This window comes from Dipodomys ordii, unplaced genomic scaffold, assembly GCF_000151885.1.
Source record: "Dipodomys ordii isolate 6190 unplaced genomic scaffold, Dord_2.0 Scaffold146, whole genome shotgun sequence".
Classification (NCBI taxonomy): domain Eukaryota; kingdom Metazoa; phylum Chordata; class Mammalia; order Rodentia; family Heteromyidae; genus Dipodomys; species Dipodomys ordii.
In genome coordinates, this window is record NW_012267362.1 from 4566910 (window position 1) to 4633535 (window position 66626).

Below are 66626 nucleotides of genomic sequence, written 5' to 3' on the forward strand. Positions count from 1 at the left end.
AAAAAAAAGTTTGTTTTATTTACATTTTATTATGAGTTTGGTGGATTGTCTGTGAATTTAAATTTTGCTTTGTATTTGTAAAAGGAATATATAAGCATAAACAATATTCTTTCATTACAGTTTTAAAACACAGATTAGCATGAATAGTATTGTAAAAATAAGTTTATTTTTCTTTATTGTGTCATAGCCAAGCATTCATTTTAACTGTGTTTGCATTGTAATTCAGATATATTTGGTGCACACTATTATGTGACATATTATCACAGACATTATGTGTCATGTATTCATTCATCTACATAAGATCCATAAAAATTATATATATATGCCTATATGTATGTATGTATATACAAACTGAGCGTTTTTGCAGTAAGCTACTATAGTATGTCATACTTTAAAAGCCATATTATATAAACTAAAAGTAAAAGCTGTTAGAAATTAGAAAAATTAGTGATAATTTGTGTCTATGAATGGGTACTGAAATCATTTGTGCTATGCTATTCTGCATGGCTCAATTAGAATTTACTTCTTAATAATCTATGATTATCTTAGCCCTTTATGTTTCCATCTCTGCTATCTAACTTCTATTGAATATTCATGAATGAGCTGGGTTTGCACTGGTTCACTTGATCTAGGCTATAACTACTTTCCTGTAATTCCCTTAATTTTGCTTGTTCAATTGTAAAGAACCACAAGAGATTTATTTTTATGTAGGAGGAACAGAAGGCAAAAAGGAAATATTGAATGTTCATTTTACACATACACAAACCAGAGCTCTATGAGAGCTGAAATACCTCCTTGCTTACTTTGTTAGTTCAGCAAAACATATGAGGCTATTTATTTCTGGTTATTGCTGGATCGCTTTTACCATCCTTGCTGACATCCTTGCTGCCAAGGTTACACTGGTGTTACCTCTATTTAACATTGACCAACTTTTCTTTTGTATCTTGGGCTCTCCATTTACATTGAAGATAATGTAATCATGCTATGTATCTTCAGTATTTATGGTAGTAAACTATTGCTGTGTTTTATCAATTAAACATATTTAATGCTTACACGCTAGCTGAGTTGAAGTGAGTCCCCCTTACAAAATGGGCTTATTTCAACATTTTCAAGAATGTAGTTTTTCAAAGCAAGATACTTCAATGAATTCTCAAAAATGTTATTACTTTTATCCTCAAGGGCTCATATATGTGATAGTAAGGCGAGCAGGTGTTTAATTATGAGGAAGCCCTTAGGTCAATTGCTGATATATTTAACAAATTCTATTTTCACCCCAAACCATCTGTGAATCCTAGCTTTTATCATTTGAGGACTGTAGCTTTATTCTTGATTACATTTGAGGATTAATTGTATAAGAGGCTATATTGTTCTGTGAACATTAATCTATTATATTTCGTGCGCATATGCATTATGACCAAAATCTTTATTTTCAAAAGCTGTTTTGTTCTATATCTACATGTGGGCTCAGTTATAGCTATTCTGTTATTTTTTGGGAAAAAATCTTTTCCAGATGTGTCAAAGAAAAGGTCTTAATTTTGAAGAACATCATTGTAAGTGATAAAAGGAACACCTACAAGTATAAAAGGAGCTTATTTAGAATCCTGTGTACATAATATTCTAAAATGAATAACAAATATTATCATTATATTTTCTTTAGCAAATGGAAAGTAGTAACAGTAATTTATTGGGACCTTTGGAGTATTTTCATCAACTCAGTACTGAAATATATACTTTGGTATAATAAAATGTGTTTTGTTTATCTAAAATTGTGAATTTTTCATAGTTATGATCTATGGAAGGTAAGAAACTTTGAAAAATTATATAATTGTTTCACAGTAGTGATTTATACTTTCCTAATAAAGTATAAGCAAAAAAATAAATCTCTAGTAGTCAGCTGTAGTGATATTTTGTGTGTCTTGAAATTAATATCTAAAAGAATACTGATGAGTTTGTACAGTTTCCTATAATAAGGATTCACACTGAGTAATCCTACAACTCCCTTGTTTTATTAATTGCTGAGACAGGTGTAGAAACTTGGCTTTGGGGATGCCATTTTTCCCACTCTTTAGGAACTACCTTCCATCAACAATAAGCTGTCAAATAATTATGGAAAATTACAAGGGTGAAACCACGAAGGATATTTCAGAATCACAGACTTCAAAATATAGCTCTCTAGAGGAAAAATTCTATATCAGGCCATTGAAATCCTATCTAATTGTTTAAGAAACATTACGTTATTCTTACTATAATGAATGAAATGTATATTCTACATATAAGAATTTGCCTTGCCTCATCTCATGTGGGATGACATTTCAAAATACACTAGAACATAGCCTTCTGCACCTATTTTATGCAACTCTTACTGGTAAAAGATAACACTCTTCCTATAGTTGGTGCTGTGATATTTTATGATGTAAGTAAGGCAATGTGATTAAAAGTGACCAAGTAATTAGCATCAAATCAAACCTTTCTAAAGAGAGATTTCCTAGGAAGAAGAAGTTTAAAGCAAAAATGAATTAAAAATTAAAATCTTTTTAGTAAGAAATCACTTTGGTCAGAATTATTCTGACAAATATGTACCTTTCCTCTATAGGTGTAACCATTGAGATTTCTAAACTCCATTCAGCCATATCATTTTTAGACATCACCTATTTTCCTTTCATCTGTGAGCTCAACATTTATGTATGTCAATATTATGTAAATCTAATCAGAGAATTTATTTTAATTATCATCAACATACTAAGGAGATGCTGATAGAATTTATTACTAACTGTAAGAGCATTTGCTTTGCTTTGAATAGTTTTACTAAATCTGCAGTGCCTCTGCTTGTTTGGTTACTACCTGTTGGGGTTATTATGGCTGCTGGATGTGGGGCATCAGCCAAATGTTCTTTCTCCATTCCTGGCAAACATGTACCAGTGTTATAATTACACCCATGTGGCGATGTTCCCCTAGAGTTCCATCAAGTACAAGTATATGTACTAAAAATATCTCCATGTGACTCTATAAAGCAACCACCACATTCTATCACATGTAAATGACAAGAAGTCTATGTGACTGTATTTTATCAATTCTCTGATCCATATGGCTATTCAACGAACATTCCTCTTATTATGGTAAGTTGAGTAGTTCTTCAAAGCTAATATAGTGGAAAATTATTTGAGAGGCCTGGGAGGAGTTTTTCAGAAGTAATATTTTAAAAAACAATGATTCTGATATATCACAGGTTTTGTGGTGGGTTGGGAATTTATTATATTATGTTATTAACAAAGACCTACACTGGGTGAAAATTTAAATTGAATATTCAAACATATAGCTCACCTCTCATGCTGTTCTAGCATATACTTATATTCTCCAGCTCCTCAAGAGAACTTGACCCTGTTTTTATTGATAAATCTTTTATTCCTGTCTCATGAATTATTCAAGTAACTGTGTCAGGCTAGCTTATTCCCAGTGAGAGAGGAGGAGGAGATCCTCAAATAATATGCCGTGATTTCTTTTAATAAAAAAAGCTTCCTTTCTCTTCTTCTTTATTTTTTACAATAGTATATTCTACAAGTATATGTGGTTTTGGTCATTTGTCATTCTATATAGTTGAAAACTATGTCATAATTTGAAAAGCATTTGATGTTAAATCAATCATATATAATTGTCTCATGGTTAACAACATTGTCCAAAAAAAGAGTATTGTCCTGTGAGAATTGTGCAGTCTGTCACATGAATATATGGGCCTTGGTGCTGCTCTCAGCAGAGAGAGAATTGAAACCACTAAGGACTATGTAATTGCATGATAAGGCAGAGACAGAAAGATCCTCACAGGTGATAACACTTGGAAATGGCCAAAAATAAGGCACGGGTGTCCAGCAGACTGACTGCAAGTACATTAAGTGAAGAGATAAAAGTTGTCAGATAGGCTGCATTAAGAAAAAAAGAATTAGCTTTAAAAAGATTAAAGGGATCTTATTAAGCATTTGACTTCCAAAATGGAAAACTATCCAGACCACATTAAATAAATGTGACTATGAAATGGAGGTGAAATGGAGGGAGGAAAGTTAGAAACCATTTCCTACAGTGAAAAGGATTTTTCTAAAATGGAAGAGGACTTTGTATCCCAGTTTCTATATATTTGGTCCAAATTTATACAATAGATTATAGAAGGAGAAGGATGGTTTGCTGCATTGAATTTTACTCATTTATAGATTATACTTTAGTAAACTAAATTGTGTCTTTGAATAAAAAAAGAATCAGGGGACAAATTCAGCAAGAAAACTCAATTTACATCTGTGCATAAGGCACCAGAAAACATGCAATGTGAGTCTGAGACAGGAAAAAGATGAGATGGGTTGAATGATAAAAGGAGTAATTCTGAACAAGAAGTACTGGACACTTGGACATGTTAAAGTATCAACTCCTAATAGAACCGTTATAATCAGAAAAAATAAATTACATTTGAAACTATAGGAGAAAAAATGGAAGAACTAATGGGATGATCATCCACTCACTGGGAGCTATAAGCAATGATTAGATTAGAAAGAAATTCTCAAGATCCATCCACTTAAAACATCCTCCACCATGCTTTTCTTTTCAAGAGTCAGTGGTCCCTTGAGTGTTTATCCATCTATTAATATAATATTCAATATATATGCATATAGAACTTTGAAATTCATGTAACAAATACATTTTTCACATTAAAGCCACCATATAATTTTTAAAATAAAATGTTTAGCAGATATGAAAGGCCAATACTATGGAAATTTTATAGGAAAGTAAGAGTGCATTTCCTTTAAAGTAGCTAAGGCACAATATATTTATAATGTAAATGTTTTACCATTAGCAATGTTAGAATTTAACCACTTACCTGTCTAACAAAACAATGTATCAGAACCAATCTTTCATTTAACTAATTAAAAAACCTCATATGTATCCACAAGAATAGAAACATGAGGCTTTATTTTCAGAGAAAGTATATTGTGCTTCTTTTCAGGTGCTGACTTAATTAATTACCTTTACATTTATTCACCTGGGTCACATGAATCTATTGAGAAGATTGGTACTTCCAATTAGAAATATGGATTTTGATTTGAGAAGAATGGCTATTTAATTTATGAAATAAACCAGTTATATTCTCCCCAAAGACAAAAGACATTGTAAGTCCATTTCTCAGAGCAACATTTTAAAACCAAATTTATACTTCTGATTATTTACTTTGACTTCTATTTCTGTTGAATGGTTTGTACTTCATCCTTGCTTAAATTTTAAAGCTGCAGATCCCTATTATATTTTTGAAGGGTTATATTCCATAGCTTTTCATTCCTTTTTATATTTACTGTAATTATATCCATGACTTTTTGCATATTTTCTTTTCTTTTTTTGGGGGGGGGTCCAGTCATGGGACTGAACTCTGGGCCTGGGCACTGTCGCTCAGCTCTTCAGCTCGAGGCTAACACTCTACCACTTGAGCCACAGCGCCATTTCCGGCTTTTTTTTCTCTGCTTATGTGGTGCTAAGGAATCGAACCCAGGGTCTCATGCATGCAAGGCAAGCGCTCTACTACTGAGCCACCTTCCCAGCACTCTTTGCATATTTTCTATAATTATGTTTACATTAAATGCTTATTGTGTTATGAGAACTTAACTCACTACTGCATTGTTTATGTGTTATATTTTTGTTTTATGTTTATATATTATGTTTTTAATGTTGAAGCAGTTTTTGCTAGAAATGATAATGATCTTGCCTGGACACTTTCATCTCAGTTTGTGTTTAGACTATAACTTTGGTTTCAGTTGAGGCAGAAAGTCTTAGATGGAGTGGGCCTTATGTAGGATTAGATCTCAACTGAGCATTTGATTAGATAGGGACACTGCCAGCGTTTTAACTCTACTAGGGGTTTTGGATTGATTTATATGATTATGAAGAATTTAAAATGTATACATTCTGCCTGTTGCTCTCTCAAATCAGACAATAATGATTCTTCTGAGTTTCTGCATGCTCTGATTTACTGTGGCAAGTCATATGTGTGAAAACTGCTCAATAACTCTGATGTCTAAATATGACATTCAGTAGAAAGAAGCTCATTACTGCCATATAAGCTTTGTTTGCCCATAAAGCTTTCCTGAGTAGTAAAACTGAGCATATATCTTTCATCGTTCTGTATATTTTCCCTAGTATCAATTTTTACTATGCTTATAAGTAGGAAAGGGGTATTTAATTTAGTCTTATCAACTATCATATTTGACAATTACTGATGATTAAGATGTTTCCTTACATCTAAAGTTTATCATCTGTCATCAGTCTATAATCTATTAATGAATCTATTAATATAGCAATTATTATTATTACCATCACGTATCTTATTTATTAAATTGTTTATGTTAAATTTAGAGAACAGAATTTAACTATATTTAGTTCCTTACTTTAAAGTTTTCTTTGTATTTAGCCTAACCATGCAAATTACTTTTATGACCTACTATTCAATTTTGGGCAAATGTATTAGCAGCATATTACAGGAAATTTCTCTATAAAACTAGAATTGGAATTTGGGAATTGAGATGTTTAATATAGATTGAAAAATATACTTTTTTCTGTTCCTATTATCCCTTAGACATAACATTTTTTTCTTTCTGAAAACCTACTTGAGCTACTTAAATTTAATATTTAATTTTAAGTGATTTTATCCTGTTATTAGCAAAGGTAATGGAACAGACATATTTATGCTTCTCTCCAAAGTTGTATTTAGCTACAAAATGCAGGGAGATGGATATGAAGAAATTCTGGAGATTTCTGTAAAAATACAGTAATAACATTGCACAAAACTAAAAGGCTTTTTCACCAGCCCACTCTACAGGGAACACTGAATGTCATAAAATAAATCTCTGTACATGATAGATATGTGCTCCAAATCACCCATGGATCTAGTACAGTTACAATAGAAAAATGAATCATTGACTCACATAAACATCACTATCTATTAAACCTCTGACACATTTACTGAAAGGACACAATCATATCCCACATAAAGTTTTAGGCAACAATGGACTCATGATAGTCATCCTACAATATAAAAAGTGAGTCGGAATTAAATGGGTGCTAAAAGATTAGGCTCCCTGGGGTGCAGTGATAGGGCACTTGGAGATAAGTTAAAATGTGTGAATTATATATATATATTCAGAACATTTTAAAGCCATTTCTTTCAGATGTGGGATTATGTTTCCTATTGTTCTATGGAGATTGGATGATTTATCTTTTGGGTTCAGGACAGTTTATAGAAGAAAAGTTAGCCTTTTTTTATGTTTCATCCTTTCTACCCTTCCTTCCTTATTTAATTTCTATTTGTATTATTAAATTATGTGGCAATTGCAAGATACCATACTTTATTAAAGTCTTATGCCATAGTTTTTATATAATCTATGCACATACATACCATTAATCAAGGTAATCTCTTTATCTGATAAAAATGTGACTTCTATTTATAGCCATTTAAAAGTTTGCTACATGGTTAAATGATATGAAAGAAATGTATTATAGAAGTCTCCCTGTTTAATGTCATAAAGGAATTGTCAAGCATTTGTTTTTTCCATTGTATGTAAGTGCTATGCTCTCACCAAAATAGTCATATTGTGTTCTCTCTCTCTCTCTCTCTCTCTCTCTCTCTCTCTGTGTGTGTGTGTGTGTGTGTGCCAGTAATGAGGTTTTAAACTCAAGACCTCATGCTATGGTTGCGTATTTCTTTCTATCATCTGAGTCACATCTCCAATATGGCATTGTGTTGATTAATTGTTGGTGGGGTCTAGCAGATTTTTCTGCCTGATCACTTTGAACTAGAGTCCTCCAAATCTGAGTCTCCTCAGGAGCTAGAATTTCAGATTAAACCATCAACACCTGCTCAAAATTGTTTTCTTTTATATCAAATTTTACTGAAGACATCAGGATCCTCCTACAATTGAGATTCTTTCCCTTCACACATAGATAGACTTATTTGCATTAGAAAATGCAAAGAGCCAAGGAATTGTGAGTAGCAGGTATCTTAGAGAAAAATCTATATAGGAGAAGAAATGAAGATAGGTGTGGGCTAAAACTTAAAAATCAGCAACAAGATGTACAAGACACTGTGTTGAAAATGAACTTTACAACTTGGCAGGGAGGAGTTAGGGAGTTGGGGAGGAAAGGGATGGTAGGGGAAAACCAAAGGAGGGGATAACAATGCTCCACAGGAAATGGATTCATTACCTTGCTCATGCAACTATAAACCCTCTGTACATTATTTTACAATAATATATATAAGTCATTATAGAACAATATTTTATAATACAAGGTCACACTATTAAAAAAAGAAACAGTAAGAGAACAATCTATTTTGCAATTGAGATCTAGTGTATGTTTGTGATTATACCTCCTGGAAATGGAATAAAAACAGTCAATAGATTCAATTTCCAAGAGATTATCAGATTATCATCATAGATTCATAAATACTGACTTTCAGGTCCCATATATCTTTTAAGTCTGTTTTAGAATGTATTTGTTAACAATAATAAAATACACATAAAAGATGAGCTCTTAGAGCAAAGAGTAATTTTCACTGTCTTTGTAGATCATTTGAAAACCAATTGTATACAACAAGTTTCAATAAACTATAGATGTGAGATTGAAAATATTTCTTCTACTTCGGCATATTTGCTATCATGGTTTTAAGTCTTTTCTGATATCACTTACAGATACTGTTTTTACTCTTTTATTTATTTTACTGTACTGGTTATTAAAAATGAAAATGAAAATAAAAAATGTCAAATTAGTAAAATTTTAATAGCATCTATGTACATACGACCATATAAAATGATGCTAAGTGAAATGAACTCCAAGAACTGGACACAAGAGGTTTTTCTTTATTGCTATTGTACTCAATGTACTATGTGATTTCTTTTTTTCCTTTGTGTTCCCCCACCCTATACTTTATCCACTGTTCTTACTGCATTCAATTTTAGTACTCTGGGTATTGTATATATGTTTATCTGAACTAGGGAAGGGAACAACAAAATTTTGAGACAAAGGGGAACCTACACAACATGATACAAGACCGTATGTTGGAAATGATCTGTATAACTTGAAGGGTGGGGAGAAAAATGAGGGAAGGGGTAACAAGTTCGACCTAACCCCTCTGTACATCACCTTGACAATAAAAAGAGAATGAAAAATATATCACTGCCAAAAATATTTCTAAGAAAGATTTTTTGAGGTATAAAACCAAAATAATTAATTCGCTTTTTCATTCAAGAAATATTGAGTATGGCTCTGTAAATGTTCTTGTTCTTAGTAATTTTTAACATCTGATATCAGTGGTAGAGCGGTATTTACAGCAAATATATTGTTTTTCTTTTACTATTATGCTTCTGGCTTCTGAGGTCAGCTGTCCGCCTGTTGAGGATGCCTCCATGTTTGGACCTATGCACTGGAATTCCAGCTCTGTCAGTTGCTTGTAGGGTGGGACTTGCTACTCTAGTGCCTCTAAGTGGAAGATAATTAGTTCTAGGTTCTCTTTTACTATCGTTATTTAAAGGTGCTATATAGAGGGGTTACAATTACATAAATCAGGCAATGAATACATGTCTTTTTGAACAGTGTCACTTCTTCCTGTGTTTCTTCCAAGATTTTCCTTCCCAACCCATCCCCATAATTTGTATAGTTGTTTTTCTATATATTTTCTACTGTGTATCATTGGTACATTTGCTCACACTTTGTATTACCATTTTTTGTGGGATAGATACATTTATAATTGGTAATCAGGACAATTCATACATTCTTATCTGTCATATAATTGTTTTTAATACATATTATTTGGTGAATCAAGTTGTTGCTTTAGTGAATATTTAAAGTATCCATCACTTCTCAAATGTCTTTTTTATTGTCAGGGTGTTATACTGTAGGGCTATATAAGTTACATAAATAAGGTAATAAGTACATTTCTTGTCAAACTTGTCACCCCTTCCCTAATTTTTCTACTTTTCATCTCCCTAGAACCCCCCCAAGTTGTACAGATCATTTCCAACTTATTGTCTTGTGAATATTGCCATTGCATTTGTTCACCTCCCCCCTTGTCATTTGTCTCACCATTCTGTTGCTTCCCTTCCCTTCCCTAATTCAGATAAATGTATATACAATACCAGGCTCCCTTACTACCCACCATAGCTAAGATACCCAGATACCCTTCATTAAATGAATGGATCAACAAAATGTGATAGATAGATAGAGAGATAGATAGATAGAGCACATTCTAGTAGGTAGATAGATAGAGATATATAGATAGATATAGATACATATATATATATATATATATATATATCCGAAAGAAAGAATGACACTACCCCATTTGTAAGGAACTGGAAAGACTTGGAAAAAATCAAATTAAGTTAAGTAAGCCAGACCTAAGAAACATAGGTCCCATGATTTCTCTTATTTGCAACCATTAGTATATATCTAGGATAATCTTAGCAGATGAGCAGAATAGCTCAACAGCTTTGTACATGTGACCATATAAGATGATGTTAAGCAAAATGAACTCAAGACATGAACAGAAAAGGTTTTTATTTATGGTTGTAGTTTTTAATGTACTATGTGATTTCTTGTTTCTTTTGTATGTTCTTTTCCCTATGGTATGTCCCCTGTTGTCACTGTATTTGATTTTGGTTCCCTGGTATCGTATATACATTTATCAAATGTCTTAATTAATCATTTAATTAATCGTAATCACTTTTCTAATATCTACTATGTCTAATATCTTTAAAAAATTTTTTTTGGGGTCCGGTGGTGGGGCCTGAACTCTGGGCCTGGGCGCTGTCCCTCAGCTCTTCAGCTCAAGGCTAGCACTCTACCACTTGAGCCACAGCGCCACTTCTGGCTTTTTTCTTTTTGCTTATGTGGTGCTGAGGAATCGAACCCAGGGCCTCAGGCATGCAAGGCAAGTGCTCTACCACTGAGCCACCTTCCCAGCCCCCTATCTCTAATATTTTAATAATAATCTTAATAACTTTTCTCATATGGCTCATTCTACCCAGTTAGTTACTTTTCCTAAAATAGTGCATTTTGTGCAGTATAAATGGTACTAAAAGTCTTAGGGTTGATTCTCAGTTCTAGGTGAGGAGTTTAGTTCCCCAAAATACATTTTCCACTCCTATAATTACTCATGGAAATACTTAGCTCACACACGGATTTCCTGTGAAATGCAAAGGAGAATGAAATGTGTGAAAACTATTTTAAAACTAATCAACTATCTGTGTGTGTGTGGGGGGTAGGGCAGTGGTTTGTCATGTTCCTATATAAAACAGACCAAACTGAGAGGAGTGGCACGCAGTTTGAGTCTCAGTGCTTGGGAGACTGAATCAGGGGAATTTCAGGGTCAACACCAACTGGGCCTACATAAAAAGATACTGCTTCAAAATAAACTAGATAAATAACACAAGTCAACAGGTAAATCTATAAAAATGAAGTTCTCTGTAGATCTCATATAGCAAACCTCTTAATTCCTTACTTTAATGTGTGACATTCTGAAATGTCTTTTCAGCAAGTAAATTCTAGTAACATTTTTAATAACTCATTTATTATTGATATTGCCTGTGAAGATTTTCTTTATCAATTATATTGGTTATACCAAAGACACTTAAATATTCTTCCCCTGGAATTCATAAACAGACGGTATTTTTTTCCCAGCATTCAACATTGCTGCTTTTTTTTTTCCTTGTCAGTCATGATGTTTGAACTCTGGGCCTAGACACTGTCCCTGAGCTCTTTAGCTCAAGAAAAGTGCTCTACCACTTGAGACACAGAACCACATTCAGTTTTCTGGTGGCTTATTGGAGATAAGAGTCTCATGCACTTTCCTGCCTGGGCTGGCTTTGAACTGTGATCCTCAGATCTCAGCCTCCTGAGTAGCTAGGATAACAGGCATGAGTCATTGGCACACAACCCAACATTTCTTATATATAGATTTATTATAATGGTAGTAGCTTGGTCTTTATAGAATATTTTGAATTGCCAAGAATTTTAAGAATTGTAAGAATTTTAAGAAATTTAATTGTATTATAAATGTATTTCTTAGTACTTTAAAATATTTTTTACATCCTGAAAAATTGTTGGTTCATTTGATAATATTGTTAAAAACATATTTTATCATAAGAGAAAGCAATTTTGGTAAGAATGGCTGTGAGGAAAGTAGGCAAGATGGGAAGTTAGCCACCATACTGCATCAGTAAATGAGAAAATTTGCTAATTCAGGGAAAAATGTCTCTAGAGAAACAGGGAGGAAATATTTGGAAACAATAAAAAAATTGAACTACAGATTATTTTTATGAAGAAATGAAAATTTCAATTATACACCTGTCAATAAGCATACATGTACAAAACAAGGAAATAATTGAAACCCTTAATTCTTTAATGTTGTTTGCAATCTAACTAAAAATAACAGTAGCTAAAAATAATGTAGAATTTAATCAAATGTTCACTTAGTGAATAAGTGAATGGTATCACTTGAAAATGTTTACAAATATGTGTCATAGGATCCAGGATTCAGGTTTCTCAGAGAACAAAGACTATTGAGCTCCTGGTTTAGGAAATCTATCTATCTATCTATCTATCTATCTATCTATCTATCTATCTGTCTGTCTGTCTGTCTGTCTGTCTGTCTGTCTGTCTGTCTGTCTGTCTGTCTGTCTGTCTATCTATCTGTCTGTTTGTCTATCTATCTATCTATACATACATATATGCACATGTATTCTTTTCTTTTGGAAACTCAGTATAAAAAGTATATTTCCATTTATTCTTTGACTTATTTGCCAAAAGTCTACTTGTAGTAAGGTCTGTGACCTAGAAGGTTTTAGTCTAGTCGAGATGAAGCTGGAGTTACACACATGAATCTTAGCTTGTTAAAGAGAACAAACTTCTTTAATGTTCACTCACAAATTAATACAAAAATCTAGTCAGTAAAAAGTACAAAATAATAACACATTAACCAAACAAAATCCTTTCTTCAAAATTGATCATTATGTTCATGCTCATTGCTAATGGCTCACACTTCAATCCCAGCTACTCGGGAGGCTGAGATCTGAGTATTGCAGTTCAATTGCCCAGCCTGGACAAGTCAGTCTTTGAGATTCTTACCTCCAATTAATCACCATAAAACTGGAAGTGGCACTGTGATTCAAAGTGGTAGAGCTATAGCTTTGAGCAAAAAGCTCAGGGACAGTACCCAGGCCCTAAGTTCAAGCCCCCTGCCTGACCAAAACAAAAAAAAATCTCATAAATAAGCTATAGTATGAAGGATAGCATCAACTTTGAGTTGAAATTGAGTGACAAAATTGAGGTTGGAAAAGGGAAAATCACTCAGTAACAATCAGGCAGAGTATAATCTGAACCTGAAATTCAAATTCAAGATCTGTAACAGTCTAAAGCATTCTCCCTGGGGAGAGGTTGGGGAGAATGGGCTTCATTACTCCTCCTTTGAGACACAGCTCCTCATTTTTCAGATTGAAGGACATTAACTGTTGTACAGATGGCTCCATGATTAGCAGTAAATTGGCCCTTCATTGAACAGTAAAATAAATTTTAAAAAATTCTTTGAAATTGAATGCAGAAAAATCACTTAGTATCAGTCACATTACTTTCTGGCAACAGCTAATGAATTAATTATATTTACATAAGCAAAACAATGAAGCAGAAAGTAATGCTTCAAACTTAAAAACCAAGCTTTTCAAAAAGAGAAGAATCCCCAACAAGAAGATGATCTTGAATAACCCTCAGTCTGTAAGTTAAAAGAGTTGTTTTAGTCATTACCTCACTAACTTTGTTCCCATTTCATTCCCAGTAAAGCTAAGGAAGAGATTTGTAAAAGATAAAATGACAACCAAGGCATATGAACATCAGTGTCATCATATGCATGTAGAGTAAAAAAAAAGGACATGATTGATATTTAGAAAACTGTGTACAAGATCCTTATTATCAATAAGAAAATAATTTGTGGACAAATATTCCAATATTCCAAAGAAAGGCAAATTAATGTTCAGCATACCTTGTTAAGTGGGAGGCATGTAGGACTTCTTGCAAAGAGAGAATGGGTATGACTGGAATATAAACTTCTGAAGCTAATTTCCCTTGGTATGGTCAGTTGTTCTGAATGAAAGGGTTTGTTAGGGATTGAGAGAGCATGGTGAATTGGATTACTGAGAGAAATTTTACCAGATACAAAGGAAGTGGAAAATTGTAGCTTCATGAGTTCCCCTTTTGCGGAAGGAACACACCATGTATTTACCACAGCCCAGTGAGCTCACTTGAGAGCCATTTGTGAAGTGTAATGCTCTGTGTCCGTTGTTGGAGGCTGGGATGACAGGTTAATTGAATAGCAGCAGGGCCAGGCTATCAGAGGCATACAAGATGATGAGGGTATGTGATGGTTGTAGACAGTACCTCATTACTAAAAGCTTTTATATACAGGTATAATCTGAAACTGGCCTTTTAGAAAAGCACTTACTCAGAGACATCCAGAGTTTTATTAAGTAAAAGATACAATAGAGAAAATTTAAATACTGAATCAGTGTAGTAGGTCACATAATTTATTAGCCACATTGACAAATTATATACTCATGTGTTATCCTGTATTGTTAACAAAGGACCATTAATGGTCTCGTCTAGATGTCTTAATTTGCTTTCTGGGAGCGCATGCACTAAAGTTCAAAGATTAGCTAAGGGAGCATTCTTTCCTATGAAAATAAAACCACTCCATTTTAAAAGATATTATTTTCCAAATGTTGGTCTACTAAATACTACATATATATCTAATATCATTCTCTCTCTATATATATACACATGTATGTATATGTAAATGTATATAAATAAATTTACATATATATACATAATATATAAGTATACATATACAAATATGAGAAATCTGTGAAAATAGCAAAAGTGCAACATTAATAAAGTGAACTATCAAGAACTCTGTAACAGAATTGGAAAATCCTTTTTAATGTCACTTCAAATCACTAAATATATTTCTTTACAAATTCATATTTACACCATGTGTTGGTGGCTCACACCTGTAACACTATCTAGTCAGGTGGCTGAGACCTGAGGATTGTAGTTCAAAGCCAGTTGAGACCGGAAAGTCCATGAGACTCTTATTTCTAATTAACCGCCAGAAAACTGGAAGTGTAGTTGTGGCTCAAGTGGTAGAGCACTAGCCTTGAGCAAAAGAGTTCAGGGACAGTGCCTAGACCCTGAGTTCAAGACCCAAGACTAACAACAACACAACAACAAAATCCCATTTACTTTTGTTGCTTTTTGTGGTGCCTCTGGGGTGTGTGTGTGTGTATGTGTGTGTGTGTGTGTAAGTACTGAGACTTGAACTTTCAGAAGCCTTTGGTACTGTCTGTTAGCTTTTTCACCCAAGGCTGGTATTCTACTACTTGAATGACAGCCCCATTTCTGTTTTCATTGGTAGTTAATTGGAAATAAGTGTCTTGTGGATTTTCCTGCCCATTTGGCATGATGCCATTCTCAGATCCTAGCCTTTTGAAAAACTAGGATTACAGGAATGAATGACTGGTGTCAAGAACCAATATAAATTTAATAATTTGATCTTCTAGAAATTCTTAATATGTATTTTATACTTTAGGTAGATTTTTCTTTTTTATTAAAATCTACTTTACTTCTTAGAAAGACATAGTAAGATATTCTAAATCCATGCTGCCTTAAAACTTAAAAAAATGTGTCAAATATTTTCTATCATTTTTAGTGTCCATATTTAACCAAAGAATTACAATAATCCAAGGAATATTTGCCGAATGGAAAGAATTGAATTTTGAAAAGAACATCAAGCTTTGTGGCATGTCTTGTTTTCATATTCTCATCTTCTTCTCCTAGCTCTACAGTCGACTTGGTCATGGAACAAAGCAAGTTTTAAAATCAGCAATCTAGCAGAGACAGGATGAGCTAGGAAAGACAGAACTGCTCTACAAATTCCATCTTCACACCATTGTTTCTAGCTTGACCATTTTTCAGATCTTTAAAAAACAAAGAAACAAGAAACACTTTATTACAGCGTTAGTTTTTATTTGATCAGCTTCAGATCCTCAATTCTAAAAGCCCTAGCACAAGAATGTTCTTTGAGAGAGAAAGAGAGACAGTGAGAGAGGAAGACAAATGAGGAGGAGGAGGAGGAAGAGGAGGAGGATGACGAAGAAAGAAGAATGAGTAGCAAGAAGAAAGGAGGGAAGAGGAAGAAAGAAGAGAAGGAAGAGAATAAGCAAGAAATTTGACAAAACTTAAAAGGACTACTGTGAAATGGGATATCGATAGGAATTTTGAGGTATAATGAGCAGTTTAGTCCCTAAGAGATGACTGTCCATAGCAAAGTGTGAAATCATGTGAAGAACTAACAAGTCCATTCTTTACCCTTGGCTGACCTTGGTGTCGTATGCAGGCAGGAAGTAAGAGCCAATAGAGTGGCAAACTGCAGGAATATATAAAATAACCCACTGCAAGCTAAGCCCCTGGTGGCTCATGCCTGTAATCCTAGCTACTCAGGAGGCTGAGATCTGATTAATGTAGTTCAAAGCCAGCGCAAGCAGGAAACTCTGTGAGACTCTAATCTCCAATAAACCAGTCAGTAAAGCAGGAGTGGTGTGAAGGCTCAAGTGGTAGAATGTTCACTTTGAGCTGAAGAGCTGAAGGACTGCTCTCAGGCCCATGGTTCAAGCCCCACGACTGACCAAAAATAAATAAATAAATAAATAACCCATTCACAAATAACAGAGTGTGTGCCTTACTGATTTGTGAATTTCCAGGAAGCTTTTATTTTACTTTTTTAAAATCATTAGTTGTGTTTTACTCTGGCTGTACATACAATGCAGTGGTTAGTTAAAATCTGGGCTTTACACTTCATTCAGTTAACCAGTTAAATAAAAACAAGAACAATGACAATATTTCAGAGTACCACTAAGGCATTATTGAAAATGTGGAGTTTTCTATATCATTGGAAGCACTAAAGTATCCAGCAGGTAAGGTCAGAGGTACTGCTCTGAATGGAGGAGAAATTGGAAAACCAAGTAAGTATAATGAAGATGATATGCTGTCAGTATGGAGGGAACAAAACATTATCTGGGGCATTTCCTTGTGAATCCGGTTTGGATATCAAATAGAGAGTACAGAAAAGAAACAGATGAGAAGAACAGATGAAGACTTACAGAAAAGAAAGTGGTAAATTACAAAAGAACAGTCCCTGTTCAGACAGTAAAGATGAAGGGAAGAGCTGTGCCCAAGGGAAGGAGAGAAACAGAAGATATGCAAGTATTCCATGTCATAGAAAATATATGTTTTTTTCCTGAATGAACAATCTGACTGCGAACGAATGCTAGGTTGGTTAGTAGATACCCAAAGTGGAAGTTTTGTTTTTCACATTCTGTTCTGGTCTCTGAGCCAGTTGCTGCTCAGGTTTTCCTAAAACACTCACAACATGAGAAGATTTCCCAGCAGCGGTAAGACATGAGGAGCCAGGTATGGATCTAAATTGTATTTCTAATATTTGTTTAGTTTGAGTTTGAATAATAAGAGATATTTCTCTATCTCAGGGAGAACTCTTCTGATGTTCAGTGATAGTTTGTAGTGGAGTTTTTGCTTCTCCTCAGTGGAAGGATTGAGAAAAGACTATACCCAAACCAAACACTCTATAGCTTATATCTATAGGGTAAGATCAACTTGAACTATTCAATTTGATTTCTTACCATAGCTATAAGGTGCCTGAATGCATTAGAATAGGTGGAGAGGCATGTGCAGGGATAAAGGCTCTTCAATTGAGAAGAAAGATTAGTTTGATTATTAAAAATATGTGATACTAAGGTGTTATTGGTTTGTGCTTGTAATCCTAACTACTCAGGAGTCTGTGATTTGAGAATTGTCACTTAAAGCCAGACAGGGAAGGAAAGTCCATGAGTCTCTTATCTCTACTACAAGTCTGAAAATGCCTGTGAATTCTACCTTTGAGGAAAAAAAAATAAACTCAGGGAGAATACCCAGGCCCTGACTTCAAAACCCAGGACAGAAACACATAGACGCACACGAAAAAATGCATTATGTAGCTGAATGAAAGCCTGTTATAGATTTTATAATAGTTATATTTTATATATTTATTATAGAACATATATGTAATTATATATAATATACATAATAACTATTATAGGTATAATTTACATTATAGATACTTATGTTGTTTAATATATTATAATTTTACTATACATGTATTTATAGCATATATATTTAAAATAAAATACAACCCATGAGCATTGAATGCTTGGAGCTTTAGGCATCTTTGTCATAACTCTTAAACTTATAGAAGCATGTATAACAAGACATATACTTCACTGCCTAGCAGACATCAGGATATTTCTTCGACCATAGAGTGATTCACTAATTGGGCCAAGTCTATGCTGAAAACCTGCTAAAGGTATTTTCCATAATGTAATTCTGTTCATGATTTAAAATTCCATATGACAGAAGCCTCTTAGAAAGTACTAACCAAAAAAAATAAAGGCAAGTAAGAATAAAATGCTTCTCTTTAATTAAAAATGCTTTATGTTTTGTTAAATAACTTCCCTTTTTAAGCTGTCTTCTTTGGGTAACTCAGAAGATTGGTAATAAATTTAATAATTTCCCCAGGTAAAAGCATTTGAAAGCTATTAGAAAACCAATTAAAATTATTAGTGAATTATTACCTTACTCTTTGTAATTTTTATTACATTACATTTCATCCCCCTTTAAAGTGTCAAAATACATATGGCTAAGACTTGACACACAATCCAACACCCACAAGTACTTCTATTTTCACACCTACACATTCTTCTGTCTGTATATCTATTTCTACTACTGTTCTTCTCATTCTGATTAACAATTCTGTGTCTGAACATAGGCTCTACTTTTAATCCCTACCTCCTTTGAGGCTAAAATGGCCTTAAAAGTTTGGCTTGGGCTACATTTAACTTCAAGCAAAGAACTGGTTTGGGAGTAAAATGGCATTCACCAGAACAAGGTAATACTTTCCCATCAATTTAACTTTCAGATTAGCAAAGGATGAAAGATTATTTTGAATCACTCACATGGAATTAAAGGATTTTAATTATTTTTAAAATGTATTCATACTTCATTTTACACATGCGTTCCTCGATTCATGGGGTATAATTTTTTTCAGCTTAATGGAACTGTCATGTGATACAGTCTCAAAATTGACACACTATTAAAAAATGGAATCCACAGATCTAGACTTCATGACAATTTAAGTCTCCACCTGGTCCACCTTCCACCCATGGCCTTGGCTGCTTAACAAAATAAAACCCTTTTTCCAGGTGCTACTTGCTTCATAGAAAACAAATATTACAAAGATTTTTCAGGTGTTCATTTCAGTCATATGATCCATAGGTTGAAGCCATTTTTTTCCCTGCTCTTGGAGACCACAGCGAAGGAAGTAAAGAAAATTACTGAGACAATGCATCCTGTACACCACTATCAGCTTAGAGATGACACACTGAGAATGACTGAGTAGAGATGAGTTGGAATTCAAACAAGGTCAGCCATAGGGTACAGTCAGAACTTGCTCCTGGTTTGAGACTTAGAAAATATGCCCAAGAGAACCGTGAAAAAAGGGCGGATTGTTTTCATGGTTGTAATCTTATTCAGAGATGACTGAGTCTCTAATCTGGACCCCCTTCCTGGAGGATCCAAGTCAACAGAGCATGGCATAGCTACCATCAGCCACACAGGGACCTTTCCCTTCCTGTGACGTATTTTAAAGACAAGAACCCCCTTAAAAGCTATGTACAGCAGTGTACACCTCACTGTTTTCTCTTGTCACTGGATATACAATTAAAATTAATTCCTAGCCTAGTCACATTACTTAGGCACATAAGTTCTGTAGCATCATTGGAGGGCTACAGATTTCAGTGGGATCATGACTCTGGATTCCATTTCCTGCATGAGTGGGACTGTATAGTATACCAATTCTTCCCAACCATGTTTGTGCCATGCTGCCCTTTGTATATCATCCCTGGGCCTGAAGATGATGTTCTATGATGATGCTCAATCTGAGAGAAGCCCCTTCCCCCTGCCTCTCTACTGTCCCTTCTAAGTGAATTCCAAGGGCTCAGTAATTGTCCCATTTAGTCATGGTTCCTGGGCAAAGCTGCTAGAACCTGAATTCATCTATATTCGGTCCTGGTCATGGGACAAGCTCATTCCAGAAGGTGAACTCCAACAGCTGCTGGTTCCTGCTCGAGAGAAGCATGTCACTTCTTGTCTTCTGGAAATTCACAAATTCCTGATTTTCCCTGAGTTTATTCCTAACCTCCCTGAGAATTTAATAGCCCCTTTCATATTGCCACAGGTGGATCTCTTGATCCTGCTCACAATACTACATGCTCCAAGTCCCCCACCAAAGACCAAGGTCACACTCATCTGCGTGAATCTTTGGTAACACCTCTTGACAAATTGTGGTGTATGCATCTAAGCCTTCTAGTTTAACACTAATTTTACAGACTATAACTTTCCCTTTTGGTTAGGAGGTTAGAATGAGCATCCTTTCCCCAGGTGAACATTTCTGACAAATGAAAGTTTTATCCAGCTGACTTCTGGAGGTATTGTTACTGCATCATGTTGCTCTCCAGATCCCTGCTGGAGACTGCAAGGGGTAGCCCTTTGTAGGAGACCCTAGTTCTGGCTGCTACTTGGGCGCCCAGCAGAGTTTAATTCCTCTTAAGTGACATTTTTCTTTTGCAATTTTCAATTTTTTAAATGTGACTTGTTTTTTAAAAAAATAGAAGTCACATTTTAAAATCCAAAGAAGGGATTACTTGTGTCTTGGTAAATAAAGGATCCTCAGAAGACTAGCAGATGGAATGTGTGTTTAAGTTTCAGACCAAATGTGACTAAAGGAGGGCATGCTATGCAGCATGAAATAGTTAATTTCTTGATATGGAAATTTTTTTTGTTTCTTCTCTCTATTGTAGGTTTAAGGCCTTGACCACTGTGGGCACATAGGTATTGATTGCATTTAGAGTATGTTAATTTATGAAATTTTATTTCCTTTCCTTTAATTTCCTTACATTTCTCATTTCCAAGTAGTGCAATTGAAAGGGATATGTTTGCAAACTCAGAAGAGGTTTAATGAACAGCGAGTTTATCAAATTTAATTAATTTGGGCTCGTGATAAGCACTTTTTTTCTTGCTTTGAGGAATACATTACTGAATGGAAGAAAAAAAGAGCATGAACATCATTTTTAATCAGACCCTGAGTGAGTAATTTAGAAATAATAAACTCTGCATAAACAAGAGTGATTATAGTTACCATCAAAGCCAGGAGAGAAGTCTGCTTGTTTCTCCCTTGTAGAAACTAGGGAACACACATTCATTAAGATTCAATTCATTTACTGTCATTAAATTTGACTTATACTTGTATTTTTGCAGTTGGAAGTACTGGGTATATGGATTGAATTCCCACAAAACATCACAGTACCTTTCTGTTTTGTTTATAATTTTTTAGGGAAAAATTAAGGACAATTAGATATGAAAATCAGTTCTACAATACAGTGACGTTTGACAGCAACCATTTATATACACTGTTTCTAAGGTTTCAGTGGAGGGAACATCTGGCCTGAAAGCTGTATAAGGCCAACTAAATCTAATTTGTGGAGCACACTAGTATGCTTCTTGAATGGTTTTCATTGGTTGCCCACATCTATTTGCCTATATTGATAGTTTGATATGGCCTGTGGATTTTGTTGTAAATATCCAAATGGTCCTTTGCAATACAAATGTTTGGTGGGGAGGGGGCAGGGGGGAGGATGGGAAGGGATGGAAAGGGGAAACAAAGGAGGAGGCTACAATGCTTGATAAGAAATGTACTCATTATCTTGCCCATGTAATTGTAACCCGTCTGTACAGTATTTTCACAATAAAAAAAGATGAAAATTCAAAATAAAAAAAATGTTCCCTATCCTTGTGAGATTTTCCCAACTTGCCCTTTCTAGAGAATTGCCCACTACCTTTCTTCCCAGAGCCCAGGAAACCACTTTTCTAATTGGATTCAAGATTCGTTTATCCTGTTTTGAGCTTACGGTAAATGACGTCATGTAGATATGCTCACCGATGTCTAGCTGTTTTTGCTCTAGCATTCGTCCCTGGGATTCATGTGGCCATGTAACCAGGTGTCAACTTTATCCAATAAGCTAAAGTGAAGTTCATGGTCAAACTTTCATGAATGGACTGTGTTCATTCAAACAAGAGGCAAAAAGTCTTGTCAGCTCCCTAACATTCTTTGTCTCCTGGCAAGGGTTAGAGAAGGGGGTGAAGCATTGAGTGCCTACATGAAGAGTCATGACCAACACCTCTATAACAAAAGAAGAATAAGAAGAGAAAAATACAACTCTTTTTGGTCACAGTTTTAAGCCACATGGGAGTTTTTAAACTGAAGACACAAAGTTTGAGGATGAACTCTCCCTCTGTAAGCTTAGGTTCACTTAAGCAGAAGAGCCATGTAGAATAGGATTCAGTAAAGGATTGTCGTTTATACCAGGCACTGGTGGCTCACACTTTTAAACCTAGCTACTCAGAAGGCTGAGATCTGAGGATTGTGGTTCAAATCCATTTCCTGGGCAAGAAAGTCATGAGATTCTGATCTCCAATTAACCACTAGGAAACCAGAAGTGGCTCTGTGATCAAGTGGTAGAGCACTAGCCTTGAGCCAAGCGTACAGGGACAGAGCCTCAGCCCAGCATTCAAGACCCACGAATGACAAAAAAAAAGTACAGTTTAATAGCTTATGTTGACAATAATAGACTGAGGGAAAATCACCAAAACATATTTGTTCAAATTTTTTCTTGTTCCCTTTATACAGCAGGAGAATCTTCCTCCTTTTTGCCAGGATTCCTGAAATGGGGTTCTTGTAACCTACAACTAAAAAGGTAAGTCAAATAACTCCCTTGGTATCTATTTTACAACGATGGGTCTGGAAAAGTTAGACTAATATTTTCAGGCTCTTTAGCTAGCTTTTGGTGAAAAGAGGTTCTATGGCCCACCAGGCACCAATGACTCATATCAGTAATTCTAGCTTCTTGGGAAATTGAGATTTGAAGATGATGATTCAAATCTTCCCCTGGCAGGAAAGCCCAAGATACTCATATATCCAATGAACCAGCACAAAGGTTCAAAAGGTAGAGTTCTAGTCTTGAGTGAAAAAGCTAAGAGAAAGATCCCAAGCCTTGAGCTCAAGACTTTGTAAAATACATTTCCATGATCCCATTGGGTTAGAGGATTTCTAGAATTCAGCTACAAATAATAGCTGCTTTCAGAGGCTGTTTGCTTTGAAGATCTTGTTCCAACTTTTCACCATAAACCACTGTTTGTTATCAGTAAGATGTGCTTATTGTACAGAACAAATTGTCAGGTCTTACCATTGAAACCAACTCAGCATTATATGTCTTTTGATTGGAGAATTGAGACAGGGGCATTGAATAAAATAAAAGGGTATTCAGTAATTCCTGACATTTAACAATAACTTTGGTGATCGACTTTTCTTACTTTTCCTTTGCTTATCTATTCATTTAGTGGAATTTTTTCTATCTACTATATTTATTACTAATTGATCTTCAGCTCTTGTGTGCAAGACTTTTTTGCGTATATTTTTGTTGTTCTGCTTTAGTGATCATGATTTCCTATACATTTGTGTATCATGGTATATTTTTATTTTTCACTCAGTTATAAAATCCTCTCCTTTATTTGGAAAATAAGCAATAAAAATAGTAATAAGTTTGAATATTTCCTTAGTATTTACTTTTAATAAACCTCAAGCCATTGAAAAATATTTTTAAATTGAATTTGGTATTGCTTTATCTATAATGGCATAGCATAGTACTTATTGTTGTTGTGTTATCCTTGTCTTGATTAGAAGTTGATTAAGGCCTGTGTATATGCCACAATGTAACACAGACTTACATTGTAAGTATGTAATACATGATACCCATGATAAAATACAAGCTAGAATATATGAACTTTGTATGAAGATTGGAATAAAAAATATCTTTTGATAATAGAAGTGCTATATATAAAATGTTTCTTTCTTGAGATAAATAGGTTGTTTACATATAAAATACTTTTTTAATGAGATAAATAGGTTAATTGTTTTGGGAGAGGAATGAGTTGTGTTAAACAGTCAAACAGAACGTGCTGTGAAAAACTTACGTTAGTTTTTCTGTTTCAGAGTTGAGTTATGTAGCCTGACATAAATTCTAGTTTGAGAAAATAAGGTTAAGATTATTAAAAAAAGATAGACTGAACATAACATCAGGAACAAACAATACATGGTTTTCAGAATTCTCAAAAACATGAGTATGAGTAGCACAGTGAGTCAAACCTGACTTGCTCTTACATGTCAGAGTAGGAAATGTTGGAGGGGAAAGTACCAAAACAGTTTTCTGAAAGCAATGTTATCAGGCAAAACTACTTTGTGATATTAGGAAAAGTGAGGAAATCTTTTCTGTTGTGGGAAGATTTAACTAAATCACTTTCTGGTTAAGTGGGAGGTCGTAGCCAAATGCAGGAAAACTGTAAGAGATCTGTGGTGAAGCCACATGAGTAAATTCCCTGAGGCTTGTGTTCCCTCTGTGATCTTTTCCATAATGTGAAGGGAACAACAACAACAACAAAAACCTGTGAAGTCCGTCTTAGTGTTGATGAAGTAGTGACAAAAAGAAAAACAAAACCTGAACTGGAACATTTAAGAATAATGGAAAATATAGGAAAGAAGAAAAGTAATTTTCAGATAATAATGTATGTGTGGGATTTACTGTGGGATTTGGCAGGCTTTAAGAAGTATTGCTAAAAGAATAGCAGCTTCCAAGCAAAAAGTTAAAAAACAAAAATAACAAAAACAAACATCAAAAAAGCAAATATCTGAACTGGGCACTGGTGGCTCATGCCTATAATCCTAGCTATTCAGGAGGCTGAGATCTGAGAAAGCCAGCCAGGGCAGAAAAGTCCCTATTGAGACTCTTATCTCCAATTAATCATTCAAAAACCAGAAGTGGTGTTGTGGTCCAAAGTGGTAAAGTGCCAGCCTTGAGCAAAAGAGATCAGGAACAGTGCCCAGCCTCACAACTGACCAAAAAAAATGTTGTGTGTGTGTGTGTGTGTGTGTGTGTGTGTGTGTGGTATATGTAAATAATGACCTTTTTCTACATATCAAATATAATAGGTAGTAGAAAAGAAAAAAGCTTGAAAAATATTAAGGAATTTTAAGAATATTGTCAGTTATAGGACTGTTGGGCCTTTAAATGTAGGGCACAGAATTTGATAGATTGCTAGAAGATTAGATGGATGAAAACATGAGAGATTCTAGCAACATTCAACTTAGAGCTCTTTGGAATCATCTTGTAATTTCCTGTTACATCACTAAAAACATATACTAATAGTTATATACTTAGTTTGGGCTAACTCTTCTATTTTAAATTATACCTTCAATTCATCCATTGGAGTGCTCATAAGCTTTTGGCAAATCAGTTATCTAGATTTAATACATCATAAATGACTCTGTTTTTATTAGTGGGAAATTCAACAAATGGGAAGTTCACATGTTGAAAGACAGAGACTTTGTTGTTGGTTACACTATTCTCCACTGGTTTTAAAATTTACTTACATGAAGAAATAATCATGAGCTATCAGATTTTTTAATCAATACAGATCTTGGTGAGAATAATTAGTGCAGTAATTAAAGAGTGTTCTTTCAGATAATCTACCTAGTCTATAATGATGAGTTAATATCAATATATACTCCATTAAATATAATATATTATTATTTATCATTTTTTATCCAGGGAAGTAAAATGTTGGTTGATTCACTATCTTGGTCATTTTCCATCTAAATAATGATGATTTGGAAAACACTACTAAGGGATCCAAAGACTATAGTTATGGTACTTATGAAACCTCAAATTAAAGAACCATATTAAGGTGAATATTTAGAAGAAAAATGTTAGTAGCAAAAACTTTTCGAGTCTGTGGATTTGGTATGTTAAGGAATTGTATTTTTGATGATTGAGAGAATTGAAATATTTATTCAGAAGAGAATCATTGGTGAATTGTGATTCTAATCACTCCCAGGTTTGAAGAAGGATAGGTGTCTCACCATATCTCAAGCTTCCTGATGTTAGCTTGAGAAAGACTTTGTACAGACTTCAATAAATTGGCTGGAAATTGAGATGCTATACTGCATACCAGCTCTTGTTGGGAATCTAACAGTTATGAAATAGGATGTGTAGTACTTCCAAACATGGGGGTCATAAACAGGTAACTGAATCAGATTTGGCCTAACTTCTTAGAGGTTGTCCAAGCAAAGATTTCTGTGCAAACTGAAGATACACCAAGGGCCATGCAGTCAAGAATGTAGCCTTAATTGTGTTGGATCATGGTCTAGGAAGGCTGACTACCAGATAGAAATATCAGCAAAGAGAAACTAGGATGTTAGTGGGTTTCTTTGAAACTGCAAAGTTAAAGTAGGAAAGTTCATCCCCTATATCACTGTAAGAAATAAGGGTGACCATCTGGCATAGGTGCTCAGAACAGCCCTGAAGTGATCAATTGTTACAGTAAAATCTCACAGTACCCTTGGATCATATCTTTTCATGCTGTATCTGTGCTTGGCATAGGATGTCATTTTGCCAATGGAATGAAAAAGAAAAAAGAAAAGCATAAGCTGCAATTTGAAAAGTACTCTTGAAAATTTTCAAAGAGAGATTGTTTTGCCCTCTTTCCTACTGATTTTTGTATTTTGCATGTGAAAATGACATACTACTGAAAGATGAGATGAAAATCCATGAGAACTTCTGACTGAGATAACAACAATTCCAGACCCTGCACACACACAAGGCTTTCTGAGACTGTTCAGCTCCAATTGAACTATGATATGACTTGTTGTGGGAATACATTTAAGACAGTCTGGTCCAGTCTCTGGAAGGGCACAGTTGAAAGGTATATGATTTTTTTTAAAAAAAGAGTTGTTAAATACTTAAATACTTAGAATCTTTTTAGTAGTCATTAAATATTTAGAATCTCTTTACCAGTATTTGCACAATCTAAGTTGTTATAATGTAAGAAAGGGTAAGAATGAGCTGATGGTTTTAGCAGTCAAGTAAGAACTTCGTTGTCCTGTTTGCCTGTCTTTTCTCACTTTTCTCTCTTTATTATTTACTTTCCTTGCAATGCCAAAGTGATTAGGACTACCAGATATGAGCTCAAAACAAAATTGGATGAATGCTTGGTTAAGGATTAATCTGTAAATGGAATAGTCAGAGTTTTCACTATGCTATAGAAGTAAACAAAATTACTTGATATTGTTATGAAAATTAAAAGGACCATTGAATATCCAAAACATCACCACTGCTATAAAAATGATGACCATCATTATCAATGTCAGCATCACCATTACCATCATCATCATCAAATTTAAGAAGTAAAAGACTTAGCATAGAACCTAAATTTCCATCTAATAAAAATAAAGCAATTCCTCTAACACATATTAATAAACCTAGTATTGTTTACTGATCATAGAATATAGAAGTGCTTCACTCATTCTGATTACTCAGAGGTTTGATTAAGCAACCAGAATTTGCTTAATTTTTAATGTATATATAAGAAAATATTGCTTCAGAACTCTAAATGCAATAATTAGTAACTATTAGTAAGATTCATAAAAATCTGTGATTTGAAAAAGATAGTTGAACAATAGATTCTTTTTGTTCTGTTTTGGGATATATCCTACTGAATTAGTTACATATCCTGGATTGTGACAAATGTTTTTAATAATGAACTCAGAAGAGAAAATATTTCTTTGATTTATTCTTTTCCACATTGGTGTTTGTGCCAGTCCTGAGGTTTGAACTAGGCCTGGGCACTGCTTCAGCGTTTTTGTAAAAGTCTAGCACTCTAACACTTGAGTCACAGCTCAACTTCTACATTTTTTAGTGGTTAATTGAAGAGTCTCAAGGACTTTTCTGAGCAGGCTGGCTTCGAACCACAATCAGCAGATCTCTTTCCCCTGAGTAGCTAGGAGTGCAGGCATGGGTCACTGACACCCAGCTAGGAAGGATTTATTTTGCCTCATTGTTTGAGAGTTTTCAGTCTATGGTTCATGACTTTAGGTCTGCAGCAAGGCAGAACATCATGAAGGATCATATGTGGAAGAGGAGAGATAATTACCTTAGGGCATCAGAGAGAGAGAGAGAGAGAGAGAGAGAGAGAGTCTTTATATAACTTTCAATTTAATATTTCCATTAATCTACTTCTTTCAATGAAGCCCCACCCTCTAAAGCTTCCATCTCCTTCAGCCTCAAATAATACTGTAATCTAGGCAGTAACCATGCTAACTAACTTTACTTGAGGGTACACTCCTGATCCGTCCTGTTGTACCTTCCCTTGTCTGCTGAAGTTAGTGGCTCTCTAGATGACTTGTTCCTCTGCAGATTCATTGTCACCTTTGATCTGGCAACACAGTGATAGCTTGCATTTTCCCAATGGAATTTGAATATATGGATTCTGTAAGAAGGCAAGCCATAAGAACATTAATTTGTTACAATGAGATGTACAAGACACTATGTTGAAAAGTGAACTTTACAATTTAGGCGGGGGAGGGGGTTAGTGTAGTTGTGGAGGTGGGAGTAAAGGGATGGTAAGGGAAAAACAAAGGAGGAGGAAAGGATGCTTGATAGGAAATGTACTCATTACCTTGCTCATGTAACTCTAACCTTTCTGTATAGTATTTTTACAATAAAAATCTTATTTAAAAAGTTCGGAGTAAAAGCAGACACGCTGAAAACATTACAGGATGGAATAGGAGAAACCCTAGGTCTCCTTGGCGCAAGCCGAAATTTTCTTAATAGAGACGCAGAAACACAACAAATCAAAGAAAGGTTGGACAAATGGGATTGCATAAAGTTGCAGAGCTTCTTCGTGGCAAAGGACATACCTAGCAAGATCAAGAGAAAGCCCACGGATTGGGAGAAGATCTTCACTAGCCATACAACTGACAAGGGTCTCATATCTAAAATATACTTGGAACTAAAAAAATTAAATCCCCCAACAACAAATCCTTAAAGAAACAACTGCCCAATAAATAAGTGGCTAAAGACTTAAAGAGAAACTTCTCGGAAGAGGAAAGAAGGATGGCCAATTGACACATGAAGAAATGCTCAACATCCCTAGCCATAAAAGAAATGCAAATCAAAACAACATTGAGATACCACCTCACTCCAGTTAGAATGGCAAAAATCAAGAACTCTAACAACAACAGATGCTGGAGGGGATGTGGACAGAAGGGAACCTTACTTCATTGTTAGTGGCAATGTAAACTTGTTCAACCACTTTGGAAAGCAGTATGGAGGTTCCTCAAAAGACTGCACCTAGAGCTCCCCTATGACCCAGCAATCCCACTTTTGGGCATTTACCCAAATGTTTACAAACAAGACCACACTAAAGCTACCAGCACAACTATGTTTATTGCAGCATTATTTACCATAGCTAAGATATTGAACCAACCCAGATGCCCCTCAGTAGATGAATGGATCAAGAAAATGTGGTATATATACACAATGGAATTCTATGCCTCCATCAGAAAGAATGATATTGCCCCATTTGTTAGGAAATGGAAAGACTTGGAAAATATTATATTAAGTGAAGTAAGCCAAGCCCAAAGAAACATAGGTCCCATGGTTTCCCTTATTTGCAATATCTAGTATATGTATGAGTCAAGCAGAAAAGGTCAGATAAGGTGATGTTAGGAAAATGAACCCTAAGATATGTATTTAAATGTTTTTTTTTCTTTCATGCATTTGTTTCTAATGCATTTATAAGATTATTTCTTTGTTGCTTTGTATGTCCCTCCCCCACGGTATAACCACTGCTTTCACTGTATTTGATGTTGGTATAATTTATGGAGGGGAAGGGGAAAAACAAGTCGTTTAAATAAGGACACAGGTGGACCCATTGCAACAATGAGAAGTACAAGTTGTCATGTCGAAAACGAACTTTACAACTTTGGTGGGGGGGGAGGTTTGGGTGGGGGGTGGGGAAAGGCTGGGAAGGGATAGGAAGGGTAAAGGAGGAGGCTACAATGCTTGATAAGAAATGTACTCATTATCTTGCCCATGTAATTGTAACCCCTCTGTACAGTATTTTCACAATAAAAAAAGTTTTCTACTTCTAAAAAAAGAAGAACCTTAATTTGGGGCCAAGGTTATAGCTCAATGGGCAGAGTGAGTACCTAACAATTATGAAGTTCAAACTCCAGTTCCTCCAAGAAAGATACTTAGAAAATCACATTTGTTTCATTCCACATACAAGCCTAAACATATAAAATGGATGAGTTCTTGCCTGAATTTTTTATAGAAAGAATTCATAGAGGTACATATATATATGCACACATATACTTACATATACCATATCCTATAGCAGAATAGACTTTAAATTTATCCCATTCTCTCTCTAAAGAAAATAAAACAGAATAGCAAAGTAACTGTGTTTACCCAGATATAGGTGGGTAGATTATTTCTTTACTTGAAGAACTATAAAACTATTGAAAGCATCTGAAATCTAAAAATGTGCATCTCTCTTGAATATACAATTGCTCCCTGCACACCTGTGATGAGTTAGATGCTGCCATTTTTATTGTTAAAAAGCAAAAAAACCTTGTCGCAGATGTGCTTTGAATGAATCCACAGTTCACAATAGAACTTGCTCACGGCTAAAATGAAATGCACGCTGTATTCTTTATAGTTTGTCCTCTAAGACTCTCAGATTCCCAAATACAAAGACAAAAAGTACAGAAAACACTTTGTATTTGGTGTAACCTTGAGAATCTATTATAACAGTTAAATGTCAGCTTTTGAATCGCTCTTGTTATCACCCAAGTGTTCCGATCTTTTATTAACTGATGCCATGTTGTCAAGTTGCGTGCCTTGGATTACATGTAACTTGGAACACAGCACAATGTAGCCCAGCTTCATAGAGCATCCACCATGCTCACTGCAGAGCATGAAAAATATAACCAATAAAGTCATGTAAAACTTTCTGGTCCATTCCTTATCATTAAAATGATATTGTAACCATCTGCTTGGTGGCTCACATGAATAATGCTAGCTATTAAGGAGTCTGAGATCTGCGGATCACAATTTGAAACCAGCCCAGGCAGAAAAGTGTTTGAGACTTTTGTCTCCAGTAAGCTACTCAAAAAAAAAAAAAAAAGAATGGAAGCAGAACTCTGGCTCAAGTGGTAGAGGATTAGACTTGATCAAAAGAATTGCAGGGACAGTGTCAAGGCCCTGAGTTCAACCCCTAAATCCGCTCAATAGTTATAAAATAACATTGGGATGATATTGAAAAATAATTGAGCCAGTTCCATGGCTTGAACTCAAGGCTGCATACTCTGCCTTGGCATGCTTACTCATGGCTTGGTTTCTACTACCCAAGCCACACCTCCAGTCTGCTATTTATCTTTTAAATTGAAAATGTTATATTCTACATTTTCAAACCATAATCTTCCAGAACTCAGCTTCCTGAGTAACTAGGATGGTAGGTATAAGGCACTCACATCAAACACTGAAACTTTCTTTTTATATATGTAGATACTCTTTACAGAAGAAATAGTCATAAGTATTAGTGCGAACTATTGGTTGGAAATTGGAAATGCTGGGGTGTTGGTAAAGGGGCTCAAGAAGATGAAAAGAATGATTAAAAGTAAAATAAAAAGCTGTTAAGTAAGGAATATGGTGAGTTCATTGAGTTGTGAGTAGTCCTGCCATTCACATGATATAAAGACAAGCAGCCATATGACCAACTTGTCTGCTTGACAATGCCTTGCATATGAGGCAAAGCCAAGCCCTGTGCTTGGAAAGGTCACTTTTTGTTTCAGATATAAGCACTTAGAAACCAGGAAAGCATAATGCTTAAGGAGTTGAACTTTTATTTAGTTTGCTTTGAATGTATGAGGTTACATCTATCAATGTCCTGTATCAGACATAGTTTTTCTTTAAAACACCAAAACAATGGAATGTTATAGGGATCTCTTTCTACTACTGATTTCTTTACATGCCAACTTCTAAGCATTTCTTCTTGGCCAGAGATCACTTGAGACATTGTGGTGACAGGAGAATTAATTCCTCTACCGTGAAGAATTGGGAGTCAGAGAAGTAAAATTATTCACATAAAGCCATTTATTGTCCCCAAGTTAAAGACTTGGTCTCTGGTGTAAAGGTCTTGGGAGAGAAAGAGTCTTTAGAGATTTGTAGGTAATTGAGGATAGTCTCTTGAATAGGATTGTGAGACTTCAGTCTAAACTAAAATCAAATCTCTTTTTTTTTTGGTTTAAACTTTTTATTATTAAAATACCATACAGAGGAGTTACAATTACATGGGCAAGATAATGAGTACATCTCTTATCAAGCATTGTTGCCTCCTCCTTTGTTTCCCCTTCCCATCCCTTCCCATATCCAGCACCCCCCACCCATATCCCCCCTTACCACCCCCTCCCTGCCAAAGTTGTAAGGTTTGTTTTTTGACATAACAACTTGTATATCTCAAATCTCTTCTTATTAGCTAATCTCCCCAAGCATTTGTTACAATAACATAAAGCTGACTGACACATTACTCTCTTTCTCTCTCTATATATATGTATATATGACACATCTCACATATTCCATATAGAATTAAATATTTTTAACCTGATATAAATATTTAAAATTGAATGTCAACACTGTGCATACAGTATATATGAATTTGACAAGCACATAATGACACTGACAAGCACATAATGACACTTATCTACTGGTGTATCATATAGAATAGTTTCAGTGAATTAAAACTTTGTTTTCCGCTTATTTATCCTCCCTGACTCTCTAATCTCTGGCAACTATTGAACTTTTTTTGGATTCTGTAATTTTTCATTCTTCACTAAGTTAGATAATTGGAAGAATATGCCATGTAGTTTTCTGGGGGCTGTATAAACAGCTCAGTTCTACCTCACTTCCCTTTTGTGCAAGATGTTGAATTCCATCCTCATCAACACACACACACAAACACACACACACACACACACACACACATTAGTTTCTTCTCATTAATGTGAACCTAAATTCCTCCATGCTTTTTAATGGCTTTGTAGCTCATTTCTTTCAATGATTGATACTATTTCATACTCTGCAGGTACAATTTATCTGTTCACCTAACTATGGAGCTTTAATTGTTTCCTAATCTTGGCAATTATGAATAAAATTCTTGGCCTAAGTTTTTAACTAAACATTAGTGTTCACATTCTATGGGTAAATGTCAACCGATATGGTGGCTACATTACAAGAGAAAAGTATATTTAGATTTGTTTAAAAGAATTTCAAAATATCTTCCAAAGTAGCTCCACTACCATGCATTCCTATGAAGGATGAATAATTGTTTTTTGGGTTCTAAAATTTCACCAGAATTTGACATTGGGAATGTTTTAGATTTAGGGCTATTCCAACATAATTTATTCTTTCTGTTTTTATTGGCAAGACATTTTACCTTACATGTTCCTTTTTATTTATAATGCCACTACCTACCTACTTTGAAATTCTCATATTCCTATTTTTCGTTGACTATTTCATGTGACATTTTACCTGTCATTCACAAAAATCATGGAATCTTTTTATGGAGTAATAGAATGTAAGCATTACCAGTGTGACATTCCTGTCCCTGCAATGTAAATCCCAAGCTTTCTAAACTGACATTCTTGTGTTGCTCCAAGGTCATTTACTTTGCCAGTCTTTCTTTATATTATCTCTTACTGATATATATATATATATATATATATATATATAATTTTCAAACAGCCAGGTTCCTGAGGATAGAATATGATCTTCAGGCCTTTCCTTATTAGCAATATGATGCTTTTTGTTTTGCCATGCACTGTGGTCTATTAGACTTCTACTTTCAGCCTGGTGTCTCATACTCTAAAGTTTATAAGCTTAGTTAGCATATTAATATAATTTATTATGGAGATTATTCACATATTCAGAGTGTACTAAATGTCAACTTATGCCTTACCTCAGTCTCCTCCTTCAAGGACATTTTGAATGACCTAGAAGATGCAGAAGTAAATATGTAATAAAAACATAACAATGAAGAGTAAGTTGCTAGGAAAACAAAATTAGGGATTCAAATCATACAAATACGCAATATTTGTGTGTTTTATTTTGTTTTGTTTTGTTTTGGGGGCTTGAACTCTGGGCTTGGGAGCTGTCCCTGCGCTCTTCAGCTCAAGGTGAGCGCTCTACCACTTGAGCCACAGTGCCAATTCTGGTTTTCTAGTGGTTTATTGGAGATAAGAGTCTCACTGAGTTTCCTGCATGGGTTTGCTTTGAACCGTGATCCTTAGATGTCAGCCTCCTGAGTAGCTAGGAATATAGGCGTGAGCCACCTGTGCCTGGCTTTGTGTTTTATTAGGGAAATGTATACATAGTTTTACTCATCAGAGAAATATTTATCCAGACCTAGTAAATATTTGTTAGGAAAATTGTAACTACAAGGAATAAAAGATTCTTGATGATCTTAAACATGATTTTATGTCATCACATAACTTCTTAAGATGCTATAGTTAACAAAGGAGCTATCATCTAGATGATTTCCTTCCCTTCCTTTTCTAGATCACTTCAGAATCTTACCTTATGATCTCAGGAACAAATCAGAAATCCTGTTTTGCCTTGAGTATCACTTTATTTACTTCTTCATTTTAGTTCTGGGACTTGAACTCAGTAACTGGGTGTTGTCCCTGAGCTTTATTTGCTGAAGGCTAGCAATCCACCACTTTGAGCCACAGCTCCAATTGAAGATTTAATTTAATTGAAGATTAGAGTCTCTCTGACTTTCCTATCCAGGCTGGCTTTGAATTGCAAATCCCCAGGCCTCAGCCTCCTGAGTAACTAGGATGATAGGTATGAGCCACCAGCACCTGTCTTGAGTATCACATGTTATATATAAGGACAAGGGCTGAAAAGGTGGCTCAGTGGAAGAATGCAGCAGCTGAAGGTGGACTTCTGTCTCAAAAACCAGCAGCCCAGTATAGAGCTTGAACATAGCTTTTAAAGACAAAAACCACATGTTTGAGGTGGAGACCAAGCCTTAAAAAAAAGCAGACCTTATTTGGGAAGTAGCTCACATACCAGTAGATCATTTACAACCTCACATAGGGGGATAGCCTCAGAGAAAAGTGAATCAAACCATTTAGGGAAAACCAAAGGCCAGCATTCTCTGTGGAGCAAATGACTCCCAATGAGACCTCTCAAAATGTGGCTTCTCTGTTTTCTTGCGACTGAGATACCTGACAACAGAAGGAAATGGATGAAGTTACAGAAGGTTTCACCACTAGTTTACATAGTCTAGGAAAATTAAGGAGAAATTCCAGTCTAACATTGAGAGAGGGGAAAGTAGGGAAACAATGTACAATTCCTAGTCAAGTTGTTTCCCTAATTTCCTCTCTATTTAGTGTGTGTGTGTGTGTGTGTGTGTGTGTGCATGTGTGTGTGTATGTATATGTGTGTGTGCATATGTGTGTGTGTGTGTGTGTGTGTGTGTGTATTTGGGCCAGAACTAAAAGCGTCTTATTCTCTCTTAGCTTTTTTTTCCCACAGGGCTAGCAAGTTACCTGTCACGTATCCACATCTGGCTTACTGGATAATTGGCTAATTGAAGATTTGCAAGGGGGGGGGAGTTTAGGAGGGGAGGGCAGGGCAGGGCAGGGCAGGGAGGAGATCTGAAGGGATGGGTAAAGGGAAACAAAGAGGAGGCAACAATGCTTGGTACTCATTACCTTGCCCATGTAATTGTAACTCCTCAGTAAGATATTTTCACAATTAAAAAATAAATAGAAAGAATCTCATCAACTTTTCTTCCTCAGGCTTGCTTCAAATTATGGTCCTTAGATCATAGCCATTAAGAAGTAGACAGGACCTTGAGAGCATGTTTGGAGATTCTAGCAGGGGAGCACAGCTACTCCTATACCCTTGACTGAAGACCGGTTCTCCTCTATCAGGGATGGCCGTCCTTTCTACGGAGCACACAGCTTTGAGAGGGATGTTCGTGGAGCAGTGAGGGAGAAAGGGGACACCCACCTAGCCAGCCAGATCAGCTGATCGACCCTGGCGATCAATCTGGTGACAGAATTCGCAGCCAGATTGCCCTTCACATCAAGTGAAGTAAGCCAGGCTCAAAGGAACAAAGGTCCCATGATTTCCCTTATTTGCAATAACTAGTATATGTCTAAGACAAGCAGAAAAAGTCAAAAGCTATGTACAAATGGCCAGATAAGATGATGTTAAGCGAAATGAACCCCAAGATAGGGACACAAGTTATTTTTTTCTTGCTTGCTATTGTTTCTAAAGTATTTATAATGTACCATGTGATTTTTTTTTGTTTCTTTGTATGTTCCTTCCCCATGGTATAACCCCTGTTTTCATTGTATTTGATGTCAGTGCCCTGCATCGTGTATATATATGTCTCTAATTTGGGGAGGGGAAGGGAAAAACCAAAATGCTTAAATAGGGATACAGGTTGACCCATAGTAACAATGAGGTGTACAAGACACTATGTTGAAAATCGAACTTTACATTTTGGAGAGGTATGTAGTTGTGGAGGTGGGAGGGAAGGGATGGTAGGGGAAAAACAAAGGAGGAGGTAATAATGCTGTACTTATTACCTTGCTCATGTAACTGTAACCCCTCTGTACAGTATGTTCACAATAAAAAACATATTAAAAAAGTAGATAGGATTGTAGGTTTGATCCACCAGTTCCTGTCTCTGTATTGTTTTACTTGCATCAAGAATGAAGGAATTGCTAGGTGCTGATAACTCCCACTTGTATTCCTAGCTACTCAGGCTGTTGAGATCTGAGGATCATGGTTTGAAGCCAGCTAGGGCATAAAAGTCCCCAAGATACTCTTATCTCCAATTAACCAATCAAAGTGGTGCTGTTCTAGTGGTAGAGTGCTGGCCTTGAACACAAACAAGTTCAGGGACATGGGCTGGGATTCCTCAGCACCACATAAGCAAAAAAAGCCAGAAGTGGTGCTGTGGCTCAAGTGGTAGAGTGCTAGCCTTGAGCTGAAGAGCTGAGGGACAGTGCCCAGGCCCAGAGTTCAGGCCCTACAACCAACAACAAGAACAACAAAAAACAAGCTCAGGGACAGCATGCAGGCCATTAGCTTAAGCCTCACAACCAGATAAACAAAAGAAAAAAATGACATAATGTGGAATGATATACATCTTTCTTGAATCTACCTACATACATGCATATCAATTCATGATGGAACTAGCAAATTCCCTATTTTACTTTTTCACTGTGATGACTTACCTATTCACCTGTATTTAGTAATGTGCATCTAACTGAAAAGAAAAAACCTAACCTTTAAAAAATTTCCCCTAGTGCAGTGGCTTAAGCTGAAGAATATTGTATTATTCGTATAACATTTCAAGTCAGTTTTTCCTGAGCTATAGTTAGGCATTTTTCATGCATTAATTTGAGACCCAAACATCTTCTATCTATTGGCTCTGCCATGGTATCTATGTTCATACAGCAGAAAGAGAAAGAAAGAAATTTAATATAAAAAATGAAAAAGGCTCCTTAAAATATTGATTTAAGAAGAATATTTTTAAAATGGCCCATAGAGTGTATGTGTTTCCATTCACATTCTATCAATAAGAATTTGGCATTTGTTTGCTTAAAAGAAGTAAGGACTAGAAAACAGATTGTGGCATTGTGCTTAGATGAAGACTTACTTTTGGGATATTAGCTATTAAACTCTGCCTCCTTTGTTTCTAATCTGACTCTAATCCAAATAGTTCTCCAAACTATAATCAAATATGGTCTTTAAACCTACATAATCTACCTAACTGCTTCTTTGTTTTAAACCTCCAAAGATGTCCATTGATTTTAAATTCACTGTTTTATGTGGAGGCTGAGGAACAATATTTATCTCATCACGTTCTACATTCCAGCCTCATCTCCTGCTTAGTTCTACTTTCAAGATTATGCTATCCATTTACAAAACCTCTTTAGAACAAGCTATGTTATTTTCCCTAGGCTCAAAAACTTGCTCTTCACTTTGTCAATTATACTAGAGTTTCTAATTCACTTTCCAAACTCATACTACAATTTAAATTCTCTAGTCTAGATGACACACACTTCATTGGTTCCCAGAATGGACTGCCATTCTCTTTAATAAAATAATCTTATCAGTCATGAGTTTATGATTCATTTAATCATTATCCCCAAAAGAGCTTTAACCCCTAGAGACTACAATGATAGTGTAGCTCTACACAATGCATATAACAATTTATGATGTTATTTTTAATTATGGTCAGGTGGGCTTTTTCCCCATAATATTGTTTGAAAAATACAATTTGTCCCTAATACATGTAAAAAATATAGTACATATTTTGATATATATTTTTCATTTACTTACGTATAATTTTCCTCTAAGTGAACAGGTATATTCAGTTGAACTTTACCATACCTGGCACAGAAAAAGCATATACATGCCAACACTGCATATGCACACACTTATTCATAGATACATCCACATAAACAGACATATGCACACATATGCCCATGCATCCTTCAGATAATTTTCATTTTCCTGGTTTACTATATGTGATATGAGCCATAGCCAGTGATATCTTGTATTACAACTTTCCATCAATTTTCTAATAATCCTCTCCTATTATTTCAAATAATGACAAAACTGACACCCATTTCCAAGGTAACTTTACTACTATTTATTGTTACAAATAAATTTGTATATATAATAGACATGTATGTACTGTAATTATATAAATAATATAACATATCTGTATACATATATGTAAGATATTGTATTACACATATAAATATTATTTATATGTCCCTTAACTATGTAAGGTGTAAAACAGTAGTATCATTTGTATTAGTTTCATATCTTTTTATCTTGTATCATATGATTATTTTTTGCCAGTCTTGGGTCTTGAACTCAGGGCCTGGGTACTGTCCCTGAGCTTCTGCTCAAGGTTAGTACTCTATCACTTGAGCCACAACATCACTTCTGGGTTTTTGTGTTTATGTGGGGCTGAAGAATCAAACCCAGGGCTTCATGTATGCTAGGCAAGCACTCTATCACAAGCCACATTCCCAGTCCCTGTATCACATGACTTTGACTATGGAGTTCCACTAGGGACTACATATCTAAACTGCCTCAAACCCCTGTGAATATTTACATACAGCAGTTGTTTAGCACTTGGGGCTATGGAAGATGATATGATCAAGAATAGACAGCTGTGAAGAATGAAGTTATATATTCTTTTAAGAATATCATTGAGCTAACTGGTTATCTTTCTATTATTGGAGATGCAACAAAAAGCCAATTATCTGTAGGTCAGGAAGAGAGCCTTTACCCAGAATGCAACCATGTATCCTTGTCTCAGATCTCCAATCTCCAGTCTATGATAAATAAACATTTTTTCTTTAAGCCTCCTGATAATTACCTCTGGCATTTTCTTTTGAACAAATTTTATACTTAATACTGTGTATCTTCATATATTTTATTCATTATAATCTTATTTATGTGTTGTTTGTGGACTGGGAGTGGAGCTCAGGGCCTCACACTTCTACCACAGAACCATGTATCCAGCCCATTTGTGCCTTTATTTTTCATTTGCTTTTACCTGTCACATAATAACTTCACATACTCATGAGGAACAATATAATTCCTATATCCATTAATGTATACCATTTCTTTTAGTGAAAGCATTTAAAATCCTCTTCCTTTCTTCTATTAAATTATAAATAGCTCTCTCTCTCTGCTCTTTTCTAGCTCTTTCTCAGCTCTTTCCTTCTCTTCTCTTTCCCAGCTCCCTTCTCTTTTTTAGCTCTCTTTCCCACCTTTCCCAGATGTTCTCTTTTCTAGCTCTTTTCTCTCTTTTCTAGCTCTTTTCTCTCTCTTTCCCAGCTCTCTCTTCTCTTTCCCAGCTCTCTCTTCTCTTTTCTAGCTCTTCCTTTACACCTCACTTTCCCAGCTCTCTCTTCTCTTTTCTAGTTCTTTCTCAGCTCTTTCCCACCTCTTTCCCAAGTCTTTTGCCAGCCGCGTGGAGTGCCAGCCTTGCCTGGTCCCAGCAGGTCTACTGAATAAACCTACCCCTTACCTGAAAAAGTTATAAATATTCAAAACAGTACTTTTAACCATAATCACTCTACTGTGAAATGGAATAACACTTAACTTTGTACCAATTGACCAATATCTCCTTGTCTCTTATTATCTGGACCCTCCTCAGCTTTTTCTCTTTCTTGTTCTAGGTGAGCAACATCATTAGAATCCACATATAAATAAGATGACATAAGACTTGACTTTTCTCCATGTGGTCACTTCACATTTTATTCTTCATGTTTGTGCTGTAAATAGTAGGGTTTCATTCTTTTATGTAGATGAAACATTTTTACTGTGTGTATGTATCATACATTATTCTTTATTTTTTATGTGCTTATATGATTTTTTTGGTTGTGCTTGTACTGGGAATTGAACTCAGAGCCTAAGGGCTGCATCTAGCTTATTTAATCAAAGCTAATACTCTACTAGTGACCCACAGATACACTTCTGACTTTTGGTGATTAATTGATTATAAAAGTCTTAGGGACTTTTCTACTGTGGCTGAGGTGGAGTCACCATCCTCACATCTCAACTTCCTGAGTGGCTATGGTTTTAGGCCTGAGCCACTGGCATCCAGTCTGTGCCATTTTTGAAGAAGAGACTCATTATGCAGTCCAGGATGGCTTCAAACCTGTGATATGACTACAATATTCTCTCCAGCACTATGATTACAGACATATGCTCAGCCCACATTTTTTTTATCCACTCACATACTAGTGGACATGAAGTTGATCTGAATGATTCTGTAATAAACATGGAAGTGCAGACATGCTTTTGACATACTTATTGCCTTTTGATAAATGTGTACTAAAGTCTTTTGTAATTTTCGTGGGTGTGTGTGTGTGTGTGTGTGTGTGTGTGTGTGTGTGTGTGTGTGTGTGTAATTGGGATTTGAAGAATTCAAGACCACATATTTGCTAGACAGGAACTCTACTGCTGATCCATACCTCCATCCGTTTTGTGTTGTTCCTTTTCTGGGTAGGTTATCAGTTCCTGCCTAGTTATGTGGCTGGTTTGTAGTCTGTCTCCTTCAGGCTTCTCATTGTAGCTGAAATGACAGGTGTACTCTATCTTGACCAACTTATGTCTGTTGAGGAGTATCTTCATGGGGTGCCCTGCATCCACAGTTCTCTATCTTAGGGTGAGAGGCATAGGCTCATACCCAGCTGTGGGCTGAGAAGCAGTCTTGTGACTCAACCCACAATCCCTTTATACTAAACCTCATAAGTTGCTTGAATTACCACTAGTCAGCTACCTGTGTCCAGGTTGCAATCTTTTCTCTCTTTTTCCCTTTTTTTTAAATTTGGGACCAATCTCAGATTTGCTGTTTAGTCGAGAATAGCTAAAAATTACTAAACTTCCTGCTTCCATGTCCACAGAGGAAAGGATTACAGGCAAGTGCTACTATAGTACCAACAGTGCTGTTTAACATGAGCAGCTCAGGTTATAGAGAGCCACGGCTTTGAGCTAAAACTGAAGGCTTATATATCCCAAATTGGTATGGTTAAGGCTCACACTCTAGATACAAGTAGAGCTCCCCAGAATGCCATATTATGGTTTATTTAAGCCTTCAAAGGAATATGAGGAAATTAACCATCCTTCTCTCTTTAGGATGTAGAGTATGAAGAAGGAAAGTAGCAGATTAATCAAGGTCTTTGCCATTGAAGGAAGAGGGTGTGCATATGTCTGTCCACGGTAGGACACCTTTTCACAATTCTCTCTTATGATGCCTGCTTAGCTACCTCAAATTCAGTGTTGTTTTCTTCCCCATATGATTTCTAGCTGGTGTTCTTGTCTCGTGAGATCTTTTCAGTTACTTTGCTTTTATTAGCCTCCATATTCTGATGTGTCAAAGGATGTGTTAGAAACAGTTCATCAATAACATTTCCTTTTCCCTGTAACAGCCTTTCCTTTATAGTCTTACATACCTTATCTGGGAGCCATTGAATTATTGCTCTAATGGAATATGTCAAATTCTGCATAGTAAGGGACTAGGATTTTAGAATTTTATCATGGCATTTCCATGTATGCATGTAATGAACTTTGATAATATTCACTGTTCTTTCTTCCTTCCTTCTCTCTAACTCCTTTTGCTTTTAACCCACAAGTCTCATATGCATTTTATCCACACTGAATCTAAGTGCCAAGCTAATAATGAAACAGATGTGAGAATTGAAGAGACCTTACTGGCTGCACAGCAGATTTTTTAACCTAAAATACTTAGATAATATGTGAGTCTTTTACTTGTTGTTATGGCCTATAAATTGATCTTTGTAGCAATTGATTCTTTTTTTTAAACTGTGAAAATACGGTAAAGAGAGGTTACAATTACATAGGCAAGGTAATGAGTACATTTCTTATCAAGCATTGTTGCCTACTCCTTTGTTTCCCCTTCCCATCCCTTTCCATCTCCCTCCCACCCCCCCCAGACAAAGTTGTAAAGTTCATTTTTCAATATAAAGTCTTGTACATATCATTATTGCAATGGGTCCACCTGTATCCCTCTTTCAACAATTTGTTTTGTTCCCTGCCCCTTCACAAATTATACCAACATCAAATACAGTGAAAACAAGGGTTATACTGTGGGCGAGGGACAACAAAGAAATATCTGATAAATATGTTAGAGATCACTAGCAAGAAAGAAAAAACACACCTCCTCCCCCCCATTTTCCTTTTCAGCCATGTTTCTCCACCATGCATGGCAGGGAGCAGCAGTTTGGTAAATAAAATTCTTTTCTTGCCTTAAAAAAAGGAAAGAAAAAACATTTCAGTCCTTATCTTGGGGTTCATTTCGCCTAACATCAACTTATCTGACCATTTCTGCTTGTCTCAGACATATACTAGTTATTGCAAATAAGGGAAACTATGGGAACTATGTTTCTGTGGGCTTGGCTTACTTCACTTAATATAATATTTTCCAAGTCTTTCCATTTCCTAACAAATGGAACAATGTCATTCTTTCTGATGGAGGCATAGAATTCCATTCTTTTGATTATGTAAGATACCAAAGAAAGTCAAAAGCAGTGCACACACCTCTCAAGTTCTCATTTGGGATGATTGGATCAAAGGTGTTTTTTAACCTCAGTACCAGATCTAGAGGTTGTATGGTGAGACACCCACACCAATCCACTGTAGTTCTCTTATGATAGACATATCATTATTCTTTCAGTCAAGAAGAAAAAGAACATAGTGATACAAGTTAATAGTAAAACTTTAAAAATAGACCATGGAGTTTTACATTTTTGGGGGAGGATAAACCTTTAAAATGAGAAAAAAATACCCCAAAATTATATAAAACAGTTTAATAAAAGAATAAAAACACCAAGTATTTTTTTATCAAAACCTTAATGAGTTGAGGTTCGTTGATCCTTTAAATGTAATATCCCTGGCAGAAACAAATGTGTACCAAGCATACAATAATATAGAGGCATTCCTGTTTTTTTATCTTCTGTTTATTTAAATTTCCTTATTCCTGCAAGAAGTCTTAAGAGTTCAAATGATAGTACCTACTTTGTGTACAAGATTACAGGATTTCAAGTAATTTAAATATAAATGAAAAGAAGAAAATGAAATCCTCTTTAGCATTATTAGAAGACTCTAATAAAAGGCCCAGCAATGGAGAAAGAAAAGAGGAGAGATAAAGAAAAGATTAAACCAAAAAATCCACAGATGAACCGGCCTAGAGTCTCGTTTACTTGTGAAATGAAAGCTGACATGTCAATATCAGCTGGGAAAGTTACAGGTAATTTCAGTGTCTCTAAACATTTCAAGGCAGTGCTAGAACAAAATCACTGAGATCTCTATCAGTAGTGTAGTTGTAGCATCACAAATTTATTCTGTATGTGTGTGTCTATGTGTGTGTGTGTGGTTTTAATAAGTTACTCTAAACACACTCTGTCAAGCTATCCTTTGTTCCTATTATAAAAGTGTCAACTCTGAAATGAACAACAGGTTCTTGAAAGTGTTGGTCTCAAATACAGGTTATATGGGAATTATAATATAACATTTTCCCTCTGTGCTTTGCAGCAAGATAATAGATAGAGGCTGTTCAAGAAAATAAGGAACAATGATAGAACCATAATATTACTTAGCAGTTAGACACCAGCTACCCCAAACCAGTTAACCAACTGTATGATTACAATCTTGTTATTTCTCTCAAATATTTGCTTTGTTTTATTATTAGATTTTACACAAAATATTGTCAACCATTTTGGTTTTGTCATTCTTCTTATTTTTTTCTAAACATTTAATTTTAATTTTTTTTCTCTCCAGATATCTTCAACAGATTTGAAGCTACCCCTGAACATAGTCAAACACAACAATGGTGTGTGTGTGTGTATGTGTGTGTGCGCGTGCACGTGCATGCACAGGAGCATATGCTTGTCCTGGGCCTTGAACTCAGGGCCTGATTACTGACCCTCAATATTTTGCTCAAAGCTAGCCCTCTACCATTTAAGCCACAACTCACCTTCCTGCTTTTTAGTGGCTAATTGGAGATGAAAGTCTCACTCTCAGTTCTTTCTTCCCTAGGCTGCCTTTGAACCATGATCCTCAAACCTCAGCCTCCTGAGTAGGTAGGATTACAAGCATGAGCTACCAATGGCTGGCCTTACCACCAATTTTCAATCACATCCATTCAGTCTCTGCCAATTAGATATTGGATCAGCACCACTATTTTCTACTATAACTTGCAGATATATTTTCAAACACTACCTCTTCTTTAAGACAAATAGGACAAACAAGCATGCTGTTTGAAGTTCTTGGAGTATTTCTTGGAGTCCTGGAGTAATTTCTCAATTATATTGTCCAGGGCATTTCTATATACTGTGAGGCTGAAGACACCTAATTCACATTATCACTTATGTGTGAGGACACGTTTTACTCAGTCAGCTGATGGTAAAGCATTCCCCAAGAGGTTGTAGGTAGTGTTGTAGTGATATTAATCCATCTAATATGAACATATGCCCAAACTAGCATAATCACTGACTTCCAGAAGACTTTAACACAATGTCTGATCTTTAAGAATTGGGGCTATTTTCAAATATGTACTTTGTAGAAACCATAAATTCTGAAAATTTCCCTACTGTAATGCAGGGACTCTAGAAAATAGTTTCATGATACAAAGGGGAAACTTGAAGAAGGTTATCACATTCTGGTTATATAACTAAGAATCGAAATCTCCTTTATATTCAAAGGGCCCTAGACCTGTCAAATAGTCAAGGTCCCCAAATTATATTACGATAATTCAACTCAAATTTCTACTTGCTGTATGCCTAGAGCTTTTCAACTTACAAAATGAGAAATCTCTTTCATAGGTTCACAAGTAGACCTAAAATTGTCCACTAGTCAATGCAAAGTACCTCTAGAGAAAAGAGCATTCAGATTCCTCCTTTGTCTATGTTCCCCATTAAGTTAACAGCTCCTATGTATCTTTGATAGTTCAGAACCTCCTCTTGGCTACAGCTGCCTCAGACTCTCATCATCACTATTGCATTAAAGGACCTGAGTGTGATGGAAGAATTTTTCATTTTCACTTCTGGGAGGCAGAGAATAATAGCAACAGTGTATTTCAAGTGTAAGGAACTACAACACAGATCTGTAAACTTCTCCTCATTCATTTTATCATGGTCCTTTCCAAAAGATTATTTTCTGTACTCTTTAAGAGAGTTAATAGTTGGCTAGAAGATGATATGTACATAATCATTCAAGCATGGGTAAATATTTGGAGTATGCTCAGAAAATTGTGTCATGTCAGACATTTCTTGAACAGTCTCTGGTAAAGACTATGTATCAGTCAACAGTATGTGTTAGAGACTCTTCTCACTATTTGAGCGCAGAGATTCATGTGAGAATCTTTCATCAATAAGTTCAGTCTACCAAGCATTCTATTCTTGCTAACTAATCTGAATACCTTTAGGACCCATTACCACCTTTTTGTTCCCCAAGCTTCTTTCTATATAAATTGAAAAATAGTGCAATTATTTTGCTGTATATTGCATTACCCATTGTTCATAGTTTGTAATTTATCCTCTGGGTCCAACTGGGACTTAAGTCGATTTAATGGTCTGGAGTGTATTATCCTCCTGAGGAGAATCTACAGTGACTTACAAATAGCATTATAGGCTCTTTATACAGAAGAAACCTACTGGCCGAGACTAAGGGAAGACTTACATGTACTGTCAAAATATGGCTCTGTGTTTCACAAATAAAATAAAATAAAATTTAAAAAAATATGGCTCTGTGTAGTTTAAAGGTTTAAGATTCTTAAAATTTTGAAAATCTGCCTGCATCAATTTTCAGTCTCATCTCAATTTTCCCTTCTCAATCCATTCCCCATCATTAACATAGGATCTTCTATATCAGAAAATTCAAATTACATCATAAGTCAGCTATCCACAAGAAGAGACTTTAGGTTTTGTTTTTTGAACACAATAGCTACATAAAATGAAAATCTTTTAATAGGGCTTCCATCAAATCATTCTAATCATTTGAACTGGCCTTACAGATTTCCAGCTCTGATCACATCATATTCTTTCTGCAAGTTACACATTGCATGATAAGCAGCCGAGTGACTCAACTTTATTGCTTACTTTTAATACCTTGTTCCACAGTAATAAACACTTTTTATTAAGTTCCCAGGTGCTTTGGTACAATTGTCTATAGGAGATAATTTTCCTAAGTTATCACTGCATATCCAGTGTGTATTTTAAATGAAAAAAGATAAAAATGAAAGTACACAAAACCATTGTGTGTTTGGAAAATTATATTTTACTGCCTTTAATGTTCGGTAGACTGAAGCAATACAGAATAGAATTCTTACTTGTTCAACTCAATGTGATGACTAATTAACTTATTCTCATTCAAGTAGCCAATTGATTGGTTTAAATTATTTTGCATATAATATCCCAATGTTGTTTTATAGGTTAAAATGATCTCTTACATGTGTTAATTTTTATATTTGTTTAGTATGAAGGCATCAGAAAAAGAGATAGATTTGTGCAACTTTTAACAATTAGATTAAAAATCTACTATTGGGTCCCAAGGAAACCTAACTAGGAAAGGCATACGGCGCCTAGTATTAAGTAGTATTGTGGGTTCCTATTGATTGAAGTGAGGAGGGAAACAGTCTTTCCAAGCATACCTTTTAGAAACTTCACAGGTTTCCCAAATTGCAAAGAGTCATTAGTTAAAATGAAAAAAGAACAAAATAAAAGCAAGAACAACAAAGTAGTCACAATATTAACATCAGCTAGACATATCTGCCAGGAATACTAATCTTTGGGCAGAATTATCTATTCCCTCATTCTGACATAAATAGGATTTATTGTCAAGATAAGAGAGAAACACATTATGACCTCCATATGTTCTGGCTGGGTGAGGAGGTGTGTGGTGCCTTACGGTAGAACACACTCACTTTTGCTATGTTTACTGTTAAATTTCCAGGGATTCATTGGGAAGCCAGCACAATAAGTAAGGATAGTTTAGGACATAGAGAAATGCTACTGCCTTTTGTTACTCTCCACTGTCTGGGAAGAGGAGAAATCTGTTTACAATCCCAGAGGGAAATAGAAGTATTAAATTCCATTTGGTTTCAAAGTTGAAGAATGAAAACAGCGTAAGTCCCACAGAGGGAAAGAAATATAGAAGTTCTTGGATGAGGCCAAGTTTGAATGCATGCAGGGTCCTGGGATGTGGTGATGAGAATGCTTTATGCAATTAGTAGAAATGTGTAATTTCAAAATTTTATGCTTTAAAAATTATTTGATTCATGCAAGTCAATTAATCTATTGGCTTAAATAAATTTTCTTTATATTACATACTTGCTCAAATGTGTACATGAAAATCAAATAAGCAGATAACTTCATGAAAGAAAATAATTCCTTTTGTTTTCTTTCTGTTTTCTCCTTGCTGCCTTCATTCCTTCCTCTTCTCTTCTTTACTTACTCCCTTACTTCTTTCTTTCCTTCTTTTTTCTCCAAACTTCCCTCCCTCCCTCCCTCCTTCCCTCCTTCCCTTCTTTCCTCCCTTCCTTCCTCCCTCCCTCCCTTCCTACTTCCCTCCCTCCCTCCCCCTTTCTTTCTTCCCTTTTTATTCAAATATGAAATTGAGATGTTAGTGTCAGTTCTTCTAAGTCCATCTAACAATTTAAACCTCAACTATATTGCTACTGTCTGCATGACTTTGAGCATTTACCTTAACTGCCTTTATCTCCAATTTGTGATGGGAAATGTTGATGTGTCATCATTATACTTCCTCAATTAACTGCATATTAAGCGTATATCTGTGCTTATAGTACAGAAACTCCAACCCTTTTCTTTGCTTGGGTGGATGTGATTGCTTCTGCCCCCCATTACAACTGCTAAGATGGTTTCTTGGTTAAATATTCTAAAAAAATAACTTGAATGCTTTATTATATCCCAGATAAACCATAAGGGGTATGCGGAGATGATAAGCAGGACATGTATGGAATAGTCCTCTCAGTAGATCATGATCGACATTAGAGATCCCCCTACAAATATCTCTGAAATATATTACAGACAATTTTCCTCCCACTCTGAGTCTTCAATGAAATATTTTTATTTCAAGTGATTTTATGAGAAGTGTTTGTTTCATATTATATGTTGCAGACTACTATATATATATATATATATATATTGGTATCTTTAAAAGGTGTACAAATAGGTTTCAATTCAACATGTTGATATATGGTATCATGCATCTTGATCAATGTCATAATATTTTTTATTTTTATTTTATTGTTAAGATGTTGTACGGAAGGGTTACAGTTACATAAGTAAGGCAATGAGTACATTACTTGTCGATTATTGTTACCCCTTCCCCTTCTTGTTGTTTTCCCACTATCCTTTCCCTCCCCCACCTCCCACACTCCTAACCCTCTCCCCCCCTCACCTCCTGAAGTTGTAAAGTTCATTTCCAATATACTGTCCTGTAGGTATCTTTGTTGCAATGGGTCATCGTGTGTCCTTATTTCAGAGTTTTGTTATTCCCCTTCCTCTCCCTAGATTATACATATGTATGTACAAGATGCAGGATATCATAATAGAGTACAGTGACAACAGGGGATAAACCTTATGGGAAAGAACACACAAAGGAAACAACAACAACAAATAATGAAATCACATGGTACATTTAAAACAGTAACAATATAGACAGACTTCTTGTGTCCATGTCTTGGGGTTCATTTCACTTAGCATCAACTGATATGGTCATTTGTACATGTTTATTAGCTTTTCAGCTTATCTGATAAGATTATCCTATATGGATGCTAATTATTGAAAATAAAGGAAACCATAAAATCTAAATTTCTTTGGGGCTGGGTACCTTTATTAATATTATTTTTTCCAAGTCCATTTCCTAACAAAGTGGGCAGTATTGTTCTTTCTGACAGAAGCAAAGAATTCCATTGGATATAGGTACCACATTTTCTTGATCCATTCATCTACTGAGGGGCATCTGGGTTGGTTCCATATCTTAGCTATGGTAAATAATGCTGTGATAAACAGTTGGGCTGGTAGCTTTGATATGGCCTTGTTTGTGATCCTTTGTGTATATGAGCGTCATAATTTTTATTTAACTTTTTCATTTTGAGCTGCTCTGGATTTGAACTTAGATTCTTAATACTTTTCGGGAAAGTGTTTGTGTTTTACTGTTGGAGCCATCGCTCCAGTCTTTTGTTCTTCAGTTGGTTTGCAGGCAGGGTCTTCCTTTGTCCTGGGTCCAGGCTTGGACTATCATCCTCTCTCCTCTACCCCAAGAGTAGACCAGTATACCCATCTTTGTATTTGAGATGAGGTCATGCTATTTTGTCTAGTGTGGCTTCTAACCACATCTGTGTTTGTAGCTGTGAGCTCTTTGGATATAAGCCACTAATGCCCAGGTTTCAATTAACTTTTTGAAATAAAATGTTTTTCATAAGCAAAATGTAATGTTTCCAAGACAGTAATTGTATATGTTATGGTGCTAAAACTCCCTTGTCAAAAAATATTTACTAGGCTTTAACGAATTCAAACATTTATATGTAATAGTCTTGTAATAGAAATCTTCAAATCAGTACTGTAAGGTATGACTAAAAGGATATGTAATAAATCCATGCTCATGAGCAGGACCATGCACTAGGTACCATGGATACAGAGAACCATCTGCTGGCTGCCATGGGTACACAGATACTGTACAGCTGTGCCACCCATTATGGCATCTGCTCCTCCCCCATGAATACTGAGAACTTTTCAAATGTGCAAGTCTAGTTGAGAAGTCCTCTTAGTGTAACATCCCCATTAGATATATGGCAATATTCTAGTAGGATGTAGGCAATAAATCAATATGTATAAAGAAAAAATATTTTCTTCATGTTGCATTAAATAACATAAAATATGAGATAGCTTTACCTTATTCTGTGTGTGTGTGTGTGTGTGTTGATGATGGTACTTGAATTCTAGGCCTTGTGATCTCTCTCTTTTTCACTGAAGGCTCACACTTTACTACTTGTATCACAGCTGCACATCTGGATTTCTGGTAGTTAAGTGAAGATAAGAATCCCATGGATTCTTCTTCCTGAGGTGGCTTCAAAATGTGATCCTTAGATTGTCAGCATCCTAAGGGGCTAGAATTAATGGTTTGAGTGATTAGTGCCCAGCCTTCTTTTTTTTTTAAGATATGGTTGTACTGAATTACGTATGTGGCCCAGGCTGCCCTTGTACTTGCATTTTACCTGCCTTTATAGATGAAACAAAATGAACCTTGTAATTAAAATGATTGTCATTATCATCACCACTACTAGCAGTTTCATTAGCACTATTTACAATACATAAAATAGTAAGGGACTTAATGCTAAATATTTAGATCCATTATTTTGCAATATTGCTATGAATAGGAACCCTACTGTTCTATAAGAATATAACCTAAACAAGACTTGAAGAATTTATGCAGTCTGTTTGGAGTCACAAAAATATGAAATAACAGAGCTATGAGCTATCCTTAAAATGTATGAATGTATGCTTTTACAAATATGATTGACTGTTCAATTTTATTGTAATATTTGAAGTGGCAGCTGAGATACTATTTCTACTTTTAATACCAAATAATAAACCATCTTTTACAATTATGTTTCCATTATAAATGAATGATTATACATTACTAAAATAGTATTCTGCTTATAACATGCTATTCTAATTGTTTAAAATCTATTTCTATAACTCTGATTTGCATGTTACTTCTTCTGATATCCAGAGACTTTTGATGGCAGTGTTTTGCCATTATAGTTCCAATGCAAATTCTAGAATTCCTTTTTGTTCATTGTGCAAACCTAAAATATTAAAATGTGACTGAATCTCAGGCTCTATCTTCCATTCACAGTTTGTATTCTCAACAAACCTCTCCCTTCAGCCTGGGATGAGGGAGCCCGGCACGTTTATCTTCCCTGTTCTTGCATCTAGACAAACTATGGCAAAGCCAGAAATGAGGGTAGTATTCTTGAGAACCTCAGTGTTGGAATCCTGATACCTTCAATGAAGACATCAGGTGGTTTTGGCAAGCAAGCCCTTTGCAAGCTGCAACCCCCCAATGCCATGAAGCACAGTTATCTCAGCTGAATGGTATTCAAAGAATACATGAACATGACAAAATCATTGATTGAGAGTGGTTTTACATACAGAAATAATGAACCAGAACAATACACTTCTATTGTGTGTTCTTCAAACCCCATTCAAATATTATCAATATGAGTCATGCCCCCCCAAAAAAAAGTATCCTTGTGGCTATTTTACAAAATCTGGTTAGATATACTTTTATGTAAGATTTTCTTATGCTAAAGTTAGATTATGCATTTTTTTTGTCGGGGCATCACGGGAGTAATGCATTCTTCTCAAACTTTCCTGTTGTGTGGCACACAAAGTCACTCATCCTATTCCTGCTCATATTCACTTTGATACTAAATTAAAGCAGTTTGAGGAAATATTTTGAAACCATATAAAATGTCCCATTTCTTATCAAACATTTCCTTGTTTACTTCTTACATAAGCAAGAGAAGACACAGATTTTTATTTTATCCTATTATATGAGCTGTTGTATTTATTTATTTTGATGTTCAAATTGTCCTAGTTCTTGTATGTTCTTCTTTAAACTGGGTTTGGGGTTCTTTTGATATACCTTTACCATTCTTCACTAGAATGTCCTGTATTTCTGAAATAGGACACTGTCTCTACTTTCTATCACAGTAAGCTGTCCAGACATTTTTCTTTTCCTGGAGTTGGAATCAACCATTGCTTTAAGAAATCCTAGTCTACTTTTAGGTGAAAGGTGTTTAAAATGCAATATATGGATGAGCATCATTAGATCAAGTCTGTATTCCTGCACTCTGATAGATCAGAGTTCAAAGAAAGCTCATGGAGAATGCCTCTTCAATTAACCAGAGAAATGTCACGGGGAGGTGTGACTCAAGGGCAAAGCATCAGCTGTGAGCAAGTAATTTGAGAAAGGGAAGAATGTTCTGAATTCAAACTCTGGTACCTACAGTGAACAAACAAATAAATAGAATGTACTATATGTTTGTACTTTGACTATGCATGCACAAGTCTCTTTCCTAGCCTACACGGTTTCAATTCTTCAAGCTGTATAATTTTACTCATATAGGTTTACCTTATTTTCTTACAGCAAGTAAGTTTTGATAAATATGTTTATAAGATATTTTGGCTACACCCATAACCTGATGTTAAGCGAAATGAACCCCAAGATAGGGACACAAGATATTGTATCTTCCTTGTTGTTCTTTTAAATGTACTTATAATGTACTATGTGACTTATTTTTGTCTCTTTGTACATTCTCCCCCCATGGTACAACCCCTGTTGTCTGTATTGGATTCCAGTGCTCTGCATCTTGTATATACATTTTTCCAATTTGGGGAGGGGAAGGGAAATAACAAAATGCTGAAATAAGGATACAGGATGATCCATTGTAACAATGAGATGTACAAGACTCTATGTTGAAAACATACTTTACAACTTTGTGGGGGTCAAGGGGAGGTGCTGAGGAAAGAGATGGTAGGGAAAAACAAAGAAGGAGGTAAAAATGCTCAATAGGAAATGGACTCATTACCTTGCTCATGTAACTGTAACTCTTCTGTACTGTATCTTTACAATAAAATATATATTTAAAATATAAACATAATTATAAATAATACTTTACCCAGGTCAAACAACAGACAAACCCTGAGACATACATATTGTATTTCACAAATTATTTCACTGGCAAAGTATAAAGGTGTGTTTACTTAAACATATTTTGTAAATTGGAATCACATGAGAATCAATCATGCAAGTATCTTTCTAGTGATGATTGACTATGGAAAGCCTGAATCACAACAGTATAGAATGGTTGAGAATTTTATTAGGTCATCAGATCATCCTCTACATCAAACAAGAAGGCATTACAATTATTCAATAGAATGTTAATTTTCAGAAAATGCAGGTATTTTAGTAAGCCATGCTTTCTAATATAATGCATAAGAAGGTTATAAGACAGAAGTTAAACGTTTTACTGTATATAATATTATGCCAAGAATAGTGTTAGGTAATGGGGCACATCTATTTCTGACATATTCTTCACATCAGGAAATTCAGTCTTCAGTTGTGATGGTAGTTATAGAAATAATACTAATATATTTGTGCTGATGGCAAAAAGGGGGGAAATTTTCAACTCTATGCTCTTAGAGGCTTAGACTATTAAGAAAATTAAATTGTCATAACAAGATTAACAGGGGAAAAAATAATACACATTTTACATGGCAAGGGATTACTGTTAAGCAATTAAAGAACCAATAAAGTAATTAGCACCAGTAGAGGACTTTTAGGTACTGAATTAGATGAATTTTTAGTTGTAAAGAAACATCTAAATTATTGAAGGGATCTTAAAGATCTCTTCATCTTTTTAATATCAGAAGGACATATTTCATATGGAAATGTCATCTACTATCTCTTGACAGACTGCATGAAGGTCAAAGTGATTTTTTTGTTGTATTTGCTGTTTATCGAATGTCTTTTGTTAAAATAGTCAATGTGCTAGAACAATATATTTTATTCTTTTCAAAGGCCAGAGTAGTGTTGAACCCACCTTGAATTCATATGTAGCAAAGACTTTCCAACCAATCAGCATTCAGCAGGAAGGAGGGTGAGGAGGCATTAGACTCCCATCTTCTTCTTGGAAGTAGACTGAGCTCAGAACAAATCATTACAGAACATGTTCCTGCACACAGTTTTTCTATTATTGAAGTATTTTTTGTTATCTAAGGGAAATGATTTACACAGTCAGACTAGAGAACCAGGAGTATTGAGAACATTGATGTTCCTAGCAAAGAGAGTAATATCAAAGTCGTATTAGTGTTTGAGTTGTTGTTTTCCTATATGGGAGAAATATGGGAGTTTCTTAATCCTTTCTAACTAGGACTATGAATCAATTAGAGATAAAGCATTAAAAATGATATTTTTCTTAGCATAAGAGCAGAATCTACATTGCAATAACTTTTTCTTATTTTCAGATACATCTTCAGTGAATGTCATTTAAACTAATTTACTTCAATTTCTACACTAGCAGAGTATAACATACTGTGATAAAAAATCGGTGAAATTTATCTTGCAACCTTTCTGTGCTAATGGAATGAGGTGGAGAATTACAATTAATAGATTGTCCTTTTCTTCCATCTTGGCTTTTCTTTAATATCCCTTTTTGTTTCAGCCATTTATAAATTGCTAATAGTTCAGATTCTGAGTTTGTCTGTCTTTGAAGACTACTGGTGATGTTTAGATTGGTTATGTTTTACTGAATTCTAAATAGAGGGTTGTATAATATCTTGGAGTCTGTGTTGTTATAAATTTAAGTATAGTGAATTCGGCAGAAATTTGTAAGAAATAATTTTGTAAGAAATAATTATGAGTTTTTCATTATATCAAGGCTCAGGACAAACATGGGACAAATGCACTGTCAATATTTATATTCCTTACAATAATGAGCATCACCGACTAAATTCCCATGTATTGCTCTAAATATTTACCTTCCCATGTTAGTAAATGAACTCAAGGACAAGAACAATCATCTTAGTGTTTACAAACAATAAGGAGAGTTGCTTGATCTAGAGGAGTAGACATAGAGAAATGCAGAAAATCCGAGTATTCTGACAAATTTGTCCCATGCAAAATGTGAGTAAACAAAAATAAATGTCTATTATATAACCACATATAATGTATTTAATTTAGGTAAATGTATATTATACAATACCCTATAGTTCATAGCTATATGTATACATCATCTATAAGATGTTGTGTTCATACATGTGTGTGAGCACGTACACACATGTGTGCACATGCATGCAAGTACTGAGGTTTGGACTCAGCCCTTTGCTGTTACTTAGGTTTTTGTACTCAAAGCTGGCACTCTACCACTTGATCCAAGCCTCCATTTCTGGCTTTTTGCCACTTACTTGGAGATAATACTTTTCTGCTTAGGCTGGCATTGAACCACAATACTCAGATCTCTACATATTTAGATCTCTGCTAGAATTACAGGAGTGAAGAAAAGGAGTCTTAAGAGGAAGACATTGTTAGCCTAACCTCCTCCATCTTTCTACTCAGTCTGCCACCTTAGACCTTCAGCAAGGTCTTCCTTAAAATCAGATGACATAGGCTTTTACCTAAACAACTGACTCAGGTAGCTATGATCTCAAATCGCAACCCCTCCCCCAAATGCAATTTCCCTCTCCCTTGTTTGTGCAGCTACAAGTGTAAATGTTAACCCCTTTCGAAACACAGTTCTCCCACATGAATCCAGCCCTAGAAAACTGTGCTTATAGTCTGAAGCTGCTGTTCTCTGCCCTCAAAGTAGCCTGTCAAGTTATTGGCATTAAATTTCTTTTTCTTTGTATCTGACCAAGTGTCCAAATGATTTTCTTGTGGAAGTCTTTTACTTTTAATGTCTGCTCCTGGTCAGGAATGTGGTAAAATGAGAAGTTAAGATAAATTAGAGTCCTCATGTAAATGTTCAGTAAGTTTCTCTTAGTCTATGGAATAGTCTAGCCAAAAAAATTAAGAAAATTAAATTTTCTTTCTACTTTTAATCAGATAGATGATTAATATTGATATTTCAAGTCTCTCTCTGTGTTCTGTTCTCTCTCTAATTATAATCTGCCTCTTCTTACTTCTTTATTACTATTCCCACTTCTACTCACCTGATCCTTTAATAAGAAAGCCACTCTTATTTCTTTGCCAGAATTTGCCAGATTCAGTATCTGTTTTACGTTCTTTGCTGCCTACCATGTTTACTATGGACTCCTAGTTCAAACTGGTTCTTTTCTCATTTGGAATAGTAGGAATGTACATCTGTGAAAATGGAGCTAGGAAAATTGAGGAGATAGCTAATATTGGGAAAGATGGGAGAGAATAATGGAATGGGTGGCATTGATCAAGATGCATTGTACCCTCAAGACCCCGGGTACAACTACTGAAGTTCGAGAAATATAAAGTAAAATAAATAAAATACAAATTTAATAAAAAGCATTTGGAAGTAAAGAAATACATTTTCAAGACTTAAAAAGCCAAGTGATTTTATGTCCTCATGGTATATACTAAGGAATAATGTGGCTAGATTCTAAAGTCATTGTGCTTTTAATTTCATTGAGGAAACTCTGGAATGTATGGTACAATGAATGCATTAAATTACATCCTACTAGCTCTATATAATATATTCAGCTTTTCTTCTTCCTCAGCAACACTTGAAAAATTTTCCTCCGATATTCTGTTATTACAAGAATGACAATTAAGGGCTTTGCCTGCTTTTATTTGCCTATAATCTCATCCTTTAAAAGGATATGCTTCAGATATGCTTGCTTAATTGAACTTGATTGAGGATAAAATTATTGTTGATTCAGTTTTCTACATACATAGGTATAAGACTGATACTATATTGATTTGAAATTGATGAACAATGCATGACAGATATTGCCAGGGTAAATATTTACTGACTTTTTCTACTATTGTTGTAATATGTATAATACAAGATTTTAATAAGTATCTTTCTAATCATAACTAGATCTCTTCTTTTGCTTGGGATACAGTATTGATACAAATCTGAATTGTGCCTAAGAAACACACAATTGTAGTATTAGATATATCATTGAGTTTGTTCTCATATGAATTCTTACATAAACACAAAGGAATCCTCTCTAACTTCAAAACTAGAAATGAGAGTAAAAACGGATTTCAAAACAAATTACTCTAAAATAGCATGGCTGTCCCTGTGTCCCTAAAGTTCTAACAATAAACTAGTAATAAGAAAAGTTTTATATATTATTAAGTGTAAAAATATCATAACTCATGAGTATATTATTTAATGTGTGTTGGTTCCAGATTAAATAAATATTTCCTATGTACTTAGATAAATCAGGAATAGTTTGAACAAAAAGTCACGTCTCTTTGTGAACTCTTCATCACTTATTTCAATTTGTGAGGTAGAATGAAATTTGAAATTAAATAAAAGCACATCTAAAGACATAACTAAAATAAAATTAATCTGAAAGTGCTGTTATATAGAAATAACCTTTCCAAAACACTTAACAAATAGATCAGCATAGTTCCATTGTTATTATTTTCTTGGCTTATAATTAACAGAACCAATTTAGTTAAAACTGAGAAATAGCCCTGCCCTCTAGTGGTGCTTAGTAAGTAGTAAGAAAAAAAATAAGTGTGTGTGTGTGTGCGCGCGCACACACACACACACACACACTCACACAAAACTGCAAAAGCTATTTGTTGTTATAGCACACTTATATTGATATACATTTGAATAGAAACAATAAAACCTTATAATTTTCATCAATAAATTAATGCAATGGCTCTGGATGTTATTTGGTAAAATTCATTCCCTGAGAGATTTAATAGAACATATTTCCCTAAATGAAAACTACTACAGGGTTCCTGTTCAGGAATGTTATTACCAATGTTAAATTAGAGTCTTCAATGGAATCTTCTCACCAGTTGAATTTGATTAAATGTCTATCATCAAGTCAAAATGTACAGTCTCAAAAATTTCCTATTTAGGTCATGTGCTGGTGGCTCACACCTGTAACCCTAGCTACTCAGGAAGCTGAGATCTGAGGATGGCCGCTCAAAGCCAGGCCAGGCAGGAAATTCTGTGAGACTCTTATCTCCAATAAAGCACCAGAAAACCAGAATTGGCACTTTGGCTATGGTGGTAGAGTGCTTAGCCTTGAGCTGAATTGCTGAGGGACAGTGCCCAGACCCAGAGTTCAAGCTCCATGACCAAAATAATAACAACAATAACAATAACAACAACAACAATAATAATAATTCCTATTCAGCATCCTGCCTTTTATTTAGCTATTCAGACCAATGTCAGTTCATTTTCCAATCCCTTCACCCTTGATTACTCCCTTCCACTCTCTGTTTTTATACAATTCCAAGTACAAACAAAATCATTGCACCTGGTGTCTTTATGTGCTTGGTTTATTTAACTTACATTATTATTTCATTTACATTGTCAAAATGGTAGGGTTGTCATTTTCTTAAAAGTTATTGTACACACACAGGCGTGTGCACACATACCACACACAAAACACATATGTATGCATTTTCCCCATTTTTAGTGAGGCTGTGTATCATTCCATTCACTGTTATCCTATCTTATTAGAGGCTTTCCACATTTTTAAATATTTTTATGTAAGTAATATGCACAGAAAAGTAACTAGCGCTTGTGCCGGTGCCTCAAGCCTATAATCCTAGCTACTCAGGAAGCTGAGATCTGAGGATCTAGGTTTGAAGCCAGACAGGGCAGGAAAGTCTGTGAGACTCTTATCTCCAACTAGCAACCAGAATATCAGAAGTGACTTTGTAGCTCGAAGTGATAGCCTTGAGCGACAAAGCTCAGGGACATTGCCCACTCCCTGAGTTCAAGATTCAAGAGCGACAAATAAATAAACAAATAATAAATGAAAGAAAAGAAAGTATATAACTACCTTATAATGAGCTTTCTTTCTACACGCTAGACATTATGGTATAAAATTTCTTAAACTCATCAATTCTCAACATGGGTTCCTATTAGTTTTTAATTTACTTAGTTGCAAATAGTTATTCTTTGAAGATGTTTATTAGCATCTACTAATGGTACAAGGAGGAGTTTCACTTTTATGACTCCATAAAAACATGCCAAGTACCCTGATCAAACTCATTCTCTGTTACTATCCCTCATCTCTGTCCACTCTCTTGAAAAATTTTAAGACTCAATTATTCTATTAAGTGAAGTAAGCCAGGCCCAAAGCATAGGTCCCATGGTTTCCCTCGTTTGCAATAACTAGTTTATGTCTGAGACAAGCAGAAACGGTCAGATAAGTTGATGGTAGGCGAAATGAGCCCCAAAATAAGGACTCATATGGTTTTTCTTTCTTGCGATTGTTTCTAACATATTTATAAGGTGATTTCTTTGTTGCTTTGTATGTACCTCCCCCAAGGTATAACCCCTGTTTTCACTGTATTTGATGTTGTTATAATTTGTGGAGGGGAAGGGCAAAACAAACCATTTAAATAGGGATACAGGTGGACCCATTGCAACAATAAGATGTGCAAGTCATTATGTCAAAAAACGAACTTTACAACTTTGGTGGGGTTGCGGGGGAGAGATGGGAAGGGATGGGAAGGGGAAACAAAGGAGGAGGCAACAATGCTTGATAAAAAATGTACTCATTACCTTGCCATGTAATTGTAAAACATCTGTACGATATTTTCACAATAAAAAACTTATTAGTGAAACAAAAAATGCATGTAAACTAGTTTGATCATATATATGCTCGCTTCCATAGTTTCCATTGAAACCTGTTTTACCTTCCCACCATTCTTTTATTTTTTAATCAGTTTTAAGTTTAAGAAGGTGTTTTACCATGATATGTTATATATGGAAATGCTTTATTTTAGTAGAATTATATTTTTTACTTTTATTTGCACTTGATATTTAAGTATATAAATTCTTTATACATTTTGGGTATTAACTCTAATACATTCTATTGGTTACTCTTTCAACTTTCATTTCTTTTTTATTTTTATTTTTACTTTTTGGAGGTTTGGAGTTTCATGCAGTCTTATTTACTTATTTTTGCTTTTTTGCTGTGTTTATATTTGGTGGCATATCAAAAAATGTAATTGTCAACAGGAATGTCATGAAACCATTCATTTTATATTCTCAGGCTGTATATTTAATTCTTTAATCCATTTTGATTTTTTGTCTATTTGGTACTATAATGGCTTAATTACTATTGTGTATGTGGATATTCATGTTTCTCAATATCCTTTATTTTTATGATCTTTCCTTTTGTGTATCCTCAGTATCTTTTCTGCAGATTATTAGCAGTACCTGAATGAGTCTACTTCTGGTATTGACACAGAAACAAGTTAGAAATGTTAGTTTCCTCTCTCTCTCTCTCTCTCTCTCCCCCTCTTTCCTTCCTTCCTTCCTTCCTTCCTTCCTTCCTTCCTTCCTTCCTTCCTTCCTTTCTCTCTCCCTCCCTCCCTCCTTTGCTTCTTTCTTTTTCTTTTTCCTTTTTGCCAGTCCTAGGGCTTGAACTCATGGCCTGGGCATTGTCCATGAGCCCCCCCTTTTTTGCTCAAGGCTAGAAATTTACCACTTGAGCCACAGCACCACTTAGGGCTTTCTGAGTAGTTTAGTGGAATAGGAGTCTCAGGGACTTCCCTGCCCCTGCTAGCTTCAAACAGTAGTCCTCAGACCTCAGCATCCTGAGAAACTATGATCGCAAGCATGAACCACTGGTGCCTAGTGCTGAATATATGTGATTAGAAAGCTATATTCCCTATTCTTTCTAATTTTTCTCTTTAAAAAAGAAGTTTAAGAAGAAAATTTTCACTGTTTTTTACACTGTTCTTTTTAGTTTTAGTTAGATTGATTCTTATATGTAATAAATAAATGAACCATCTCTATGTTCTAGAGAATAAGTGAACAATTATGGCTTAGTTAGGGAAATCAGAGCAAAATTTCATTGCTACAGGCATATACAGTCATCACTGTTTTGTTCTCTCTGTCATGCTAAGTTGGCTGACATCTAGTAAGGCTGAAGATGATGAGAATACCATTTTAGATGGAAAGGAACCCCTGTTATCACATTCCAAAGGCAGAGAAACAATTTTGACTATAAGTCTAACAGTAAATGCAGTAAAGCCAGCAATGCAAAACCTACATAGAAATATCAAGCATTTCTAGTAGAACATTTTAATCTCTATTATAATTAAAAGCCTTTTGTTTAGTTGATAGAAACACCTTTAGGATGATTAAGATAGGTAAAACCCGAACCGTAAGTGTATATTTTAATTGCTTGACATTTCTTAAGCAAGGCAAGAATGAATTTGTCTCAGGGACATCAGCCAATGTTATAAAGAAAATGTAAAATTAAAGTAATTCAGACTGTAACAGCTATGGTGGAAAACTCTTAAAAGCCTAAATATGAAGCCAGTATATCTGTTATTTGTAGCATAATTTGGCAATATCTTTGGGCATAATAAAGCTACATTAGTTTCTTTGTTTAGTTTTGTTTTCAGATATATTTCATTAGTAAAGGGAAGTTCACATTGAGTTCACACTTTCAAAAAAGGCAGGCATGGATGAATAGTGTAAGAAGCAAGTGCCAAGCATCTGGCCATAGACATGTTTTCTAAACAACTTTATTCCTAATAGTAGTAACTAAGAAATTGTAATTGTATTTTTTTCATCTCTTCAAAATCTCTCTGGAAAGAACGTAATTAGAATGCACCCAGTTTTATAAGTTCCTCTGCTTTTGCTTGGAAAAGAGCACAGTTTGTCAGGAATATTTAGTTTTAAGAGGGAAAGAAGAGGTAAAATCAACATTACTAACTGCCTGCTGGCTCCAGTGTTCTTTGCATATACATAGTTAAGGTCTGATTGTAACCTGAAAAGTGTTGTAATGTTTGGGAAATTAAAATTTCTTTTAAATGATCATCTAGATAAATTTTGTGTCAACAATGAGAAAGGAGATTAAACTGGAATGTGGTAGGGAGGGGCTAGAAGATAGAAAGTAAAGAGAACATTCAATATTACAATGGAATCAGGATAGCAATCATGGTGGCTAAGTCACTAAGCTCTATTTCTGCTGACTTACTGAATGACCAAGATAGTCTTTCCTTCATAGTGTTCAAATGATTTATTCAATAATAATTACTAAATTAACAATTAATTGTAGTATTCTGTTGCATGAGGCATTAGAGAAAATGAACACGATGTATGTATTTATATTTATATGCTTAAGCTCTTTGATCCAGATCAATCTATTTCTCAAGTCTACACTATAATTTTATCTGAAATGAAGGAAATCATATCTTCCTTTTAGAACAAATCAGGAAATTTAGTGAATAGTGTGTGCAAAATATAAACAACAGTAAGGTGTATATGATTATCAATAAATAAATAAAGATCAACATCCAATTATCACTTACTATAATTATATATGTAATTATATAAGTAATTATAATTATAAATGACTATAATGAGCTTGGATGCTAAAAATTTACTTTTGTGGTTATTCACTATTTAACAATGCTATTGACTGTGGACACAATGATTTTTTTAAATATGATTTATTAGTTTGCTCTTTTATGGGTTCTGCTTTGGGTTTTTTTAGCCAAAGTTGGAAATATTTATGCAAAGAATTTGTTGCTGAAATGTGTATAATTTTAGATATTATATTTAAATTAATGATTCCATTATAAGTTCGTTATTACATATAATTCAAAATATGTTCTAGGTTTATATACAGACATATAAATATCCTAGTATTTCACTTCACTTATTTGAAAGACAATTATTAAATCATTGGGTTGTATCTGACTCTTTCTTGAAAATTAGTTTGTCTTTGAATAATCAGGGCATTTTGTTCTTTGTATATCCTGTTGCATTATTCAAACTGTGTATCTTTATATAAATAACTCCACCTTGTTTATGATTAGAATAAAACTTGAAATCATTTAGTGTTAACTCATTGTTGAAAGCATTTCTCCTAATTTAAACATATACATAATAATCATATATAATAATTTTTAGCTCCTGACAGGGTTGTTTGTGCATACAGCGATAAACTCTTCTTGGATTTTACAAATATGAGATTCTGTGCGGGTAATTCTGCATTGAGAAGTACAAGAACTAGACAACTCAAACTATAAAACATTGCAATAAAAGTTAAAATAAGACCCAAATAACTGAGTTGTTTTGGCTGGTGTCAGAAAGTTCAAATTTTTATTTTTATTATGTTTTTCAAGGGATTTGAAAAAATGACTTCCTTACTATACATGTCTTCAATGCACTCTGAATTGATACTTTGAATACAAATTCACCATCCCATCAACCTTTTTTCTAACTCCTCCTTTTTAAGTTTACAGTTATTGAGTGCATATTAATTGTACAAAGGGGTTTCACCATCATGCTGTTCTATATGTCCTTACAATGTCTGATCATGTTCTGATGTAACATAGTCAGCCATGCAATGAATATTTATATACATATTCTTATATACAGAAACTTTTGTTGATGATATTAGATTATTTTTACATAATGATGTCAGTATAAAATATATTTGTACATGTTTACTTACATATTCGATAATGCTATACCTTTGCTTTCTCTTCAGTATTTACCTATTTCTTTCTCTGTCCCCTAGTCTTTTTTCCCTTTCTCCCCATCTTCCTTTCTCTCTCCCTTCCACTCCCTCCGTCCCTCCCCCTTTCTCCTTGATTCTTTTCTTTACTTCCATTTTTCCATTTTTTTTGTTCTTTCTTTTTCTTTTTCTTGCTCCCTCACTCCTTCTTTTCTTTCTCTCTTTCTCTCCAACAACACAATGTCTCCTTCTGTTCTTGTCAGTTCTTTATCAGTTTGAGCTTATGGCCTTTCTGTTGTTAAACAGGCACTCACAATCTAGCTTTAAGTAGACTCTCTTTTCCAACTAGTGTAAGCCATGATCCATCTACTTTAGGCTTACCATGCTTAGTGAGAACACAGACAGCTGTCATTTTGTCCAGCTTTTCTTTATGGACATGGAGACTCAGATTTTTCAACCTGGCCTGGCCTAGAATTGCAATCATCCCAATCTCAGCCTCCTGAACCCAATTTAGGATGATTGACACTTACCACTGTACCTAGCTATGGGGCTGAGAAAGAGTTCTGCAAACTTTCCACCCAGAAGTTCTTTAAACCACTATCCTAAAATCTCAAATTCCCATTTAGCTTTGGTTATACTTGTGAATCATCAACATCTGGCTGGGCTTTTATTTTTCTGAGTATAAAAGTCTGTATAAAGTAAAGACTTCAGCTCCTCATATTAATAATAAAAATATTGACATTATAAAATCTTATTGTGAAAAAATCTTATTGTGTCTTAGGTTTTGAATACTATGTAGAAAATGAATATTAAGCATGTGAAAGTTGTGTGGACATGTAAGTAACATATTTCTCTGCTTTTATAAAAAAAACTAAAGAATCAACAAGAGAATGCATGAGTGCCAACTATTATATCAAGCATTCCTGAAATCCTTTATTTTGCATAAATTTTCCTTCAAGATAATGATCTACAGCAATATACTTCTATGTGTTTCTTTTCCTACTAATTAAGGACCTCAATTATTCTTTTTTTTGGAGGAGGGTCTGGCTTTTTTCTTTTTGCTTATGTGGTGCTGAGGAATGGAACCCAGGGCCTCAGGCATGCAAGGCAAGTGCTCTACCACTGAGCCACCTTCCCAGCCCTTCAACTATTCTTTTATTGGAGAATATTTTCCATCTTCTGTGACATGCTGCTATATAAATTTTTGTGAATTAATATGACTCATTGTGATTCATTTATATTTTTATCTGAACTACTATTTCAAGACTTTTCCATTAGCACTAAGTAAATATCAGTGATGTCTTTAAGTTACTTATTCACTATTTAATTCTGTACTTTTTTTCTTGAACTTGTTGCATCAATTTTGTAGTTTTTATTTCAATCTCATTCTATTGTTTAAATCTGTGAGCTTTCAGAAGCATCTCAAGATTAACAATCTCATTAAATAATTCTAAAAGCATAAAATTAACATAACACTTGGGGAATTTTCTGTTTCTTTAGTTATGACTGTTTCTTTGTTTATTGTATTTAAATTGTTTGATAAAGAGGTTTCAAATCAACACCTCATTTGTGAGAAAAATTATCCTTGACACTGTCTCCCCATCTATCTTCCTTCATCTTTCCCAGCCCTACTATTCCATGAAGTTACCTGGTTTCATTTTGGATATGCGCATTGAGGGTTATGACTATTTTCCCTAACACATAATCTCTCCATTCACCAATTCCCTCTTCCCAGTAAACCTCCCTCATATCTTAACCATATCTTCCAGCTTCCTGGCATTTGTTTTTTTAAATCATTATTTGTTCAAAGGAGTTTCCTCATTGAAGTCCTCTTTTGTATGTATTGTCAATTTATGTGTATCTGCCTATTACCCTATACGTTTTCACATGGTTATAATATAGATCTAACAGCTTTTTTAACTTAAATTTTTATTATGTTTTGATCTCTTTTTAAATTTTATTTTGTTTCATTGTAAAGGTGATCTAAAAGGGGTAACAGATACATAAGTAAAATAATGAATATATTTCTTTTTTTTTTTACATTCAAACTTAACCTTTTATTCACTGGATTTCTTACGTTTGAAAAAAATAGTAAGAAGTAGTTACATAGATTTGAATTTCTTCTTAATAAATGTAGGATTTTCCTGTCAAGTTGACTGTACATTGTAACAGAAGTCAGATTTTTAAAAATGGTACTACTGATTTAGAGAACTATTACCCTTTAAACTACTATATTTAAAATTTCTCGTTTTTCAACCTTTAAAAAAATCACTTCCTATTGAGTGAAATTTAGTCTAATTGTAACTGAAAGTTTTTTTTAAATTTTATTTTATTTTATTTGTGAACATACTGTACAGAGGGGTTACAATTGCATGGGCAGGATAATGCATACATTTCTTTCCAAGCATTGAGGCCTCCTCCTTTGTTTACCCTTCACATCCCTTCCCAGCCTCCCCGCTCCCAATCTCAATCCCAATCCCACTCCTTCCCCCTCCCCCCCTCACCGACTTTGTAAAGCTCTTTTTGGACATGACAACATGTACTTCTCATTGTTGCAACAGGTCCACTTGTATCCTTAAACGACTTGTTTTTCCCCATCTCCTCCACAAGTTATACTGACATCAAATATAGTAAAAGCAGGGGTTATACTGTGGGGGAGGGACATACAAAGCAACAAAGA

The 66626-nt window shown here is 34.9% G+C and overlaps 1 pseudogene; it reads right to left on the minus strand.

Annotated features, from left to right (window-relative positions):
- Positions 1-19944: 19944 nt before the first annotated feature.
- LOC105997432 lies at positions 19945-56582 on the minus strand (annotated as a pseudogene).
- Positions 56583-66626: the final 10044 nt, after the last annotated feature.